Consider the following 72089-nt stretch of genomic DNA (forward strand, 5'->3'; position numbering starts at 1 on the left):
CAGAAGAAGCCTAGTGCACTACGTAGGGAACAGGGAGAGATTTGGGACAGAGACAGTAACTCCTGTATGGAAATCTTCATTCTAATGACAGGGAGAAAACATGTAAAATCTAGAAGACTACTTTAGATCTGGTCAGAAGAAGCCTAGTGCACTACGTAGGGAACAGGGAGAGATTTTGGCCAGAGACAGTAACTCCCCTGGGTATGAATTGTCTCTCTATCTTATCTGTCTTCTATATGATGTTCTCCTCTCCTCCTCTCTTCTCTCCTCTATTCACTCTATTCTATCATCCACACCACATGCCAGCTTCAACACAATCCATTACAAGTTAAAGACACACCGTGGAATAAAATAGCAAAGGAAAACTACTACTAGATGTATTTTTTATTTCCCATCACCATGAATCATATTTAATAACTGAACAGTAGCAGACCTAACTTCATATGTTCCTGACTCTAGATAGTGGTTTAAAAAGACCATCAATCTCCAATGATATTAAAGTACAATTCTGAACATTACTGATATACTGAAGTCATATCAATGGATCTGAATGAAAACCAACATACATTAACAGCATACATCATGATTAATGTAAATGTAGCCAATTAAAACATTGCATTTGATAAAAATACTTTAAGTTTTAATTAAACTCTGAAGATTGAATCAGTCAGACAAAAATGATTGTACAGAAAAACAGAGTATTATATCTGAGGACCATCACCACCTGCATGACTAGTATCTATGTGGACCCTACTACAGTTTAACCAGCTCAGCTATAGACTACACCAGCATGACTAGTATCTATGTGGACCCTACTACAGTTTAACCAGCTCAGCTATAGACTACACCAGCATGACTAGTATCTATGTGGACCCTACTACAGTTTAACCAGCTCAGCTATAGACTACACCAGCATGACCAGTATCTATGTGGACCCTACTACAGTTTAACCAGCTCAGCTATAGACTACACCAGCATGACTAGTATCTATGTGGACCCTACTACAGTTTAACCAGCTCAGCTATAGACTACACCAGCATGACTAGTATCTATGTGGACCCTACTACAGTTTAACCAGCTCAGCTATAGACTACACCAGCATGACTAGTATCTATGTGGACCCTACTACAGTTTAACCAGCTCAGCTATAGACTACACCAGCATGACTAGTATCTATGTGGACCTGGACCCTACTACAGTTTAACCAGCTCAGCTATAGACTACACCAGCATGACTAGTATCTATGTGGACCCTACTACAGTTTAACCAGCTCAGCTATAGACTACACCAGCATGACTAGTATCTATGTGGACCCTACTACAGTTTAACCAGCTCAGCTATAGACTACACCAGCATGACTAGTATCTATGTGGACCCTACTACAGTTTAACCAGCTCAGCTATAGACTACACCAGCATGACTAGTATCTATGTGGACCCTACTACAGTTTAACCAGCTCAGCTATAGACTACACCAGCATGACTAGTATCTATGTGGACCCTACTACAGTTTAACCAGCTCAGCTATAGACTACACTCAGCATGACTAGTATCTATGTGGACCCTACTACAGTTTAACCAGCTCAGCTATAGACTACACCAGCATGACTAGTATCTATGTGGACCCTACTACAGTTTAACCAGCTCAGCTATAGACTACACCAGCATGACTAGTATCTATGTGGACCCTACTACAGTTTAACCAGCTCAGCAGTCCCAGAGAAAAAACTATCTAAACGAAACCCAGGATAGAGGGGCTGAGTGAATGTGGTCTGGACTCTGTGGAGGAGGGTCATTGTGTCAGAGACACTGTAGAAGTACAGAGTACCTGCCTTGTGATCCAGGTACACTCCTACTCTGGAGGACTGAGGGCCTGATACTTCAGTCCTAACATTATTGTGTCTGAAAGAATAACCACCACTATAACACAGTAAACACCAGGACTTGTCATTGTATCCAAATGCACCATCTGTCCCTGTTCTGCTGATGTCTTTATATGAGACTGCTGTAACACACCACCCACTCCACTCCACCTCCCAGTAACAGCGTCCAGACAGACCCTCTCTACACAGAACCTGGTAGTTGGTGAATCTGTCTGGATGAACAGGATATGGTTGGACTTGGCCTGTAGGTGTCACCTTTCTGTTCCCTTCAGACAGAGAGAGGCGTTTGTGTGCTGTGTTTGGGTCCAGTGTGAGCTGACAGGAATCTGGGAGAAGAGCAGAGCAGAGACCAATGAGGGGAGTTAGAACAATAAGTGAAGTCAGATACTGTATCTACCCTGTCTTTGATTAGAGCACAGCAGAGATCAAATCAGAGAAATATGAGGAGTCAGATAGATACCCAGTCTTTGATTAGATCTACTATTGCTATATATTTCTAGAGGGATTGTTAGGAGTGTCAGTAAAAAGAGACTGTTAGTTACTTCAGAATAAAGAGACTCACATTGTAAGAACTGTTCTCTGGTCTTGGGCTCTGGAGGCAGTACAACATCCACTATATTCACTACAAACACACAAACACATTCACAGAGAGAGGGAATGTTATCATCATACCATATTCCACATGTATATGACTAGTAGGGAACTTTCAATGGTCTAAAGTTGATGTTCTTATTATTTTCAACACACCTGTAGTGGAGATCTTGGTCCATTCTCCTTTAAGGACGTCTTCTAGTTTCTCTCTCAGTTCAGACACAGTCTTACTAACATCTCCAAAGTACTGAAGAGGACGGACAACGATGCTGGGTAAGTCTGAAGATACACTGGTACTGGAGAGAGACTGATAACTGAGAGAGAGAGAGAGAGAGAGAGAGAGAGAGAGACAGAGAGACAGAGACAGAGAGACAGAGACAGAGACAGAGACAGAGACAGAGACAGAGAGAGAGAGAGAGAGGCAGAGAGAGAGACAGAGACAGAGACAGAGAGAGAGAGAGAGAGAGAGAGAGACAGAGACAGAGACAGAGACAGAGAGAGACAGAGGAGAGAGAGAGAGAGAGAGAGAGAGACAGAGAGACAGAGACAGAGACAGAGACAGAGACAGAGAGAGAGAGAGAGAGGCAGAGAGAGAGACAGAGACAGAGAGAGAGAGAGAGAGAGAGAGAGAGAGAGAGAGAGAGAGAGAGAGAGAGAGAGAGAGAGAGAGACAGAGAGAGAGAGAGACAGAGAGACAGAGAGACAGAGAGGCAGAGAGAGAGACAGAGACAGAGACAGAGACAGAGACAGAGACAGAGACAGAGAGAGAGAGAGAGAAGAGAGAGAGAGAGACAGAGAGAGAGAGAGAGAGAGAGAGAGAGAGAGAGACAGAGACAGAGACAGAGACAGAGAGAGAGAGAGAGACAGAGAGAGAGACAGAGACAGAGACAGAGACAGAGACAGAGAGAGAGAGAGAGAGAGAGAGAGAGAGAGAGAGACAGAGACAGAGACAGACCTAAGAGAATCTTTCTTTCCCAAAATTATCATTCAGTACAACGAATTTGAAACTATAAAAGAGGAAGAAAAATCAAATATTTATTGGGTGAAAAGCCAAAATGTGCGATTTTGGCAGCCAAATATGTGTCCTCCTGCCACAACCTGAGGGACAGCCAGTGAAAATTGTAATGTAATGTCAATAATATTTCCTGTTTTGTTTTGGCTTTCATAGCATGTAATGTGTCTTCTCAGTCATGTTGAGATTAGTCGACTACTATTACTTTAATGTATTGTTATTCTCATTAATATTGTTGTTGTAGTTGCTGTTAATGGTAATCCCATTTCCACTACTACTATTATTATTGCTGTTAGTCCCACCATTTTTGTTATATGTATACTTTGACAATGTAAGTAATTTAACTTGCCATGTCAATAAAGTCTATTGAATTGAATTGAATTGAATTGAGAGAGAGAGAGAGAGAGAGAGAGACAGAGAGAGAGAGAGAGAGGACATCAGGTAAAGTTCTGGAGATGAGGGAATATGTGTGCAGAAAGAAACCCTCCAGTATGGTTAACCCCAGTTAGGCCCAGTATGGACTATCAATACAAGTGACCATTTAGAATGTGACCCAGTTCAATGGGTCTTAACAGAACTGGGGGATGTCAGCCATGAAGTTGTCTAAACACAACTGGAATATAATTTGTTTGTGATTCATTGTTAATGGATTTTCCATTAGGAACACAGGGGGAAAACCTAACACAACAACACACATAACACACAACCAATAAAAACAAAGGGGGAGGAAACCACTAAAGTCATTACCATATTGTCATTTTCTAACGACAGGGAGAAAACATGTAAAATCTAGAAGACTACTTTAGATCTGGTCAGAAGAAGCCTAGTGCACTACGTAGGGAACAGGGAGAGATTTGGGACAGAGACAGTAACTCCTGTATGGAAATCTTCATTCTAATGACAGTGAGCAAATCTCCACCCTATTCCCTATGTAGTGCACTACTTTAGATCTGATCAGAAGTAGCCTAGTGCACTACGTAGGGAACAGGGTGTCATTTGGGCCAGAGTCAGTAACTCCCCTGGGTATGAATTGTCTCTCTATCTTATCTGTCTTCTATATGATGTTCTCCTCTCCTCCTCTCTTCTCTCCTCTATTCACTCTATTCTATCATCCACACCACATGCCAGCTTCAACACAATCCATTTACAAGTTAAAGACACACCTTGGAATAAATAGCAAAAAAAACTACTACTAGATGGATTTTTTATTTCCCATCACCATGAATCATATTTAATAACTGAACAGTAGCAGACCTAACTTCATCTGTTCCTGACTCTAGATAGTGGATTAAAAAGACCATAATCTCCAATGATATTAAAGTACAATTCTGAACATTACTGATATACTGAGTGACAAGTCAAGATATCTGCTGGGTTTTTATTGTTTGGTTAATAGCACCACCTGCTGGACAGGTTTAATGTTGCTTGACCGAGCAGTATGGGAGAATAAAAGATGCCAAACTTAGGGCCGGTTTCCCGGACATCTCCATTGAACATGCTTTTTAGTCTAGGACTAGGCTTCATCTGTGTCCGGGAAACCGGCCCATATAGTTCAATTAGCAAGTAAGTAACACTACCTGTTCCATGATACTGAGGAAAATGACATTGAGACAGAGAACCAATTGAGAAAACATTTCAATGGTTCTGAATGACAACCAACATACATTAACAGCATACATCATGATTAATGTAAATGTATAAGATTAAAACATTGCACTTAAAAAAAATATGAATGCATTGAATTGTAATTCACAACATCTTCTGAAGATCAAATCAATCAAATCATTGTACATAAAAACAGAGCAGAATGAATCATCACATCTGGGGACCATCACCACCTGCATGACTAGTATCTATGTGGACCCTACTACAGTTTAACCAGCTCAGCTATAGACTACACCAGCATGACTAGTATCTATGTGGACCCTACTACAGTTTAACCAGCTCAGCTATAGACTACACCAGCATGACTAGTATCTATGTGGACCCTACTACAGTTTAACCAGCTCAGCTATAGACTACACCAGCATGACTAGTATCTATGTGGACCCTACTACAGTTTAACCAGCTCAGCTATAGACTACACCAGCATGACTAGTATCTATGTGGACCCTACTACAGTTTAACCAGCTCAGCTATAGACTACACCAGCATGACTAGTATCTATGTGGACCCTACTACAGTTTAACCAGCTCAGCTATAGACTACACCAGCATGACTAGTATCTATGTGGACCCTACTACAGTTTAACCAGCTCAGCTATAGACTACACCAGCATGACTAGTATCTATGTGGACCCTACTACAGTTTAACCAGCTCAGCTATAGACTACACCAGCATGACTAGTATCTATGTGGACCCTACTACAGTTTAACCAGCTCAGCTATAGACTACACCAGCATGACTAGTATCTATGTGGACCCTACTACAGTTTAACCAGCTCAGCTATAGACTACACCAGCATGACTAGTATCTATGTGGACCCTACTACAGTTTAACCAGCTCAGCTATAGACTACACCAGCATGACTAGTATCTATGTGGACCCTACTACAGTTTAACCAGCTCAGCTATAGACTACACCAGCATGACTAGTATCTATGTGGACCCTACTACAGTTTAACCAGCTCAGCTATAGACTACACCAGCATGACTAGTATCTATGTGGACCCTACTACAGTTTAACCAGCTCAGCAGTACCACAGAGCCAAAACCCAGGATAGAGGGGCTGAGTGAATGTGGTCTGGACTCTGTGGAGGAGGGTCATTGTGTCAGAGACACTGTAGAAGGACAGAGTACCTGCCTTGTGATCCAGGTCCACTCCTACTCTGGAGGACTGAGGGCCTGATACTTTAGTCACAACATTATTGTGTCTGAAACAATAACCACCACTAGAGCACACTAAACTCCAGGACTTGTCATTGTATCCAAATACACCATCTGTCCCTGTTCTGCTGATGTCTTTATATCAGACTGCTGTATCACACCCTCTCTACACAGAGCCATCAAGTAGTTTGTGAATCTGTCTGGATGAACAGGACATGGTTGGACTTGGTCTGTATAGGTCACCTTTCTGTTCCCTTTAGACAGAGAGAGGTGTGTGCCTGCTGTGTTTGGGTCCAGTGTGAGCTGACAGGAATCTGGGAGAAGAGCAGAGCAGAGACCAATGAGGGGAGTTAGAACAATAAGTGAAGTCAGATACTGTATCTACCCTGTCTTTGATTAGAGCACAGCAGAGATCAAATCAGAGAAATATGAGGAGTCAGATAGATACCCAGTCTTTGATTAGATCTACTATTGCTATATATTTCTAGAGGGATTGTTAGGAGTGTCAGTAAAAAGAGACTGTTAGTTACTTCAGAATAAAGAGACTCACATTGTAAGAACTGTTCTCTGGTCTTGGGCTCTGGAGGCAGTACAACATCCACTATATTCACTACAGACACACAAACACATTCACAGAGAGAGGGAATGTTATCATCATACCATATTCCACATGTATATGACTAGTAGGGAACTTTCAATGGTCTAAAGTTGATGTTCTTATTATTTTCAACACACCTGTAGTGGAGATCTTGGTCCATTCTCCTTTAAGGACGTCTTCTAGTTTCTCTCTCAGTTCAGACACAGTCTTACTAACATCTCCAAAGTACTGAAGAGGACGGACAACGATGCTGGGTAAGTCTGAAGATACACTGGTACTGGAGAGAGACTGATAACTCTAGAGAGAGAGAGAGTGAGAGAGAGAGAGAGTGAGAGAGTGAGAGAGTGAGAGAGTGAGAGAGTGAGAGAGTGAGAGAGTGAGAGAGTGAGAGAGTGAGAGAGTGAGAGAGTGAGAGAGAGAGAGAGAGAGGATTGGTGGATTGGTGTTGGCATGGGGTAGAGGGAGTTTACATATACCAGTCATTTCCTTTTAAATCCATGAAGGGAAGTGGACAAGTTCACACTTAGAAAGGAGATAATAGTTCCACACCTCATGTGTCCTGATAACTAGGCCCAGTATGGACTATCAATACAAGTGACCATTTAGAATGTGACCCAGTTCAATGGGTCTTAACAGAACTGGGGGATGTCAGCCATGAAGTTGTCTAAACACAACTGGAATATAATTTGTTTGTGATTCATTGTTAATGGATTTTCCATTAGGAACACAGGGGGAAAACCTAACACAACAACACACATAACACACAACCAATAAAAACAAAGGGGGAGGAAACCACTAAAGTCATTACCATATTGTCATTTTCTAACGACAGGGAGAAAACATGTAAAAACTACTTAGATCTGGTCAGAAGAAGCCTAGTGCACTACGTAGGGAACAGGGAGAGATTTGGGACAGAGACAGTAACTCCTGTATGGAAATCTTCATTCTAATGACAGTGAGCAAATCTCCACCCTATTCCCTATGTAGTGCACTACTTTAGATCTGATCAGAAGTAGCCTAGTGCACTACGTAGGGAACAGGGTATGAATTGTCTCTCTATCTTATCTGTCTTCTATATGATGTTCTCCTCTCCTCCTCTCTTCACTCTATTCTATCATCCACACCACATGCCAGCTTCAACACAATCCATTTACAAGTTAAAGACACACCTTGGAATAAATAGCAAAGGAAAACTACTACTAGAGAGAGAGAGAGAGAGAGAGAGAGAGAGAGAGAGAGAGAGAGAGAGAGAGAGAGAGAGAGAGAGAGAGAGAGAGAGAGAGAGAGAGAGAGAGAGAGAGAGAGAGAGAGAGAGAGAGAGAGAGAGAGAGAGAGAGAGAGAGAGAGAGAGAGAGAGAGAGAGAGAGAACAGAACCAAATGATTGAGAGTTTTAATTTCATATCACATCTATCAAGGCAGTTGAGTTACCTGGAGGAAATGGATGTGATCCTCTGTGTGTGAGAGCTGCTCCAGCTCAGTGCTTCTCTTCCTCAGCTCAGCTATCTCCTGCTCCAGTTGCTCCAGGAGTCCTTCAGCTTGACTCACTTGAGCCTTCTCTTGGGCTCTGATCAGCTCCTTCACCTCAGAGCGCCTTCTCTCAATGGAGCGGATCAGCTCGGTAAAGATCTTATCACTGTCCACCACTGCTGCCTGTGCAGAGCGCTGTTAAGAGAGAGAGAGAGAGACTTGTCTTACTTTAATGAGCCATCCTCATTACACTAACACCCCCCCTCCTAAAAACACATTGCGTGACACCACAACCTCCACACAATCACATTATCCAGTACCCAACACCACAGTACAATACACCATCCAGCACCACATTCCAACCGTCCATCCAACCCCTCCTCTCCAGCCGTACAGACAGCCCCCCTGAGCCCCCATACCTCCTGAAACATCTCCACACGGTTGATCATTTTGTACAACTCAAACTCAACCCTAAGGCGTCAACAGTAATGGCATTACCCTGGCAACACAGAAAAAACATGATGAACAGTCTGTCATTGCAGAAAACGGACACCCCTCCCCAACTCCCAGATCAACCCGAGCCAACCAGCTATTGGTGTCCAGGGCTCCATGTAATACCCTCCACTGGACGACCCCTGACCTTTCCAGCACTGGGAGCTTATAGAGCCCCTCCACCTATACCCTGCCATGCTCTCAGCCCCCACAACCCCCTGCCACTGATGCCCCTTCACTCCCGCTAAGCTCCTGATGTGTCTAACCTTGACACTGAGGGAGTCAGAACGCTGCCACCCTGACCATAAAATGTTTACTAACTTGCGCTGCAGGTCCACAAGCAGACCACCGGGGGCGTTGAGAATGGCCAGTTTAAGCCATAGAGAGGATGCCACCAAGTTGTTGATGATCAGCACCGTCCCTCTGTATGCCACTTGGGAGATGAGCCACCTCCACTTCGTCAGCCTCAACACCACCGCTTGTGACACTCCTTCCCAGTTCTTCCTATCCCAACCCTCCGAGCCCAGATACACCCCAAGCATCTTGAGCCACTCACAGCCCCACTGCAACCCCCCTGGAAGCTGCGGAGGTGCCCTGTCCCTCCATGCCCCACATAACAGAGCCTCACTCTTGCCCCAGTTTCCCTAAGCAGAAGACGCCCCCTCGTACACCCTCAAACTATTCTCCAGGGCCTGTAGGTTCTGCTCATCCCTAACCAACACAGACGTCATCAGCGTATGCTGACACTGCTATGCCTGTCCCCAACCCTATGCCTGGCTCCCACACTCCCATACAGCATTTGAACACAGGCCACAAAATTCTCCCCACAACCAAAACAACACATTGAACAGATATTCATGGTCCACCCTATCAAAGGCTTTCTCCTGATTATGAACAGATTGTCTGTGTTTGAGCGTCCTGGTCCACAGTACGTTTGGTCCTTGTGTACAATAGAGTCCAGGTGGGACTTCAGTCTGTTAACGAGGACCTTGGTAAAGACCTTATATTCCAAACAGAGCAATGCCACAGGCCTCCAGTTCTTTATGTCGCTCAAATCCCTATTTTGGGCAGGAGAGTCAAAGCCTCCCGTCTACAGCTTAGCGACAGCTCCCCCACCCCGACGCACTCACACAACACACGTTCTGTCCAATAATTCCCCAGAACTTTTTATAAAAATCCACAGGCAGACCGTCTGAGAGACAGCAGCTGAGAGTTTGTGAAAGGCCAGGGAAAGGTCTATTTGATTTATCTGTGACAGAGAGAGTTTGGAAATGTCTGTGAGCAGAACCTGAGAAAACCCAGGATAATAATAATAATAATAATATGCCATTTAGCAGACGCTTTTATCCAAAGCGACTTACAGTCATGTGCATACATTTTTACATATGGGTAGTCCCGGGGATCGAACCCACTACCCTGGCATTACAAGGGCCATGCTCTACAGAGGACCACAGAGTTCTGCCCTCTATAAATCAGAGTACAACCGCCACAGCCGCAGCCTCATCTCCTCACAACAGAAGTTACCCACCCATCAGGCTCCCTCATCTCCCCACAACAGAAGTTACCCACCCATCAGGCTCCCTCATCTCCCCCACAACAGAAGTTACCCACCCATCAGGCTCCCTCATCTCCCCACAACAGAAGTTCCCACCCATCAGGCTCCCTCATCTCCCCACAACAGAAAAAAATCATGTTTAAATGTTTTTGTTTGACTTATTCCCACAGTCTCTGCCGCCGTTCATGTTAAGGAAGTCTAACCGTGAAATCTCCATAAGAGGTGGGAGGGAAATCACCACAATCAGAAACCAGTAGAGAAGCCCATAAAGCCGCCATGCCAGAAAAAACCATCCATTTAAGCAGATTCTGAAGACATGCCCTTAAGAACCCATGACCCATTTTCTCAGCCTATACCGCTTTCTGGGTGAGAGGACACTAAACCCCTCATTCTTCATCACGTGTTGTACTGACCTTACAAACCTTCCAGGATCAATCAAATAAGACTCCAGCAGAACCTTCTTTTCCCCCTTTAGTCTCCATCAGGAACCTAGAAAGTTCTCTCACCGTATATACTGGGCCCTCAGCCTGACTGTCTGTCAGCTCTTGATCCAATGAGCCGTCTGAAAACGAGACCGCCTTGTCCTCCGCTCCCGCAGACTCACCTCCCCCCTCTTCCTCCTCCTCCATTGGCACGGTACCGTCCTCCTCCTCCCCAGTCTCTGCCCCCCTGCACTTCCCCCCTGATCAGAGCCTCTTCCCCAATGACAGGCAATATTTCCTGGGATGAGCCCACCAAGCCTTTGCCCACCGGAGTCTCTGTTACTACAGAAACCTGCCTCAGCTCATGTAGCCCAGCTGCAACCCTCCCCACCACCGCTTTCTCCACAGCCTGCGCACCACCACTTGGCCATTCACTACTCTCCTCCTTCCTGGTACCACCACCACTTGACCCTGCTCTACTCTCCTCCTTCCTGGTACCACCACCACTTGACCCTGCTCTACTCTCCTCCTTCCTGGTACCACCACCACTTGACCCTGCTCTACTCTCCTCCTTCCTGGTACCACCACCACTTGACCCTGCTCTACTCTCCTCCTTCCTGGTACCACCACCACTTGACCCTGCTCTACTCTCCTCCCTCCTGGTACCACCACCACTTGACCCTGCTCTACTCTCCTCCTTCCTGGTACCACCACCACTTGACCCTGCTCTACTCTCCTCCTTCCTGGTACCACCACCACTTGACCCTGCTCTACTCTCCTCCTTCCTGGTACCACCACCACTTGACCCTGCTCTACTCTCCTCCCTCCTGGTACCACCACCACTTGACAACTTTTATGTTTTGAAATTATACTTCATTATAATGATTATCAATAAGCCTAAACATTAATTCAGTCACCTCTGGTCGACAAAAACGTATTTTCCTAGTACATTAATTGTCAAATTCATCAACCAGCGTCGAGCACTCTGCCTTCTCAGGCAAGCGAGGGGCATGTTGAGGTAAATATGCTAACCGCCAAGGTTGCATTATGTCATTTATTGGTGGGCTGGAAGATGCAGTGTTTTTTCTTTTCTATTCAGAGGCTATTTACTCCCAATATGAGATCATTTTCTATAGAAGGTTTTTATAATGCATGTTTACTAGGGTTGAGGTTAGCGCATCTGAGTAGGGATGATTTGGGTTCAATACCTGTCCTACCTATCAATCATATTGCTGCTTGTAGCCTATAACTGATGATCCCCACACTAGAAACACCCAAAACTATCTGTGCTAGCAAACCCTGTGTTCCACTCCTACCCTGCGTAACCTTGAAGTTTGTTAAGAAACAAACACTTGTCTACGAAAAGAGACAACATGTTTAACGGATTCCGCTTGGCACCCAGCCGAGAGCACACGGAAACCACTTGCAAATTTACCAAAACTAACCAACTACTTGGGGTCTGTTCGGAAGCAATAAACGGAGGCAGATTAGCCACCACAACTCTTATCGAAAGAGGCGACATCTGCACCAACACACCCCTCACAACAAGACAAACCTTTTTCATTAACCCAACCACCTTCTTGTTCATTCTGGATGCAGAGTCCAGATGTTCCGCTCCAACCTGTTCGCCGACCATGAGCAAAACTTCCTCCACACCTTTCTCCGGAACGGACCCGAAGCGACAGCGTTTCTTCTCCACTTGGTTGAGGCCATCACGCCGCCCTAACAAACTACCCCTACTCCCCCCTCAACTCTAAACGATAAACAGTGGAAACCAATAAACAAACCCTCAAACCATGAGAAAATACATTCAGAAAATACGCAAGAACCAAAAGAAAAAAGAATAGTAGCCCTCCTCACGAACCACAAATCTCTCACACAACCAACTTCTTCTTCTATGATATAATGGCGGTCCACAAACCAACGTTAAAGGTGCATGCCGCCACCTACTGTGCTGGAGTGTGTGGTCAATCATGGTTTCCAACATTTCTAAATCCTCCTACCTAACTCAGTACTTCTGAGAAAATAAAGAAGAGCCCTACTAACTTCTAATAGACCCTCCCCCATCCCCAAAATCCCTTCCAAACCCCCCCAACCCCGTCCAACCCCAATGACCCTACACTTCAATCTTTCCCTCTCTTCAACATACTTACAACAATATAACAACACATGCTCCACCGTTTCATCGACCGTACCCCCCAGACACAAACCATTCCCATGCTTGCCAACCAGATGTAATGACGAGATCAATGTACAATGTCCTAAGCGCAATCTAGTAAACACCACCTCTTCCTTCCTAATCTGACCTTCAAATCTTGTATATATCTAGTTTCAAAGCTCTTTTAGCTAACTGGCCTACAATTTCATTCCCTTCCACACCCGAATGTGCTGGGACCCAGCAGAATCTCACTACTACACCCATTCTCTCAATTCTCCAAAATAACATGAATACCTCCAATAGCAAGTCACTCCTATTAGATTTACCAGATGATAAACTATTCAATACAGACAGAGAATCTGAGAATACTATAATTCTAACAGGTTGTACGTCCTCCACCCACAGGAGGACAACTACAGTGGGGGAAAAAAGTATTTAGTCAGCCACCAATTGTGCAAGTTCTCCCACTTAAAAAGATAAGAGAGGCCTGTAATTTTCATCATAGGTACAAGTCAACTATGACAGACAAAATTAGAAAAAAAATCCAGAAAATCACATTGTTCTTTGGATGCAACTCAGCATTCTTTGTCCTCCAAACACGACGAGTTGAGTTTTTACCAAAAAGTTAAATTTTGGTTTCATCTGACCATATGACATTCTCCCAATCCTCTTCTGGATCATCCAAATGCACTCTAGCAAACTTCAGACGGGCCTGGACATGTACTGGCTTAAGCAGGGGGACACGTCTCCCACTGCAGGATTTGAGTCCCTGGCGGCGTAGTGTGTTACTGAGGGTAGGCTTTGTTACTTTGGTCCCAGCTCTCTGCAGGTCATTCACTAGGTCCCGTGTGGTTCTGGGATTTTTGCTCACCGTTCTTGTGATCATTTTGACCCCACGGGGTGAGATCTTGCGTGGAGCCCCAGATCGAGGGAGATTATCAGTGGTCTTGTATGTCTTCCATTTCCTAATAATTGCTCCCACAGTTGATTTCTTCCCAGCCTGGTGCAGGTCTACAATTTTGTTTCTGGTGTCCTTTGGCAGCTCATTGGTCTTGGCCATAGTGGAGTTTGGAGTGTGACTGTTTGAGGTTGTGGACAGGTGTCTTTTATACTGATAACAAGTTCAAACAGGTGCCATTAATACAGGAAACGAGTGGAGGACAGAGGAGCCTCTTAAAGAAGAAGTTACAGGTCTGTGAGAGCCAGAAATCTTGCTTGTTTGTCGGTGACCAAATACTTATTTTCCACCATAATTTGCAAATAAATTCATAAAAAATCCTACAATGTGATTTTCAGGATTGTTTTCCCTCAATTTGTCTGTCATAGTTGACGTGTACCTATGATGAAAATTACAGGCCTCTCTCATCTTTTTAAGTGGGAGAACTTGCACAATTGGTGGCTGACTAAATACTTTTTTTCCCCAATGTACATACAGATGTTGATTTAAATGCACCAATAGATATCCTTAAAGCTATATACTGGATTCTGTCCATGCCGCTGTTCCATAAACTATACACTCATAATCAATTGTCGTCCTGATCAGAGCTCTATAAATATCTATCAACGATTGTCTGTCAGCACCCTATTCATAACCAGAGACCCACACAACCAACTACCGCAAAAGTGATGGAATGAGAGAGGCAGAGACATCGTTACAACACTGTACATTGCCATAATATAAAGTTTCTTCTTCTTTGGAGTTTAACAGCAGTTGGCATCCAATATGTTGCATTACCGCCTCCAACTGGACTATAATATAAATCCATTATACTTTGTGATACAAAATGGGAAAAGGGGAAATTATAATGATACAGAAAAACACCCTTCCAACTAACCCTACACTCATTAAATACCCACTACCCCATTCCACTACTTTGACCCTATCTGCTCATGCACCATGCCAACGGCCTGGGAGGACGGGACACCACCACTCAACACACCCTGTAACTCTTTGAAGTCTAATCTTGTATGCCCAAATACTTCGCTGCAGCTGCCACAACAACATCTATTTTCTGTGATTTACGTTCCATTTCTGCGGTACAGTCGATAACCATTGCTATGAATGCTAAGAAGCTAACTTTACTGAATCATATATCACTCTTTGGCCTTTGACTTTGTCGGGTAAAGACTCAAAACTCAAAAGGACTGGATGCATCCCACCAAACGGCGGGAATCACAAACACCAGGAATCTTCATCTTCAATTTCTCCACCTCCACACTTAACGCTACCCCAGAAATCACTCCTTTCAATGGTGCCCTGTTCCTAAGAGCAAAGCAAGAAACAGATCTTGACCCAAGTTGCGTGACACGGAGCGCCCACTCCCTCTGGTCAGAAGAAACACAAACAAATATCACAAGTCCACTACAGGTTACCTTCACTGATTCAACTGCACCCAACTCCTTTCCCACCCACCCTGAAACTACAAATGGATCTGCCAAAAGGTATGGATCCACTTTCTCCAACAATGTAACTCCTACTGCACCAGATTGTTCTTTATCATGTCCATTGATGCCAGGCTCTGGTTCTGAGCTCTTCACCACACCTTCTACCTCACTTAACTCTCCCTCATTCATTTCCATTTCACCACCTGAACTCAGTCTGGAGAATGGCTCACTCTGTTTGCACTTGAGTTATAACATTTGAAAGTCTCTATTCCTTTGAATCTTATGTGAGTGTAATGTTTACTGTTCATTTCTGATTGCTTATTGTCTATTTAACTTGCTTTGTTTCCCATGCCAATGAAGCCCTTTGAATTGATTGAATTGAGAGAGAGAGAGAGAGAGAGAGAGAGAGAGAGAGAGAGAGAGAGAGAGAGAGAGAGAGAGAGAGAGAGAGAGAGAGAGAGAGAGAGAGAGAGGGCTCCATGTTAATGTATAGGGGACATGAGTCAGTCAAGGTTACTTAAGGTTTTGTGATGAAGTAGCCCCGCCAGCGATTTCAAAATCAGTGTCGGCCCTCGGCCCAATAGGGAATGTCCTCTTGGTGTAACGGTCAAGCTGTTGCTTTCTACCGCGGTAGACCTTGTTCATATCCCGTCGGTTACATTAAGCAGTCTATTCTCTGAAAAGAGTCCAGACAGCATGTACCCAACAGTGAGGTCAGTGGGATTGGAGAGGGGCCCCTCTCTCTCTCTGACTGGAGGAGAGAAGTGAAATGGTGTGTCTCCTCTGGTCAACAATACTCACCTTGAGAGACTTTACAGCCTGTTTGAGCTCCTTCAGCTCCTTCTCTCTCTCCTGGAATCTCTGCTGGACTTTCTGCTGACTCATCCCCAGCTGCCTCTGTGGAGAATCACTCTATCTTTAATTATTTGTTTATCAGACAGTAACCAACAAGTAGTTCTGGTCTTACCTGTTTCTCAGTCCTCTCTGCTGCAGCTGACACTGTATCATGGCCTTTATGTTCATCCATTGTACACAGATAACAGATACACTGCTGATCGGTACGACAGAAAACCTCCAGCAGTTTGTCATGATGAGAGCAGATCTTCTCCTGTAGTTGTGCGGTGGCTTTGACCAGCTTGTGCTTCTTCAAAGCAGGAGATTCATAGTGAGATTGGAGGTGAGTCTCACAGTAAGAGGCCAGACACACCAGACAGGACATGAGGGCTTTCTGCTTTCTGGTCCCAGTGCAGACATCACACGCCACATCTCCAGGTCCAGCATAGCAGAGAGCAGGAGGGGGAGCAGCCTGGAGTCCTGTCTTCTTCAGTTTCTCCACCACTTCAGCCAACACAGTGCTCCTGTTCAGAACAGGCCTTGGAGTGAAGGTCTGTCTGCACTGAGGACAGCTATAGACCCCTTTCAGAACATCCTGATCCCAGCTTTCTTTAATACAGCCCATACAGTAGCTGTGTCCACAGGCAGTAGTCACCGGATCCTTCAGTAGATCCAGACAGATGGAGCAAGAGAACAGTTCCTGATTCTCTGCCATTTTGGTGCTCTCTCCCGTAGGTTAAGCAATGGCAGTGTCAAAGATAACTTTCTGTTCAGTGTCAAAGATGACTTTCTGTTTCATGGAACTCTACACCAGAGGACAGGAAGTGGCTTCCTCTTGACTGTGTACTCTGTATGTAGAGGGGATGTGGTTTATTTGATGAGGAAGCGTGACAGAGTGTTGGGTAGTAGGCAGAGATGGTTAGTATTTATGTTACATGTATTTGAAATACGTATTTTAATTACTTCTGAATATTTTGTCATTAGAATTACACTGGGATGAACTACACTCCAATGCATTTTGTATTTTTTATTTTCCAAATAAATACTAAATACTTTTCTACACAATTTATCATAGCGGTTCACATGTTGTGGCCCCCCTTTCACCCTGCAATGGTATCAGAAGTCTGATAGCACTATGGTGTGATAAGAACGTCTGTTAAATTAACTAAATATACATGTATATGTAAACATGTTGATAAATACTTTGTTGAGGGAAAATGTACTTGATATGATTGTCATATTTTGTTGTCTCACTGTCACGATTGTCTTGAAAATGAGCGGACCAAAGCGCAGCGTTGCGAGTGAACATGATGACTTTAATTAGAAAACCACGTAAATACAAAACAAACGACGAAAGTGAAGTCCAACGTAAACAAAGACTAAACTAGGAACAACTGGAACAAGAACCCACAACCACAAGGTGAAAACACACAGTTTAAATATGGCTCCCAATCAGAGATAACGAGCCGACAGCTGACACTCGTTACCTCCGATTGGGAGTCATTAACCAACCTAGAAACACACACACAGAACTCCCAACATAGAAATAAACGTGACAGACATGCAAACATAAAAAATCACCCAAAACCCAACAAAACAACATACACCCTGGCTCAAATACACAAGTCCTGGAGCCAGAGTGTCACACTCACCAAGCTGTCTTAAGATGAAGGCACTAATTAAAAGTCACCCTGGATAAGTGCGTCTGCTAAATGACTAAAATGTAAATGTCTATGTAAAAATGAATAATTGCAAAGCATGCTGAGTATTATTCTAAAGAGCTCCGCCCCTAAACAAGGCCAATAATAATACCCAGTGTGCTTTACAGTTAATTTGGTAGGTTCATTTTCACATATACATTTACATTTGAGTCATTTAGCTTATCCAGAGTGACTTGCTCAACTAAGGTAGATAGCAAAATACAGTGTCACTGTCATAGCAAGAAAAAAGGTTTTGTCACTGTTTCTGAGAATGTTGTTGGTGTTCGGATCGGTTACTTGCAAATGTGTTTTTGTATTTAAAATGAATACATTACATTGAATGAAATACATTACAAAATACAAGTATTTAGTAGTTTATTTTGATACATTGATCTTGATGGTATTTTGTATCTGTATTTTGTAATTGTATGTAGTAATTTCTACCCATCCGTGGTAGTAGAATACTCTGTCTGCAGGGGGTTTTCAGGGCATGACCAGGACACTGGAGGCAAAGGACCGGTTTAAACAGGAAAATGTCCTGGAGTTTTATTAAAAAGAAATGTTTCACAAATCACTTTGAAAAGGCATTGAAAAGGCAAAAATAAAATACCTATCTCTCCTCAGAGCATAATTACTGGGCAATCACTTACAAACTCAAGAGATCAGGGTGTTGTTTCAGTTCTCGGAACAGGGTTCTGAGAACTGACACATCTCAGTTTTCAACCCTAATGCTGAGCTGTTGTGACTTCTATCTCAACAACAGGATGCTGCCCCTCACCCAGAAGCTGTTTTGGCACTCCGCCTAGAACAGTTGGTTTAGACAGAGGACCAGAAAGAGGAACTTGTGCGACACACTGTTCTAATGAAGTTTTACTGGCAGAATGTTTTCTTCATTACATCTTCTTCACACAATAACTTACGTTTAGTACCTTTAAGACTAACTGTATGTCATCTTACTTAATGACCTTGTACCTAAGTCAATTTCTGTCACCACAAATGTTATCCACAAGTTCATCTGACTGGGGAAATAAATATAGGGCTTCATTGACAACATCCTGAAGTATCCCTTTAAGAACAAAACTATAACTGAAATGTCTTTGGCCACCATACCAATCAAAACTACATCAAAAGAGTTCATCAAGAGGTCCATAGTCTTTGAGATAGTGGCTGGGTTGGAGACCCACCAGCCGCATGGTGGCTCACCAAACGGGCATAGAGAGTTGACTGCAGCAAGGTGTACTGCTTAACTAGGATGTGGCCCTAATTGGAGAGTGGCTTTAGGGTGGAGTACGCTTCCAACAGCAGGCATTCCCTTCAACATGTTACAGAAGATAATGTGGAGACAGAGATGGGCAGTATCTCTGTTAATACATATTTGAAATACATATTTCAATGACTTTTGACTATTTTGTCATTTTGTATTGCACTGGCCTGAACTACAATCCTATGTATTTGGAACAAGATACTTTTGAGACCTGTAATTTGTAAAAACATTTTGTTGTTGTAAAATAAAACATATTTTTCTATACCATTCTTTATAGGGGTTGGACATTTTGTGTTCCCCTTTCATCCTGCATTGGTATCAGAAGTCTGATGGCACTATGGTTTGATAAAGTGACTAGTAAATGACTAAAATGTGTACTCTGTATGTAGTGGGGGTGTGGTTTCTTTGATAAGGAAATGTACACAGATTTTTTGGTAGTCGGCAGAGATAGTTTGTATTTATGTTACATGCATTTGAAATACATATATTAATTACTTCTGAGTATTTAGTCATTTGAATTATGCTGGGATGAACTACACTCCAATGTTTTTTGAAAATACAAAATACTTTTCTATCAATTTTTTTTATAGCGGTTCACATCTTGTGGCCCCGCTTTCATCCTGCATTGGTATCAGAAGTCTGATAGCACTATGGTGTGATAAGAGCGTCTGCTAAATGAACTAAATATACATGTAAAAAAGAACACTTGAAAAATATGCTGGGTATTAAAATAATGAGCTCTGCACCCAAAAGAAGGCCAATAATAATACCCAGTGTGCTTTGCAATTGTTCATTTTTACATTGTCATTTTAGTCATTTAGCAGAGACTCATATCCAGAGAGACTTACCATCAGTAAATTCAACTAAGGTAGATGAACAATCTCATATCACAGTCATAGAAAGTTAAAAGCTGTTTTCTTCTGTCACTGAGAATGTTGTTGTAGTGAAGGTGTATACTAGCAAATGTATTTACCTGTATGTATTTGTATTTTATCTACATACAACTACAAAAGTATTTTGTATTTAAGTTTGATACATTAGTCTTTAGAGTATCTGGTATTTTTAACAAGATCCATTTTTGATGTACAGTATATTTTGCCCATCTCTGTGTTGATATATTGTCTCTCAGTGACTAACTGATTTGGTTATGGCTACCTAGATTCATGTGGAGATCACAACACCCTTCTCCCCCGACAGAGTCATCAGTAAGCACACACACAGACAGAGACACACACACGCACAGACACACACAGACACAGACACATACACGACACACACACACAGACACACACACACACACACACACACAAATACCATCCTCATCAATGAGCCAGTCAATGTTAATGTCTCTCTCTCTCTCTCCCTGTCTCTGTCTGTTTCTCTCCCTGTCCCCTCCCTCCTCTCCTCTCTCAGTGCTGGGTCATGCGTGTGCGGCCCAGTCTGTCCTGGTAGCGGGCCTGTCTGAGGTCCACAGGAAGGGCTATCCTCTGACGGAGCAGGCCCTGTCAGGGAAGGTGCTCCAGGTGTCCTCCATGGCCTGCTTCCAGCTGGCTCCCCCAGTACATCCTACTGGGGCTGGCTGAGCACGTATTTCTGACACACCTATTGCTGCTACATTGTTCGTACACAGAGACAAACTGGGTTGGAGATTTCGAATGTCAATGGACACCATATGTAGTTAGGATGAAGTTAGAATGTGGAGTTTTGGAACCAACTGCCAACACGGAGGATAGTATTCTGAACTCTGGAAGCTAGGGTTAGGATGCCCCCTACTGGTGTATTAGAGACAGACAAGAGACGTTTGAACCAAATGAATGCTTCTTTCTCTTCCCAGTCTTCCTCTCTTCTCTGTTCCAGGCTCTGTGATCTCCTTCCACCTGACACCCAGTCATATCAGAGGCATCTCCCTGCACTTCCTCCCCCTGTCCTACAGAGGGAGCTGTTTCCTGGGAGCCCTCATCATCCAGCTGGTCTACCTACTCTCTGGAGGTAAAGGCTTCACTAACAGATGCATCATCGTAACCATAGAAACTGAAGAGGAACATACATTGAGGAGGAGAGGAAGCCATTAGAGTTCTTTCAGTCTTGGACTTCAACATTTTCAGTCAAACAAATTTGAGAATTTCCTTGACCCCTTGAGGTGACCTGAACAAAGTTTCAATATAGTCTGTGCAGATGATACAGATGACAATATTGAGACAGGTGACAGTATTGAGACAGCTGACAGTATTGAGACAGGTGACAGTATTGAGACAGGTGACAGTATTGAGACAGGTGACAGTTTTGAGACAGGTGACAGTATTGAGACAGGTGACAGTATTGAGACAGGTGACAGTATTTGAGACAGGTGACAGTATTGAGACAGGTGACAGTATTGAGACAGGTGACAGTATTGAGGCAGGTGACAGTATTGAGGCAGGTGACAGTATTGAGCCAGATCCACCCTAGCAGTCTCTCCTCCCCTGTGTCCCAGGAACCTAGACCTGAGTGTGATGCAGAGTAGAGCAGTAGGAAGCAGCCTTCTGGCAGAGAAACTCCTGCAGTACAAGACCTGCCTGTGATTCCACGACACCATGGAACGCTCCTCCACAACAGTCTCCATAGAAACAGTGTTGTGACCTCTACACTACCTTAGTCCCCTGTAGCGCTGGACAAATGCATGTGGACACCTAATCATCGAACATCTCATTCCAAAATCATGGGCATTAATATGGAGTTATTCCCCCTTTGCTGCTATAACAGCCTCCACTCTTCTGGGAAGGCTTTCCACTAGATGTTGGAACATTGCTGCGGGGACTTGCTTCCATTCAGCCACAAGAGCATTAGTGAGGTCGGGCACTGATGTTGGGCGATTAGGCCTGGCTCGCAGTTGGCGTTCTTATTCATCACAAAGGTGTTCGATGGGGTTGAGGTCAGGGCTCTATGCAGGCCAGTCAAGTTCTTCCACATCGATCTCGGCAAACCATTTCTCTATGGACCTTCGCTTTGTGCATGGGGGCATTGTCATGTTGAAACAAATAAGGCCTTCCCCAAACTGTTGCCACAAAGTTGGAAGCACAGAATCATCTAGAATGTCATTGTATGCTGTAGCATTAAGATTTCCCTTCACTGGAACTAAGGAGTCTAGCCCAAACCATGAAAAACAGCCCCAGATCCATTATTCCTCCTCCACAAAACGTAATAGCTAGCACTATGCATTGGGGCAAGTAGGTTTTCCTTGCATCCGCCAAATCCAGATTCGTCAGTCGGCCTGCCAGATGGTGAAGTGTGATTCATCACACGTTTCCACTGCTCCAGAGACCAATAGCGGCGAGCGTTACACTACCAGCCGAAGCTTGGCATTGCGCATGGTGATCTTAGGCTTGTGTGCGGCTGCTCGTCCACGGATCCCATTTCATGAAGCTCCTGACGAACAGTTCTTGTGCTGACACTGCTTCCAGAGGGAGTTTGGAACTCAGTAGTGAGTGTTGCAACCGAGGAGAGACGATTTTTAAGTGCTACGCGCTTCAGCACTCAGTGGTCCCGTTGTGTGAGCTTGTGTGGCCTACCACTTTGCGGCTGAGCCGTTGTTGCTCCTAGACGTTTCCACTTCAGAATAACAGCACTTGCAGTTGACCAGGGCAGCTCAAGCAGGGCAGAAATTAGACAAACTGACTTGTTAGAAAGGTGGCATCCTATGACGGTGCCACGTTGGAAGTCATTGAGCATTTTAGTAAGGCCATTCTACTGCCAATGTTTGTCTCATGGCCCTGTACTCTTTTCAATTTTTACCAGTGACCTTCCACTGGCATTACACAAAGCATGTGTGTCCATGTATGCTGATGATTCAACCATATACACATCAGAAACCACAGCTAATGAAGTCACTGAAACCCTTAACAAAGAGTTGCAGTCTGTTTTGGAATGGGTGGCCAGTAATAAACTGGTCCTGAACATCTCTAAAACTAAGAGCATTGTATTTGGTACAAATCATTCCCTAAGTTCTAGACCTCAGCTGAATCTGGTAATGAATGTTGTGGCTGTTGAACAAGTTGAGGAGACTAAATTACTTGGCGTTACCTTAGATTGTAAACTGTCATGGTCAAAACATATAGATTCAATGGTTGTAAAGATGGGAAGAGGTCTGTCCGTAATAAAGAGATGCTCTGCTTTTTTGACACAACACTCCACAAAGCAAGTCCTGCAGGCTCTAGTTTTGTCTTATCTTGATTATTGTCCAGTCGTGTGGTCAAGTGCTGCAAAGAAAGACCTAGTTAAGCTGCAGCTGGCCCAGAACAGAGCAGCACGTCTTGCTCTTCATTGTAATCAGAGAGCTGATATTAATAGTATCCATCCCAGTCTCTCTTGGCTTAGAGTTGAGTAAAGACTGACTATGTCACCTTGTTTTATAAGAAACATTAATGTGTTGGAAATTCAGTGACACACACACACTTCACTGACACACACACTTATCCCACCAGACATGCCACCAGGGGTCTTTTCACAGTCCCCAGGTCCATGACAAATTCAAGGAAACGTGCAGTATTACAGGATACAGAGCCACCCATGATAGCATGGAACTCCCTTCCATCTTATATAGTGCAAGTGAACAGCAAACTGTGGTCCTCTGTAGCTCAGCTGGTAGAGCACGGCGCTTGTAACGCCAGGGTAGTGGGTTCGATCCCCGGGACCACCCATACGTAAAAATGTATGCATACATGACTGTAAGTCGCTTTGGATAAAAGCGTCTGCTAAATGGCTTATTATTATTATATAAAAAACAAATAAAGCAACACCTCACGGCACAACGCCTCTCCCCCATGTGACCTACTTGTTGTGTGTATGTACTGACATGTATGTGTAACTGATAGATGCACACACACACACTACATGTTAATGTTTTTAAATGTATGTAAATTGTAAAGTATTTTGTCTGTAATGTATTTTTTGTTATATGTCGGACACCAGTAAGACTAGCTGTTGCCATTGGCATCGGCTAATGGGTATCCTAATAAATCAAATCAAGTCTATGGGGATTGGACGGCTGTGTGCTCGATTTTATACACCTGTCAGCAACGGTGTGGCTGAAATAGCCAAATCCACTAATTTGAAGGGGTGTCCACATACTTTTGTATATATATATATATTGTATGTACTGTGTATTCATTTAATTGACAGTCAGTTTTAGACAGTCAGTTTAGATCAGTGGTATTCAACAGTCAGTTTTAGACAGTCAGTTTAGATCAGTGGTATTCATCAGAATAAATACATTTACTCAATAATGATCTTTCTCAAAAACTTTTGTATATTGTCCCATACAATAATCTGTACTCTTCATTTTTTGTTTCCCCCATGACCCCACTAGGAGTCGCGACCCCGACTTTGAATACCACTGGTTTAGACGGTCATAGACTTCAACCTTTGTGTTCCTTCCTGCTCCAATATAATGTGTGGGTGTATTATGTGTCGTCTATTTGTCTAAATGGATGTGATGTGGGAGTGTTTTATGTATCATCTATTTGTCTAAATATATATTGGTACATAGATTACTGGAAATAGCTGATTCATTGTGTCAATCAATTCAATAGTAGAGCAACTCCAATGTCATGATGATGACTTTTATTTTGAAAGACCACATTGATTCAGTAAGTGATTCAGACAACTGAATTATTTGGATTCATACGTGTACATGGGTGATTTAACTATTCTCATCTGATCATAAATGGATCAACAATGATCCCAGTTTCTGATTTGACTGGTTTGCCAGTACTACAGTTTACATCAAGAGAAAAAGAGACCCATTTCCAGAGGATTGCAACAGCCAAGAGGTGATCAGGTAGACAGTAAAAGTCTGAAGCCTGAGTGTCAGTCTGTATGTGCCATCATGCCATCTGTTAAGCAAGACCACTAACAGATCTGGGACCAGGCTTTTATTTTTATTTTTACAATAACATTAAAAAAGGGGAATTGAACCAGATCATAGGCCTACTGGAAGACCGTTAATAACCCAGAAGCTCTCCATCAATATGTCTGAAATGGTTGAAATCATCTGTACCTACTGGTAATTATTGAGATATGATTTTGTACCAATCCCAAACCCAGGATAAAGGGGCTGAGTGAATGTGGTCTGGACTCTGTGGAGGAGGGTCATTGTGTCAGAGACGCTGTAGAAGGACAGAGTTCCTGCCCTGTGGTCCTGGTTCACTCCTACTCTAGAGGACCAGGGGACAGATTTTTCTGTTTTATTAGCATTGGGCCAAACCCTACAATGGGGGGATAGCACTCCAAAGTCCAGGACTGACTGTTACCCAGAAATGTAGACTCTGGGACCTTTCCTTTCCTGATGATCCCTTTATATGACACTGCTATTTCAACCCATCCACCGCTCCACTCTACCTCCCAGTAGCAGACTCCAGACAGGCCCTCTCTACACAGCAGCTGTCTCCAGTAGTCAGGATAGGGCTGAGCTTTATCAGTGGCTGTCACCTTCCAGTTTACCTCAGACAGGCTGAGTTCTGGATGAGCTGTATTCAGATCCAATGTCAGCTGGAGGACGTCTGACTGATGAACAACAAAACCCAATAAGGAAAAGAAAGAACATGTATGTTGTCTTTGAGAGGGTGTTTGAATATCACTTACAGAGGGACAACTCTTCTTTGGTCTTCAGCTAAGGAGACATTTTGAATTCTGTCACTATTAAAAAATGCAACTTCATATCACATGTATCAAGGCAGTTGAGTTACCTGGAGGAAATGGATGTGATCCTCTGTGTGTGAGAGCTGCTCCAGCTCAGTGCTTCTCTTCCTCAGCTCAGCTATCTCCTGCTCCAGTTGCTCCAGGAGTCCTTCAGCTTGACTCACTTGAGCCTTCTCTTGGGCTCTGATCAGCTCCTTCACCTCAGAGCGCCTTCTCTCAATGGAGCGGATCAGTTCAGTAAAGATTGTCTCATACTTACTAACTTCTGCCTGTACAGAGCACTGATAACTCACAGAGAGAGAGGAGGGGGTCAATTTCCACTCTTACTGGATTCCAGACAACCTGTTCCCCCAGTTTTGTCTTGGTACTATTTTCACAAGTGTGTGGTAAAATTTCACAACTCTTAGAACAAAACTCATCACAGATCGTCAAAAAGGCTGTTACTTTTTTCTTCAAAACTTGAAGCACATTTTCAATTGACTAAGTACAAAACACAAAACCACACAGAAACATTTTCACCAAAACCTAATCAGTGTTTCATCTAGAAATACCTTTCATATAAAGTAAATGCCTTTCACAATGCAATGCTCACAATACTTTTCATATGATTCTCTTCTCATTTGTTTAAATACATTTGACCATCACTTAATCTAACTGCGCTTAATGGTTAATCACTTAACCGTTTGGTAAAACTATAGATTTTAAACTGGTTTGTCTACTATATAAGGATTTTGAGAACTACAGAAATAAAATGTGTTTGTAAAGTATAAACATCTAGATAACATGTATGATACATGATAACCATACATAATGACTACTCATTATTGCTAATTGATTCCACATAGTGGGAACCACAATTGGTCACCATATAAAAGGATGTTTATGAACATTTCTTTCAACATGGAGCAGGATAGACAGCAAGGGAGAGGAAGAAATCAAAGAGCTTGTGGACAAGGGGCCAATCAGAGAGGAGGGATGGGCCCCATTAAAGAGGTCAGAGAGGAGGGCATGGGCCCCATTAGAGGTCAGAGAGGTCAAAGAGGTGGACATCAGAGAGAGGGAGGCAGACGGCAGGGAACTGTTGTGTCTAATGAAGTCTGGGCCATCGTTGTTGACCATGTGGTAAACAGAGGCCTTACCATGGCAGAGGCTGACAGATTAGTTCGCCCCAATCTGAAAAGATCAACTGTCAATAAGATCATAAGAACATTTTCTCCAAGAAAACCGGTAAGTCTGCTGGATATGCGTTATGCTTTACCATTACATTTACAATAAATTACATGTTGTAATGCATGTAAATTCACATAACTTGTTCCAGTATTCTTCCAGTATGATCTACTGACAGTATACTCTTGTTCTACCCTCAGAATTGACAGAAGACCCCGTGGTGGTGGCCGTGTGCTGACCGACCAGCAGGAGTGGGCAGTGGTGGAAATGGTGAGGGCCAGGAATGACATACGTCTGTCTGAAATAAAGCAGGCCATTGAGGAGAATGATGACACCTTTGCCAATGTGGCATCCATCAGCCTACCAACAATCACCCGCCTTTTGAAGAGGCACCAGGTATCTATGGAACACATTGACCTGGAGCCTTCTGAGAGAAACAACTGGGGGCCGAGTATGTTCAGGTACAGCACTATATAAATACACTGTATTACTGATGCTATTAATGCACATGCTACTTCACAATATCATAATGGAACTATACTGTAAAAAATAACTAACCAAAATATATTTTTAGAGGGTGATGGTGCTTGATGCTGCTGTGAACCATCACTAGTATATCTTTATTGATGAAGCAGGCTTCAACCTGGCCAAAACTTGGCGCCGTGGGCGGAACCCTATTTGCCGACGGGCGTCCGTCCAAGTGCCTGGACAACGCGGGGGAAACATTTCCAAGTGCAGCAGCTATCTCTGAAGATGGTGTGGTAGGACGTAGGCCATTACTTGGATCCTACCACGCTGCACACCTCATTGTGTTTCTCAATGAAATTGAGCAGGCCTGTCAAGGTGAAGGGGTCACCTATGTCATTGTGTGGGACAATGTCAGGTTCCACCATTCAGAGGTGGTTCAGGCATGGTTTCAGGTCCCTCCCTGATTCGTGACCCTATACCAGCCCCCATACTCTCCTTCCTCAACCTTATTAAATTATTTTTTTCATCATGGAGGTGGAAGGTGTACGATCGCCATCCCCATGAGCGTGCCACCCTCCTTCTGGCCATGGAAGAGGCATGTGATGACATCAATGCAGACCAATGTCAAGCTTTGATTCAACATGCCGAAAGGTTTCTCCAGCGGTGCATGAACAATGAGGACATTTACTGATGTGGATGAGAATTTATGGCCAAATGCTCTAGACAGGCTTGATGCTAATTAATGCGTGCTAAACATTATTTTATTTTCATTCATGTAATGTTTCATTTAATGTCTTACATCTAATTACAGACAGTACTGTATGTTGCAATTATATCAGAAAAATAAAAAAAATTCCCCATGAATGATTGTAGAGGATGTCATCATTGATCACACCTTTGATTACACATTGGATAGATATCATAGAAATGATAGATTGTCAATGTTGTTGGGTAATGTAAGTGTATTGCCTAATGTAAACTGTCATCTACAGTACTGTAGCATATTAATTTCAGCACTTCTAAGGGTTATTTGAAACAATTATCTTGCAGTGATTGCTATTGGATTAACTGGTAGTTAATGATATATTTTCAATTGAGTAGTTTTAAGTTGTTTTGGTGATTAAACCAATGCTCTCATTACATTTATATTTTGAATCAATGGTTGTGTGTTGAGAGATGTTTCCAATCCAAATGAATGCACAATGACAGGTTTTGAATGAAAGACTGGCTGCCTTACAAGTGTGACCAGCTTGGAGTTTTATACTAAGAGTTGTGAAAATGTACCACCTGCTTGTGGAAATAGTACCAAAGTGATTAAAACAAAACCGTAATTGGATTTTTTTTGGGGGGGTGAATTGTTAATTAATTTTCAATAAGGAACACCGAGGGAAAACACAACAGAAGAAAAAGGGGGGACGCAACCACTACAGTGAGGGAAAAAATTATTTGATCCCCGCTCAAATCAGAAGGATTTCTGGCTCCCAGGTGTCTTTTATACAGGTAACGAGCTGAGATTAGGAGCACACTCTTAAAGGGAGTGCTCCTAATCTCAGCTTGTTACCTGTATAAAAGACACCTGTCCACAGAAGCAAACAATCAATCAGATTCCAAACTCTCCACCATGGCCAAGACCAAAGAGCTCTCCAATGATGTCAAGGACAAGATTGTAGACCTACACAAGGCTGGAATGGGCTACAAGACCATCGCCAAGCAGCTTGGTGAGAAGGTGACAACAGTTGGTGCGAATATTCGCAAATGGAAGAAACACAAAATAACTGTCAATCTCCCTCGGCCTGGGGCTCCATGCAAGATCTCACCTCGTGGAGTTGCAATGATCATGAGAACGGTGAGGAATCAGCCCAGAACTACACGGGAGGATCTTGTCAATGATCTCAAGGCAGCTGGGACCATAGTCACCAAGAAAACTATTGGTAACACACTACGCCGTGAAGGATTGAAATCCTGCAGCGCCTGCAAGGTCCCCCTGCTCAAGAAAGCACATATACATGCCCGTCTGAAGTTTGCCAATGAACATCTGAATGATTCAGAGGAGAACTGGGTGAAAGTTTTGTGGTCATATGAGACCAAAATGGAGCTCTTTGGCATCAACTCAACTCGCCGTGTTTGGAGGAGGAATGCTGCCTATGACCCCAAGAACACCATCCCCACCGTCAAACATGGAGGTGGAAACATTATGCTTTGGGGGTGTTTTTCTGCTAAGGGGACAGGACAACTTCACCGCATCAAAGGGACGATGGACGGGGCCATGTACCGTCAAATCTTGGGTGAGAACCTCCTTCCCTCAACCAGGGCATTGAAAATGGGTCGTGGATGGGTATTCCAGCATGACAATGACCCAAAACACACGGCCAAGGCAACAAAGGAGTGGCTCAAGAAGAACCACATTAAGGTCCTGGAGTGGCCTAGCCAGTCTCCAGACCTTAATCCCATAGAAAATCTGTGGAGGGAGCTGAAGGTTCGAGTTGCCAAACGTCAGCCTCGAAACCTTAATGACTTGGAGAAGATCTGTAAAGAGGAGTGGGACAAAATCCCTCCTGAGATGTGTGCAAACCTGGAGGCCAACTACAAGAAACGTCTGACCTCTGTGATTGCCAACAAGGGTTTTGCCACCAAGTACTAAGTCATGTTTTGCAGAGGGGTCAAATACTTATTTCCCTCATTAAAATGCAAATCAATAAAAATTTTGAAATGCGGTTTTCTGGATTTTTTTCAGGTTATTCTGTCTCTCACTGTTCAAATAAACCTACCATTACAACTATAGACTGATTATTTCTTTGTCAGTTTGCAAACGTACAAAATCAGCAGGGGATCAAATATTTTTTTCCCTCACTGTAACATTACAGTATGATATTCTAACGAGGCAACCACTAACATTACAGTATGATATTCTAATATTCTAATGAGGCAATCACTAACATTACATTATAATATTCTAACGAGGCAACCACTAACATTACAGTATAATATTCTAATGAGGCAACCACTAACATTACATTATGATATTCTAATGAGGCAACCACAAACATTACAGTATAATATTCTAACGAGGCAACCACTAACATTACAGTATGATATTCTAATGAGGCAACCCCTAACATTACAGTATGATATTCTAATGAGGCAACCACTAACATTACAGTATGATATTCTAATGAGGCAACCACGAACATTACAGTATGATAGACTAATGAGGCAACCACTAACACATTACAGTATGATATTCTAATATTCTAATGAGGCAACCACTAACATTACAGTATGATATTCTAATGAGGCAACCACTAACATTACAGTATGATATTCTAATATTCTAATGAGGCAACCACTAACATTACAGTATGACATTCTAATGAGGCAACCACTAACATTAAAGTATAATATTCTAATATTCTAATGAGGCAACCACTAACATTACAGTATGATATTCTAATATTCTAATGAGGCAACCACTAACATTACAGTATAATATTCTAATATTCTAATGAGGCAACCACTAACATTACAGTATGATATTCTAATGAGGCAACCACTAACATTACAGTATGATATTCTAATATTCTAATGAGGCAACCACTAACATTACAGTATGCTATTCTAATATTCTAATGAGGCAACCACTAACATTACAGTATGATATTCTAATGAGGCAACAACTAAAATTACAGGATGATATTCTAATATTCTAATGAGTCAACCACTAACATTACATTATAATATTCTAACGAGGCAACCACTAACATTACAGTATAATATTCTAATGAGGCAACCACTAACATTACATTATGATATTCTAATGAGGCAACCACTAACATTACAGTATAATATTCTAACGAGGCAACCACTAACATTACAGTATGATATTCTAATGAGGCAACCCCTAACATTACAGTATGATATTCTAATGAGGCAACCACTAACATTGCAGTATGATATTCTAACGAGGCAACCACTAACATTACAGTATGATATTCTACTGACGCAACCAATAATACTACAGTATGATTTTCTAATATTTTAACGAGGCAACCACTAACATTACAATGATATTCCAATGAGACAACCACTAATATTACAGTATGATATTCTAATGAGGCAACCACTAACATTACAGTATGATATTCTAATGAGTCAACCACTAACATTACAGTATAATATTCTAACGAGGCAACCACTAACTTTACAGTATGATTTCTAATGAGGCAACCACTAACATTACAGTATGATATTCTAATGAGGCAACCACTAACATTACAGTATGATATTCTAATGAGGCAACCACTAACATTACAGTATGATATTCTAATGAGGCAACCACTAACATTACAGTATGATGGTCTAATGAGGCAACCACTAACATTAGAGTATGATATTCTAATATTCTAATGAGGCAACCACAAACATTACATTATAATATTCTAACGAGGCAACCACTAACATTACAGTATCATATTCTAACGAGGCAACCACTAACATTACAGTATGATTTTCTAATGAGGCAACCACTAACATTACAGCATGATATTCAAATGAGGCAACCACTAACATTACAGTATGATATTCTAATGAGGCAACCACTAACATTACAGTATGATATTGTAATGAGGCATCCAATAATACTACAGTATGATATTCTAATGAGGCACCCACTAACATTACAGTATGATATTCTAACGAGGCAACCAATAATACTAGTGTATGATATTCTAATATTTTTACGAGGCAACCACTAACATTACAATGATATTCTAACGAGGCAACCACTAACATTACAGTATGATTTTCTAATATTCTAACGAGGCAACCACAAACATAACGATATTCTAATGAGGCAACCACTAACATTACAGTATGATATTCTAATGAGGCAACCACTAACATTCCAGTATGATATTCTAATATTCTAATGAGGCAACCACTAACATTCCAGTATGATATTCTAATATTCTAATGCAAGTGAGCAAATCTCCAATCTCCACCCTATTCCCTATGTAGTGCACTACTTTAGATCTGGTCAGAAGTAGCCTAGTGCACTACGTAGGGAACAGGGTGTCATTTGGGCCAGAGTCAGTAACTCCCCTGGGTATGAATTGTCTCTCTATCTTATCTGTCTTCTATATGATGTTCTCCTGTCCTCCTCTCTTCTCTCCTCTATTCACTCTATTCTATCATCCACACCACATGCCAGCTTCAACACAATCCATTTACAAGTTAAAGACACATCTTGGAATAAATAGCAAAGGAAAACTACTACTAGATAGATTTTTAATTCCCATCACCATGAATCATATTTAATAACTGAACAGTAGCAGACCTAACTTCATCTGTTCCTGACTCTGGGTAGTGGATTAAAAAGACCATCAATCTCCAATGATATTAAAGTACAATTCTGAACATTACTGATATACTGAGTGGCAAGTCAAGATATCTGCTGTTTTTATTGTTTGGTTAATAGCACCACCTGTTGGACAGGTTTAATGTTGCTTGACTGAGCAGTATGGGAGAATAAAAGATGCCAAATTTAGGGCCGGTTTCCCGGACATCTCCATTGAACATGCTTTTTAGTCTAGGACTAGGCTTCATCTGTGTCCGGGAAACCGGCCCATATAGTTCAATTAGCAAGTAAGTAACACTACCTGTTCCATGATACTGAGGAAAATTACATTGAGACAGAGAACCAATTGAGAAAACATTTCAATGGTTCTGAATGACAACCAACATACATTAACAGCATACATCATGATTAATGTAAATGTATAAGATTAAAACATTGCACTTACAAATAATATGAATGCATTGAATTGTAATTCACAACATCTTCTGAAGATCAAATCAATCAAATCATTGTACATAAAAACAGAGCAGAATGAATCATCACATCTGGGGACCATCACCACCAGCATGACTAGTATCTATGTGGACCCTACTACAGTTTAACCAGCTCAGCTATAGACTACACCAGCATGACTAGTATCTATGTGGACCCTACTACAGTTTAACCAGCTCAGCTATAGACTACACCAGCATGACTAGTATCTATGTGGACCCTACTACAGTTTAACCAGCTCAGCTATAGACTACACCAGCATACTAGTATCTATGTGGACCCTACTACAGTTTAACCAGCTCAGCTATAGACTACACCAGCATGACTAGTATCTATGTGGACCCTACTACAGTTTAACCAGCTCAGCTATAGACTACACCAGCATGACTAGTATCTATGTGGACCCTACTACAGTTTAACCAGCTCAGCTATAGACTACACCAGCATGACTAGTATCTATGTGGACCCTACTACAGTTTAACCAGCTCAGCTATAGACTACACCAGCATGACTAGTATCTATGTGGACCCTACTACAGTTTAACCAGCTCAGCTATAGACTACACCAGCATGACTAGTATCTATGTGGACCCTACTACAGTTTAACCAGCTCAGCAGTACCAGAGAGCCAAAACCCAGGATAGAGGGGCTGAGTGAATGTGGTCTGAACTCTGATGAGGAGGGTCATTGTGTCAGAGACACTGTAGAAGGACAGAGTACCTGCCTTGTGATCCAAGTCCACTCCTACTCTGGAGGACTGAGGGCCTGATACTTTAGTCCCAAAATTATTGTGTCTGAACCAATAACCACCACTATAACACTGTAAACTCCAGGACTTGTTATTGTCTCCAAATGCACCATCTGTCCCTGTTCTGCTGATGTCTTTATATGAGACTGCTGTAACAACACACCCCCCACTCCACTTCACCTCCCAGTAACAGCGTCCAGACAGACCCTCTCTACACAGAACCTGGTAGGTGTTTGTGAATCTGTCTGGATGATCAGGATATGGGTGTTCTTGGTCTGTATCGGTCACCTTTCTGTTTCCTTTAGACAGAGAGAGGAGTGTGCCTGCTGTGTTTGGGTCCAGTGTGAGCTGACAGGAATCTGGGAGAAGAGCAGAGCAGAGACCAATGAGGGGAGTTAGAACAATAAGTGAAGTCAGATACTGTATCTACCCTGTCTTTGATTAGAGCACAGCAGAGATCAAATCAGAGAAATATGAGGAGTCAGATAGATACCCAGTCTTTGATTAGATCTACTATTGCTATATATTTCTAGAGGGATTGTTAGGAGTGTCAGTAAAAAGAGACTGTTAGTTAATTCAGAATAAAGAGACTCACATTGTAAGAACTGTTCTCTGGTCTTGGGCTCTGGAGGCAGTACAACCTCCACTATATTCACTACAGACACACAAACACATTCACAGAGAGAGGGAATGTTATCATCATACCATATTCCACATGTATATGACTAGTAGGGAACTTTCAATGGTCTAAAGTTGATGTTCTTATTATTTTCAACACACCTGTAGTGGAGATCTTGGTCCATTCTCCTTTAAGGACGTCTTCTAGTTTCTCTCTCAGTTCAGACACAGTCTTACTCACATCTCCAAAGTACTGAAGAGGACGGACAACGATACTGGGTAAGTCTGAAGATACACTGGTACCGGAGAGAGACTGATAACTCTGGGGGGAGAGAGAGAGAGGGAGAGAGAGAGAGAGAGAGAGTGAGAGGGAGCAGAACCAAATGATTGAGAGTTTTAATTTCATATCACATGTATCAAGGCAGTTGAGTTACCTGGAGGAAATGGATGTGATCCTCTGTGTGTGAGAGCTGCTCCAGCTCAGTGCTTCTCTTCCTCAGCTCAGCTATCTCCTGCTCCAGTTGCTCCAGGAGTCCTTCAGCTTGACTAACTTGAGCCTTCTCTTGGGCTATGATCAGCTCCTTCACCTCAGAGCGCCTTCTCTCAATGGAGCGGATCAGCTCAGTAAAGATCTTATCACTGTCCTCCACTGCTGCCTGTGCAGAGCGCTGTTAAGAGAGAGAGAGAGACTGACTTGTCTTACTTTAATGAGCCATCCTCATTACACTAACACCCCCACCCCTAAAAGCACATTGCGTGACACCACAACCTCCACACAATCACATTATCCAGTACCCAACACCACAGTACAATACAGCAACCAGCACCACATTCCAACCGCACATCCAACCCCTCCTCTCCAGCCGTACAGACAGCCCCCCTGAGCCCCCATACCTCCTGAAACATCTCCACACTGTTGATCATTTTGTACAACTCAAACTCAACCCTAAGGCGTCAACAGTAATGGCATTACCCTGGCAACACAGAAAAAACATGATGAACAGTCTGTCATTGCAGAAAACGGACACCCCTCCCCAACTCCCAGGTCAACCCGAGCCAACCAGCTATTGGTGTCCAGGGCTCCATGTAATACCCTCCACTGGAGGAACCCTGACCTTTCCAGCACTGGGAGCTTATAGAGCCCCTCCACCTATACCCTGCCATGCTCTCAGCCCCCACAACCCCCTGCCACTGATGCCCCTTCACTCCCACTAAGCTCAGAGTGTTAAAAGTCAGTAAGTCCTCCGGACTCTCCTGCCAGTCCCCAGTCTCTGCTGTCCCTTGCAGTGGTGGAAACGGTGGTGGCCCCTCCTCAGGCTGCTCCAGCCCTCAGTACTGCAGCATAGAAATCAGAGACCCCTGCTGTATTGAGTCTCTCCGGCCGCATGATGAAGATCTGCTGATCCAGCCCCAAACCACCAGCCCTCCTCAACAGAGCACATGCTGGTTCCCTCCAGCCCACCTCCGTACGGTACAGAATCCTCTACGCTGCTTTGAGTCAGAACGCTGCCACCCTGCTCTCCAGGTCCACCAGGCCTTGTCCCCCCTCCTGGACAAGCAGGTACAGCACTGCCGCCCTCAGCCAGTGATGCCCAGACCGGAAAGTAATCACTGGCCAATTTATGCCATAGGGAGGATGCCGCCAAGTTGTTGATGATCAGAACCCTCCCTCTGTATGCCACTTGGGAGAGGAGCCACCAAACGTCCTGGTACACAGTACGTTTGGTCCTTCTGTACAATAGAGTCCAGGTGGGACTTCAGTCTGTTAACGAGGACCTTGGTAAAGACCTTATAGTCCAAACAGAGCAATGCCACAGGCCTCCAGTTCTTTATGTCGCTCAAATCCCTATTTTGGGCAGGAGAGTCAAAGCCTCCCGTCTACAGCTTAGCAACAGCTCCCCCACCCCGACGCACTCACACAACACACGTTCTGTCCAATAATTCCCCAGAACTTTTTATAAAGATCCACAGGCAGACCGTCTGAGAGACAGCAGCTGAGAGTTTGTGAAAGGCCAGGGAAATGTCTATTTGATTTATCTGTGACAGAGAGAGTTTGGAAAGGTCTGTGAGCAGAACCTGAGAAAACCCAGGGTAATAATATTAATAATAATAATAATAATAATAATAATATGCCATTTAGCAGACGCTTTTATCCAAAGCGACTTACAGTCATGTGCATACATTTTTACATATGGGTGGTCCCGGGGATCGAACCCACTACCCTGGCATTACAAGCGCCATGCTCTACCAATTGAGCTACAGAGGACCACAGTTTTCTGCCCTCTATAAAATCAGAGTACAACTCCACAGCCTCAACTCCCCACAACAGAAGTTACCCACCCATCAGGCTCCCTCATCTCCCCACAACAGAAGTTACCCACCCATCAGGCTCCCTCATCTCCCTAAAACAGAAGTTACCCACCCATCAGGCTCCCTCATCTCCCCACAACAGAAGTTACCCACCCATCAGGCTCCCTCATCTCCCCCACAACAGAAGTTACCCACCCATCAGGCTCCCTCATCTCCCCCACAACAGAAGTTACCCACCCATCAGGCTCCCTCATCTCCCCACAACAGAAGTTACCCACCCATCAGGCTCCCTCATCTCCCCCACAACAGAAGTTACCCGCCCATCAGACAAACGTAAAACAAGGGATTTTCTTAGTTTCCCCACTCTGTTTTTCCAACCCCTCTGGTGAAACAGAGAACTGAGCCCTGTACTATGATATAATATAATGGGCCATTTTGCATACGCTTTTATCCAAAGCGACTTACAGTCATGCGTGCATATATATATATATATATTATTTTTTTTTTTGTGTATGGGTGGTCCCGGGGATCGAACCCACTACCCTGGCGTTACAAGCGCCGTGCTCTACCAGCTGAGCTACAGAGGACCAGTGCAGACACATTTATGAAAGCAAAGACAAGGTCATTATTTGGGCTCTAAACACTAACAACCTACCCTTACACACCTCTTTTGCTACCCCTGCACTAAGATTTCTGCCATGGCATTTAAATGTTTTTGGTTTACATATTCCCCCAGTCTTTGCCGCCGTTCATGTTAAGGAAGTCTAACCGTGAAATCTCCATAAGAGGTGGGAGGGAAATCACCACAATCAGAAACCAGTAGAGAAGCCCATAAAGCCGCCATGCCAGAAAAAAACATCAATTTAGCAGATTCTGAAGACATGCCCTTAAGAACCCATGACCCATTTTCTCAGCCTATACCGCTTCCTGGGTGAGAGGACACTAAACCCCTCATTCTTCATCAGGTGTTGTACTGACCTTACAAACCTTCCAGGATCAATCAAATAAGACTCCAGCAGAACCTTCTTTTTCCCCTTTAGTCTCCATCAGGAACCTAGAAAGTTCTCTCAGCGTATATACTGGGCCCTCAGCCTGACTGGCTGTCAGCTCTGGATCCAATGAGCCGTTTGAAAACGAGACGCCTTGTCCTCCGCTCCCGCAGACTCACCTCCCCCCTCTTCCTCCTCCTCCATTGGCACGGTACCGTCCTCCTCCTCCCCAGTCTCTGCCCCCCTGCACTTCCGCCCTGATCAGAGCCTCTTCCCCAATGACAGGCAATATTTCCTGGGATGAGCCCACCAAGCCTTCGCCCACCGGAGTCTCTGTTACTACAGAAACCTGCCTCAGCTCATGTAGCCCAGCTGCAACCCTCCCCACCACCGCTTTCTCCACGGCCTGCGCACCACCACTTACTGACTAAAATGTAAAAAATTCTCTCTCCTCCCTCCTGGTACCCCTGCATTTTTTTTTTTTACTGCAGTTGCTTAATAATTCCAATAGATGGAAGTATAAGACCATGAATGACATTTCAGAAAATTAGTTTAGTTCTCTCCCTGGATACACCACCACTCCCCCTCACAGGAAAACTCCTGCCTGAGCTTTTTACTGTCCCTTTCCACACTGCTAACGCAAGAGGACTGAAAACACATTACTGTGAAGTAATAAAATGATGAGTCATGTTTATTATTACCTGTTTTTATGGTCATGTTTTGAAATTATACTTCATTACTATAATGATTATCAATACGCCTAAACATTAATTCAGTCACCTCTGGTCGACAAAAACGTATTTTCCTAGTACATTAATTGTCAAATTCATCAACCAGCATCGAGCACTCTGCCTTCTCACGCAAGCGAGGGGCATGTTGAGGTAAATATGCTAACCGCGACGGTTGCATTATGTAATTTATTGGTGGGCTGGAAGATGCAGTGTTTTTTCTTTTCTATTCAGAGGCTATTTACTCCCAATATGAGAATTTTATATAGAAGGTTTTTATCATGCATGTTTACTAGGGTTGAGGTTAGCGCATCTGAGTAGGGATTATTTGGGTTCAATACCTGTCCTACCTATCAATCATATTGCTGCTTGTAGCCTATAACTGATGATCCCCACACTAGAAACACCCAAAACTATCTGTGCTAGCAAACCCTGTGTTCCACCCCTCCCCTGTGTAACCTTGAGGTTTGTTAAGAAACAAACACTTGTCTACGAAAAGAGACAACATGTTTAACGGATTCCGCTTGGCACCCAGCCGAGAGCACACGGAAACCACTTGCAAATTTACCAAAACGAACCAACTACTTGCGGTCTGTTCGTCAGCAATAAACGGAGGCAGATTAGCCACCACAACTCTTATCGAAAGAGGCGACATCTGCACCAACACACCCCTCACAAAAATCCCACTCACAACAAGACAAACCTTTTTCATTAACTCAACCACCGCCTTGTTCATTCTGGATGCAGAGTGCAGATGTTCCGCTCCAACCTGTTCGCCGACCATGAGCAAAACTTCCTCCACACCTTTCTCCGGAACGCACCCGAAGCGACAGCGTTTCTTCTCCACTCGGTTGAGGCCATCACGCCGCCCTAACAAACTACCCCTACTCCCCCCTCAACTCTAAACGATAAACAGTGGAAACCAATAAACAAACCCTCCACCATCAGAAAATACATTCAGAAAATACGCAAGAACCAAAAGAAAAAAGAATAGTAGCCCTCTTCACGAACCACAAAGTCTCTCACACAACCAACTTCTTCTTCTATGATATAATGGCGGTCCACAAACCAACGTTAAAGGTGCATGCCGCCACCTACTGTGCTGGAGTGTGTGGTCAATCACGGTTTCCAACATTTCTAAATCCTCCTACCTAACTCAGTACTTCTGAGAAAATAAAGAAGAGCCCTACTAACTTCTAATAGACCCTCCCCCATCCCCAAAATCCCTTCCAACCCCCCCCAACCCCGTCCAACCTCAACGACCCTACACATCTTTCCCTCTCTTCAACATACTACAACATACAACTACAACTACAACATACAACAATATAACAACACATGCTCCACCGTTTCATCGACCATACCCTCCACACTCAAACCATTCCCATGCTTGCCAACCAGATGTAATGACGAGGTCAATGTACAATGTCCTAAGCGCAATCAAGTAAACACCACCTCTTCCTTCCTAATCTGACTTTTGAATCTTGGTCCATCGACCTTTCTGTAAAACTGTCAACTATTCATATAAATGCCGGCCCTTGTGCTCAGAGTACCATCTCTTCTGCCACACATCTATCAACATGGCTCTGATCTTACATTTGGCCTCACCTCTACCCAGTGCAACATTAATATCAATTATATCTAGTTTCAAAGCTCTTTTAGCTAACTGGTCTACAATTTCATTCCCTTCCACACCCGAATGTGCTGGGACCCAGCAGAATCTCACTATTACACCCATTCTCTCAATTCTCCATAATAACATTAATACCTCCAATAGCAGCTCACTCCTATTAGATTTACCAGATGATAAACTATTCAATACAGACAAAGAATCTGAGAATACTATAATTCTAACAGGTTGTACGTCCTCCACCCACTGGAGGGCAACTATTATCACCAACAGTTCAACTGAGTATACTGACAGTTCATCTGTTAGTCTTCTAAATATCTGCACATCAAATTCAGGAACGTAAACGCCTGCTCCTGTGAGCCCACTATCTGGGTCCTTGGATCCATCTGTAAAAAGCATAAAAACTTTTACCAATGTAATTGTCAACCAGTTTCACTATATCACTGACTTCTGACCAATCTTTAATTTTCTCTACAAAGGTTAGATCAACAACAGGGTCTGGGAGTAACCATGGAGGAACAACCAACTACAGCGAAAGTGATGGAATGAGAGAGACAGAGACATCGTTACAACACTGTACATAGCCATAATATAACGGTTCTTCTTCTTTGGAGTTTAACGGCGGTTGGCATCCAAGATGTTGCATTACCGCCCCCAACTGGAATATAATATAACTCTATTTTACTTTGTGATACAAAATGGGAAAAGGGGAAAGGAACATTCACCCTTGACCCATCCTCCTCTACTTTCTTCACTGCCTCAGCATACGACACCTTCTGCACTACTCCGACTCAATCCACCACAACCTGCCTCTCTCGCACCGGACACTTCCGATCCCCAGCCACATGGGCATCCCAACAGTTGACACACAACTTTATCCATCGAAACTACACAATCCTCTATCCCATGCCCTCCTGCACACTTCCCACATCTTGGAATCTCCCTCCTACAAACTGCTGCAACATGACCATAAACGTTGCACCTGAATCAGCACAGTGGATTCGGCACAAAAGCTCTAACAGGATAACTGATATATCCTAACATGACTTTGTCGGGTCAAAACTCAAAAGGACTGACAGTGACTCCTATGTTTCATCACGCTCACCACCGGGTCTGCGTCGCACCAAACGGCGGGCATCACAAACACCAGGAATCTTCAACTTTAATTGCTCCACCTCCACACTTAACGCTACCCCAGAAATCACTCCTTTCAATGGTGTCCTGTTCCTAAGAGAAAAGTAAGAAACAGATCTTGACCCAAGTTGCATGACACGGAGCGCCCACTCCCTCTGGTCAGAAGAAACAGAAACAAATATCACAAGCCCACTACAGGTAACCTTCACTCATTCAATTGCACCCAACTCCTTTCCCACCCACCCTGAAACCAAAAATGTAACTCCTACTGGACCAGATTCTTCTTTATCATGTCCATTGATGCCAGGCTCTGGTTCTGAGCTCTTCACCACACCTTCTACCTCACTTAACTCTCCCTCATTCATTTCCATTTCACCTCCAGAACTCGGTCTGGCTTACGGCTCACTCTGTTTGCACTTGAATTATAACATTTGAAATGTCTATTCCTTTAAAACTTTTGTGAGTGAAATGATTGTTTATTTCACTTTTGTTTATTATCTATTTCACTTGCTTTGGCAATGTAAACATATGTTTCCCATGCCAATAAAGCCCTTTGAATTGAATTGAATTGAGAAAGAGAGCGAGAGAGTGCCTTGCAAAAGTATTCATCCCCCTTGGCGTTGTTCCTATTTTGTTGCATTACAACCTGTAACTTAAAAATTGATTTTTTATTTGGATTTCATGAAATGGACATACACAAAATAGTCCAAATTGGTGAAGTGAAATGACAAAAATAACTTGTTTCAAAAAAATTCAAAAACATTAATAACGGAAAAGTGGTGTGTGCATATGTATTCACCCCCTTTGCTATGAAGCCCCTAAATAAGATCTGGTGCAACCAATTACCTTCAGAAGTCACATAATTAGTTAAATAAAGTCCACCTGTGTGCAATCTAAGTGTCACATGATCTGTCACATGATCTCAGTATATATACAGTGGGGAAAAAAAGTATTTAGTCAGCCACCAATTGTGCAAGTTCTCCCACTTAAAAAGATGAGAGAGGCCTGTAATTTTCATCATAGGTACACGTCAACTATGACAGACAAATTGAGATTTTTTTTCTCCAGAAAATGACATTGTAGGATTTTTAATGACTTTATTTGCAAATTATGGTGGAAAATAAGTATTTGGTCACCTACAAACAAGCAAGATTTCTGGCTCTAACAGACCTGTAACTTCTTCTTTAAGAGGCTCCTCTGTCCTCCACTCGTTACCTGTATTAATGGCACCTGTTTGAACTTGTTATCAGTATAAAAGACACCTGTCCCCAACCTCAAACAGTCACACTCCAAACTCCACTATGGCCAAGGCCAAAGAGCTGTCAAAGGACACCAGAAACAAAATTGTAGACCTGCACCAGGCTGGGAAGACTGAATCTGCAATAGGTAAGCAGCTTGGTTTGAAGAAATCAACTGTGGGAGCAATTATTAGGAAATGGAAGACATACAAGACCACTGATAATCTCCCTCGATCTGGGGCTCCACGCAAGATCTCACCCCGTGGGGTCAAAATGATCACAAGAACCACACAGGGGGACCTAGTGAATGACCTGCAGAGAGCTGGGACCAAAGTAACAAAGCCTACCATCAGTAACACACTACGCCGCCAGGGACTCAAATCCTGCAGTGCCAGACGTGTCCCCCTGCTTAAGCCAGTACATGTCCAGGCCCGTCTGAAGTTTGCTAGAGTGCATTTGGATGATCCAGAAGAGGATTGGGAGAATGTCATATGGTCAGATGAAACCAAAATATAACTTTTTGGTAAAAACTCAACTCGTCGTGTTTGGAGGACAAAGAATGCTGAGTTGCATCCAAAGAACACCATACCTACTGTGAAGCATGGGGGTGGAAACATCATGCTTTGGGGCTGTTTTTCTGCAAAGGGACCAGGACGACTGATCCGTGTAAAGGAAAGAATGAATGGGGCCATGTATCGTGAGATTTTGAGTGAAAACCTCCTTCCATCAGCAAGGGCATTGAAGATGAAACGTGGCTGGGTCTTTCAGCATGACAATGATCCCAAACACACCGCCCGGGCAACGAAGGAGTGGCTTCGTAAGAAGCATTTCAAGGTCCTGGAGTGTCCTAGCCAGTCTCCAGATCTCAACCCCATAGAAAATCTTTGGAGGGAGTTGAAAGTCCGTGTTGCCCAGCGACAGCCCCAAAACATCACTGCTCTAGAGGAGATCTGCATGGAGGAATGGGCCAAAATACCAGCAACAGTGTGTGAAAACCTTGTGAAGACTTACAGAAAACGTTTGACCTGTGTCATTGCCAACAAAGGGTATATAACAAAGTATTGAGAAACTTTTGTTATTGACCAAATACTTATTTTCCACCATAATTTGCAAATAAATTCATTAAAAATCCTACAATGTGATTTTCTGGATTTTTTTCTCTCATTTTGTCTGTCATAGTTGACGTGTACCTATGATGAAAATTACAGGCCTCTCTCATCTTTTTAAGTGGGAGAACTTGCACAATTGGTGGCTGACTAAATACTTTTTTCCCCCACTGTACACCTGTTCTGAAAGGCCCAAGAGTCTGCAACACCACTAAGCAAGGGGCACCATCAAGCAAGCGGCACCATGAAGACCAAGGAGCTCTCCAAACAGGTCAGGGACAATGTTGTGGAGAAGTACAGATCAGGGTTGGGTTATAAAAAAATATCAGAAACTTTCAACATCCCTCGGAGCACCATTAAATCCATTATTAAAAAATTGAAAGAATATGGCACCACAACAAACCTGCCAAGAGAGGCCGCACACCAAAACTCATGGACCAGGCAAGGAGGGCATTAATCAGAGAGGCAACAAAGAAACCAAAGGTAACCCTGAAGGAGCAGTTATGCACGTGAATAGTTATGCACGCTCAAGTGTTGTGTTTTTTTGTCTTGTTTCTTGTTTGTTTCACAATAAAAAATATTTTGCATCTTCAAAGTGTTAGGCATGTTGTGTAAATCAAATGATACAAACCCCCCAAAAAATCCATTTTAATTCCAGGTTGTAAGGCAAGAAAATAGGAAAAATTTCAAGGGGGAGAAAACTTTCGCAATCCGCTGTATGTATAGGGGACATGAGTCAGTCATGGTTACTTAAAGTTATGTGATGAGGTAGCCCTGCCTGCAACTTCAAAATCAGTGTCGGCCCACGGCCCAATGGGGAATGTCCTCTTGGTGTAATGATCAAGACCCAGGTTCATATCCCATCAGTTACATTAAGCAGTCTATTCTCTGAAAGGGGTCCAGACATAGTGGGGTCAGTGGGATTGGAGAGGGGTCCTATCTCTCTCTCTGACTGGAGGAGAGAGGTAAAATCCTCTGGTCAACAATACTCACCTTGAGAGACTTCACAGCTTTTTGGAGCTCCTTCAGGTCCTTCTCTCTCTCCTGGAATCTCTGCTGGACTTTCTGCTGACTCATCCCCAGCTGCCTCTGTGGAGAATCACTCTTCAATGAGCTATCAAGCTTTATTTGTCCAGTAGATCAATAGTATAGTAATGTGACATAGGGCCCATAGAGAGGAAGGTCTAAAATCTTGAGGAAGTCCCTTTACCATATGACATTTTCTATGTTGCTATATTAATTATTATAGTTTTTATGGTAGGCGTACATGTATCAAGGGGTTGAAACTGAACTTTGGACTCATAAAAGGGAATTCAGAATGATAATAGTGTTTGACTTTAGAAAATTGTGATACATTTGGAGCAAACTCAATATACACCAAAGTTTGTGTTCATATTTCTTCTGCCGTGGATATATTTCATTTGAATTCTCTCATATTCAAACAGCCTCAGATCCTACTGTATCTTTAATTCTTTGTTTATCAGACAGTCACCAACAAGTTGTTCTGGTCTTACCTGTTTCTCAGTCCTCTCTGCTGCAGCTGACACTGTATCATGGCCTTTATGTTCATCCATCACACACAGCAGACAGATACACTGCTGATCGGTACGACAGTAAACCTCCAGCAGTTTGTCATGATGAGAGCAGATCTTCTCCTGTAGTTGTGCGGTGGCTTTGACAAGCTTGTGCTTCTTGAAAGCAGGATATTCATAGTGAGGTTGGAGGTGAGTCTCACAGTAAGAGGCCAGACACGCCAGACAGGACATGAGGGCTTTCTGCTTTCTGGTCCCAGTGCAGAAATCACACGCCACATCTCCAGGTCCAGCATAGCACAGAGCAGGAGGGGGAGCAGCCTGGAGTCCTGTCTTCTTCAGTTTCTCCACCAACTCAGCCAACATGTTATTTTTCCTCAGATTAGGCCTTGGAGTGAAGGTCTCTCTGCACTGAGGACAGCTATAGACCCCTTTCAGAACATCCTGATCCCAGTAGCCGTCAATACAGCTTCTACAGTAACTGTGTCCACAGGGGATGGTGACCGGCTCCTTCAGTAGATCCAGACAGACAGAACAACATAACTGGTCCTGGTCGAGCAGTACTCCCTGCTGAGCCATTTGGACGGTTGTTCACTCTCACACAGACAGACGACACAGAGAATCAGATCAGTTTCGTTTCCTCAGAAGAGAGTTTGTGGAGGGGAGGGACTTCCTGGTTCTGCCAGAGGGGTGGGGTTAAAAGGAGGGAGGGAGGGGTTAGAGGAATGGAGGAAGAGAGAGAGGAACTGCATGCAACAGGAAGAGGGAGACACATAGTTTTGTTCCTAGGTTACAGTCCTTAACATGGAACAAATGAAATAATGAATCTTAAAATGTAAGTTGTTAGAATATATAAAAGATAACAGTTTCTATGAAGAACATATGTATAATTATTTTAATGACCTTTATAATGCCTTATAATACACTAATGTGTTCTACTTAAGCAATAAGGCCTGAGGAGGTGTGGTATATGGCCAATATACAATACCACAGCTAAGGGCTGTTCTTAGGCACAACGCAACGTGGATTGAGAATGATGTAACACTTTCAAAAATCAAATCAAATTATTGGTTGCATACACATATTTAGCAGATGTTATTGCAGGTGTAGCGAAATGCTTGTGTTCCTGGCTCCAACAGTGCAGTAATAACTAACAATACACACATCTAAAAAGTAAAGGAATGGAATTAAGAAATATATAAATATTAGGACGAGCAATGTAGGAGTCTGGAGTGTAAATATATTTATAAACTGGGTAGCTCAAGCCCTGAATGCTGATTGGCCGACAGCCGTGGTATATCAGACCGTATACAAAACATTTATTTTACTGCTCTAATTACGTTGGTACGTTAATAGCAATAAGGCAGTTTTAGAACACCTACTCATTCAAGGGTTTTTCTTTATTTGGACTATTTTCTACATTGTAGAATAACAGTGAAGACATCAAAACTGTGAAATAACACATATGGAATCATGTAGTAACCAAATAAGTGTTAAACAAATCAAGATATATTTTATATTTGAGATTCTTCAAATAGCCACCCTTTGCCATGTGTTATTTCATAGTTTAGATGTCTTCACTATTATTCTACAATGTAGAAAATAGTCAAATAAAGGAAAACCCTTGAATGAGTAGGTGTTCTAAAACTTTTGACCAGTAGTGAAGGTATCCAAACTTTTGACTGGTACTGTATACAGGCTCTGACTGTCTGCTCTATATCAGCATTCATCTTGGGCCAGAATAACACTGCTTTAGCACCTCGTTTTGACTTTTCCATCCCTAGATGGTCCTTGTGTATTTTGATCAGAATGTTTTTCAATAACTCACTTGGTATCATTGACTCTGTACCGGTACCCCCTGTATATAGCCTCCTTACTGTTATTTTATTTTACTTTAGCTATTTGCTTTTATATCTTACTAATTACCACTTTTTTATTTTACATTTTTCTTTAAAAAACTGCATTGTTGGTTAAGGGCTTGTAAGTAAGCATTTCACTGTAATGTCTACACCTGTTGTATTCGGCGCATGTGGCAAATACAATTTGATTTGATTTGATCAATCAATCAATCAATTTTATTTTATATAGCCCTTCTTACATCAGCTAATATCTCGAAGTGCTGTACAGAAACCCAGCCTAAAACCCCAAACAGCTAGTAATGCAGGTGTAGAAGCACGGTGGCTAGGAAAAACTCCCTAGAAAGGCAAAACCTAGGAAGAAACCTAGAGAGGAACCAGGCTATGAGGGGTGGCCAGTCCTCTTCTGGCTGTGCCGGGTGGAGATTATAACAGAACCATGCCAAGATGTTCAAAAATGTTCATAAGTGACAAGCATGGTCAAATAATAATCAGGAATAAATCTCAGTTGGCTTTTCATAGCCGATCATTAGAGTTTAAAACAGCAGGTCTGGGACAGGTAGGGGTTCCATAACCGCAGGCAGAACAGTTTAAACTGGAATAGCAGCAAGGCCAGGCGGACTGGGGATAGCAAGGAGTCACCACGGCCGGTAGTCCCGACGTATGGTCCTAGGGCTCAGGTCTCTCAGTTGGCTTTTCATAGCCGATCATTTAGAGTTGAAAACAGCAGGTCTGGGACAGGTAGGGGTTTCGTAGCCGCAGGCAGAACAGTTGAAACTGGAATAGCAGCAAGGCCAGGCGGACTGGGGGCAGCAGGGTGTCATCATGCCCGGTAGTCCTGACGTATGGTCCTAGGGCTCAGGTTCTCAGAGAGAAAGAGAGAACGAGAGAATTAGAGAGAGCATACTTAAATTCACACAGGACACTGGATAAGACAGGAGAAGTACTCCAGGTATAACCAACTAACCCCAGCCCCCCGACACATAAACTACTGCAGCATAAATACTGGAGGCTGAGACAGGAGCGGTCCGGAGACACTGTGGCCCCATCCGAAGAAACCCCCGGACAGGGCCAAACAGGAAGGATATAACCCCACCCACTCCGCCAAAGCACAGCCCCCGCACCACTAGAGGGATATCCCCAACCACCAACTTACAATCCTGAGACAAGGCCGAGTATAGCCCACAGAGGTCTCCACCACAGCACAAACCAAGGGGGGGGGGGGGGGCGCCAACCCAGACAGGAAGATCACGTCAGTAACTCAATTTGATTTAAACACTAGTAAAACTAAATGCATGCTCTTCAATCGAACGCTGCTTGCAACCGCCCGCCCGACTAGAATCACCACTCTCGGCGGGTCTGACTTAGAATATGTGGACAACTACAAATACCTAGGTGTCTGGTTAGACCGTAAACTCTCCTTCCTGACTCACATTAAGCATCTCCAATCCAAAGTTAAATCTAGAATCGGCTTCCAATTTCGCAAAAAAGCCTCCTTCACTCATGCTGCCAAACATGCCCTCGTAAAACTGACTATCCTACCGATCCTTGACTTCGGCGATGTCATTTACAAAATAGCCTCCAACCATCTACTCAGCAAATTGGATGTAGTCTATCACAGTGCCATCCGTTTTGTCTCCAAAGCCCCATATACTACCCACCATTGTGACCTGTACGCTCTCGTTGGCTGGCCCTCACTACATATTCGTCGCCAAAAACACTGGCTCCAGGTCATCTATAAATCACTGCTAGACAAATCCCCGCCTTATCTTAGCTCATTGGTCACCATAGCAACACCCACCCGTAGTATGCGCTCCAGCAGGTATATCTCACTGGTCATCCCCAAAGCCAACACCTCCTTTGGCCGCCATTCCTTCCAGTTCTCTGCTGTCAATGACTGGAACGAACTGCAAAAATCTCTGAAGCTGGAGACTCTTATCTCCCTCACTAACTTTAAGCATCAGTTGTCAGAGCAGCTTACCGATCACTGCACCTGTACACAGCCCATCTGAAATTAGCCCACCCAACTACCTCATCCCCATATTGTTATTTATTTTGCTCATTTGCACCCCAGTATCTCTATTTGCACATCATTTTTTGCACATCTATCTCTCCAGTGTTAATACTAAATTGTAATTATTTTGCACTATGGCCTATTTATTGCCTTAACTCCATAACTTACTACATTTGCCCACACTGTTTATAGATTTTCTATTGTGTTTTTGACTGTAGTTTTGTTTATCCCATTTGGGCGGCAGGTAGCTTAGTGGTTAAGAGCGTTGTGCCAGTAACCGAAAGGTCTCTGGTTCTAATCCCCGAGCCGACTACGTGAAAAATCTGTCGATGTGCCCTTGAGCAAGGCACTTAACCCTAATTGCTCTGTAAGTCTCTCTGGATAAGAGCGTCTGCTAAATGACCTATTTTTTTTTTTATGTAACTCTGTGTTGTTGTTATTTTTAATCGCACTGCTTTGCTTTATCTTGGCCAGGTCGCAGATGTTGCATTCATTCTCAAAATAAGTTACATTTTTGCAATAAAAAATAATTGTGCCAAAAGTTTGAGGTATAATGTGGTCCCAGTTCCAGGGACATCACCGGATAGAGAATCCAATATGGCTGCCAACGCAATGCCATATATGGACATGTGTGTATAACATCTGAACTCAGTAGCTCTACTCTCATTGGTCCTAAGGATTTGTTTAAATATTTTTGCATTTAGCTTGCGACACAGCCCTCAAGACATCATGGATGAGATCAATGGATCATCAGAAATGGGTATAGATAGATAGCTGATCAGATATCTACTTAGTCAGTTTGCAACAAATAATATATTTTATAAATAAAATAAAAAAGCAATTCTGAATGCGATGCTCACGAGTTCTGTTCACAAAACGATCAGCTAGCTAGCTAGGTTAGCTAACGTTAGCTAGCTACGTTTAGCTAGCTACAGATAGCTCGATAGACGGGTAATGGCCCATATTTAAGGTGTTAAACAGGGGAAATACGCATTTGATATTGCACAAGTTCAGATATTATTCTACCTCCTGTTTCACTGGGTTTTCTTCTGTGTTGTGCCTTCTAAACATTACCCTGTCCTTTATTGACTTCTTCTCTGTCCATCTCTGTAGTGGCCTGTTGTTGTTATTGTTGTATTGACCATGTTGTCTTCTGTTCTTATTTCCCCAGTGTCCTGGCTGTGAGGTGGTGCTGGTCTCTGGGTGCTGGTCTAGGTGGAGAGGCAGAGGCAGGAGGAAGCTGCAGTGGAGGAGTGGGCTGTGGGTGTTGAGGTGTACTGTACTACAACAAGCAGGCTTAACATCCCCTCCCCTAAAAACACATACACACTTTCCTTATTTAGGCAAGGCTCCATAGGAAATGAAATGTGGAGGCCTATTTGATCCGAGCCCCTGTTGAGAACGTTAGAAGTTGACTATCAGTCTGCAACTACCATAAGACGGTCATATCTTCTTCCTTCCCATCCTGACTGGGATTTACATTTATATTTTAGTCATTTAGCAGACGCTCTTATCCAGAGTGACTTACAGGAGCAGAGTTTTCACCTTGTCGGCTGGTTTAGAGTAGAGGTTTGGTTAGTCAGATACAGTGCCTTGACAAGTATTCATCCCCTTTTGGCGTTTTTCCTATTTTGTTGCATTGCAACCTGTAATCTAAATTGATTTTTATTTGGACATAATGGACATCCACAAAATAGTCCAAATTGGTGAAATGAAAATAATTACTTATTTCAAAAAATTCTAAAAAATAAAAATGGAAAAGTGATGTGTGCATATGTATTCACCCCCTTTGCTATGAAGCCCCTAAATAACATCTGGTGCAATCAATTACCTTCAGAAGTCACATAATTTATTAAATAAAGTTCACTTGTGTGCAATCTAAGTGTCACATGTTCTGTCACATGATCTCAGTATATATACACCTGTTCTGAAAGGCCCCAGGGTCTGCAACACCACTAAGCAAGGGGCACCATGAAGACCAAGCTCTCCACACAGGTCAGGGACAAAGTTGTGGAGAAGTACAGATCAGGGTTGGGTTATAAAAAATATATAGTTATGCACGCTCAAGTTCTGTTTTTTTTTGGTCTTATTTCTTGTTTGTTTCAACAACAAAAACATATTTTGCATCTTCAAAGTGGTAGGCATGTTGTGTAAATCAACTGATACAAACCCCCCAAAAAATCCATTTTAATTCCAGGTTGTAAGGCAAGAAAATAGGAAGAATGCCAAGGGGGGTGAATACTTTCACAAGACACTGTAGTGCACTACTTTATTTTCTAATATTCTAATGAGTCAACCACTAACATTACAGTATGATATTCTAATGAGGCAACCACTAACATTACAGTATGATATTCTAATATTCTAATGAGGCAACCACTAACATTACAGTATGATATTCTAATATTCTAATGAGGCAACCACTAACATTACATTATGATATTCTAATATTCTAATGGGGCAACCACTAAAATTACAGTATGATATTCTAATATGCTAATGAGGCAACCACTAACATTACAGTATGATATTCTAATATTCTAATGGGGCAACTACTAACATTACAGTATGATATTCTAATATTCTAATGAGGCAACCACTAACATTACAGTATGATATTCTAATTTTCTAATGAGGCAACCACTAACATTACAGTATAATATTCTAATGTTCTAATGGGGCAACCACTAACATTATAGTATGATATTCTAATGAGGCAACCACTAACATTACAGTATGATATTCTAATGTTCTAATGGGGCAACTACTAACATTACAGTATGATATTCTAATTTTCTAATGAGGCAACCACTAACATTACAGTATGATATTCTAATGTTCTAATGGGGCAACCACTAACATTAGAGTATGATATTCTAATGAGGCAACAACTAACATTACAGTATGATATTCTAATATTGGAATGAGGCAACCACTAACATTACAGTATGATATTCTAATGAGGCAACCACTAACATTACAGAATAATAGTCTAATATTCTAATGAGGCAACCACTAACATTGCAGTATGATATTCTAATATTGGAATGAGGCAACCACTAACATTACAGTATGATATTCTAATATTGGAATGAGGCAACATCTAACATTACAGTATGATAGTCTAATATTCTAATGACAGTGAGCAAATCTCCAATCTCCACCCTATTCCCTATGTAGTGCACTACTTTTGATCTGGTCAGAAGTAGCCTAGTGCACTACGTAGGGAACAGGGTGTCATTTGGGCCAGAGTCAGTAACTCCCCTGGGTATGAATTGTCTCTCTATAAATCTGTCTTCTATATGATGTTCTCCTCTCCTCCTCTCTTCTCTCCTCTATTCACTCTATTCTATCATCCACACCACATGCCAGCTTCAACACAATCCATTTACAAGTTAAAGACACACATTGGAATAAATAGCAAAGGAAAACTACTACTAGATGGATTTTTTATTTCCCATCACCATGAATCATATTTAATAACTGAACAGTAGCATACCTAACTTCATCTGTTCCTGGCTCTGGGTAGTGGATTAAAAAGACCATCAATCTCCAATGATATTAAAGTACAATTCTGAACATTACTGATATACTGAGTGGCAAGTCAAGATATCTGCTGGGTTTTTATTGTTTGGTTAATAGCACCACCTGCTGGACAGGTTTAATGTTGCTTGACTGAGCAGTATAAGAGAATAAAAGATGCCAAATTTAGGGCCGGTTTCCCGGACATCTCCATTGAACATGCTTTTTAGTCTAGGACTAGGCTTAATCTGTGTCGGGGAAACCGGCCCATATAGTTTAAGTAGAAAGTAAGTTATTCCAGCTTGTAGTGGGCTGACTAGTCCTTGGGAATTGTCCTTTTGTTCCTGGACCATTTTCCATGCAGCTCCAGGTGACAGAGAACACATCAATTGGGTCGAGCCTACAAGCTGTTCAATGATACTGAGGAAAATTACATAGAGACAGAGAACCAATTGAGAAAACATATCAATGGTTCTGAATGCCAACCAATACACATCAGAAACATACATCATGATTAATGTGATAGAACCTGCTCTTACCATGAGAAACAGATTCCCCAATCTTCTCCTCCTCTTCTTCATCTTTAATGTTGACATTCAGCTCCAATGTAGGGAATGTCCTCTTGGTGTAACGGTCAAGCTGTTGCTTTCTCCCGCGGTAGACCTGGTTCATATCCCGTTGGTTACATTAAGCAGTCTATTCTCTGAAAATAGTCCAGACAGCGTGTACCCAACAGTGAGGTCAGTGGGATTGGAGAGAGTCCCCTCTCCCTCTCTCTGTCTCTCTCTCTGTCTCTCTCTCTCTGACTGGAGTAGAGAAGTGAAATGGTGTGTCTCCTTTGGTCAACAATACTCACCTTGAGACACTCCACAGCCTGTTGGAGCTCCTTCAGCTCCTTCTCTCTCTCCTGGAATCTCTGCTGGACTTTCTTCTGACTCATCCCCAGCTGCATCTGTGGAGAATCACTCTTCAATGAGCTATCAAGCTTTATTTGTCCAGTAGATCAATAGTATAGTAATGTGACATAGGGCACATAGAGAGGAAAGTCTAAAATCTTGAGGAAGTCCCTTTACCATATGACATTTTCTATGTTGCTATGTTAATGATTATAGTGTTTATGGTAGGTGTACATGTATCAAGGAGGTGAGGGTCACCTGGTATACTCGGCAGCTGGGTAAACACCTCCCGAGTATCATTTCTTACTCGGCAGGATCCGTCCATGTTTTCGGAGGGCTCCTGGCAAGCGGGGAGTCGCCGACCCGCGTTCAATGTGCCGGTCCGCTTAGCGAGTGCGTCCCGCACGCCCCCATGTCTTATTTTTTTTCATTTTCATATTTTTGAAAAAATAATTTTTCATATTTTTTTTTCTGCTTCAAAGTAGATTAAGTGAAGCTTCACCTCCATTCAGGCAGTTATCACACCCCCCCACCCGGATTCGACCCCACTGGTCATTTAAAGACGTGTTTGGCTACGGGCACGTGGTAAGTTATGCGTTCACCTGGTAGTCGTCTTTTTTTTCATTTTCATATTTATGAAAAAATAGATATATATATTTTTTTGGTAGTCATTTAGCAGACACTCTTATCCAGAGCGACTTACAGTTAGTGATGCATATTTTCTTCATATTTTTATTTTTTTTATATATTTTTTTCTAGCTTTATAAAAAAACAAACGGATAAAAACCTGGTTTTCTAATATGTACGGGTTCATGAGGGTTGCCTAATCACACATGTGACATTTTGGAAGGATGTGACCTTTTTAACCCTTCGAAACAGCACATATGACCACAATGTAAGGCACTTCCGGTTGTCACAGGAAGCTGTAATTAAACACATATCCTCATTGGGACAAGCTCTTACAGAATCCTGAGTTTCAGGTCAATCCGTGAAAAACTAAACTTTTTACAGAGGGTTGAATGTAGCGTTTTCACTATCTGCTGGTGGATACATCTAAACCATGTTTAGGGTTAATCTTCCCACTTCCGGTTGCTCCAGGAAGCTTAAACTCAACACAGGTAATCCTTATAGTGGCCTGATGGGTTGACAAAGAAGACAGTTTGATATGGCAATATAAACCCACATAGGCATCAAGTTGAAGTTAGGGCAGCAGGCAATGTATTTCTATGGAAAAGAGTTCACGGTCAACTGTTTGAATAAATGCACCCTGTTTTCACTGTTAAGGATTAATTCCACATGGTCATGGGTAGGCTTGCACAGATCGGGAGAACCTTAGGAGCGTTCCTGTGGTTGAAATGTTTTTCTATCCTTACCGGATCTAATGCTCTCACCCAAAAGCACCTCAAATTTAAGACCAGGCTTCATTTTGGGCCTTGTCCTGAGACCTTTCTGGATGTCTATATTTTAGCCCAAAAAACGTCAGAGCCTGCTGATCTTCACATATGATGCTCATTATATGCCCCCCAACCATAATCTGGAAATATATTAATTTCAGACTTCTGGACATAAAACTTACATATTGTGAAAACCACACACAGACATGTGAAATCCCTTAGCTAGATGAGCCTCAAACATCAGAGCAATGGCCTAGGCGACAACACCTTGGGTGGGCAATTGTCTTCCAAATGAATGTTCATATATAACACGCCATTCTCCAAATCAATATTTCTATATAACATGCCATTCTCCTTGCATTATGCTGTTGGGTCAGGGAGGAGGGAGGTTGCAATGCTGGGAAAAACACCTCCACAGCAGATCAACACAGCATTGCAACATTTTTCGAATGAAAGTAACAGCACCCTTGGGCACCCCTGTAGTTTATTTTTAGTCATTTAGCGACCCCACTGGTCATTTAAAGACCAGAGGAAATTTCTCCAAAATGTATGATCTTTATCCCCATGTGCAGTTGCAAACCGTAGTCTGGCTTTTTGGAGCAGTGGCTTCTTCCTTGCTGAGCGGCCTTTCAGGTTATGTCGATATAGGACTCATTTTACTGTGGATATAGATACTTTTGTACCTGTTTCCTCCAGCATCTTCACAAGGTCCTTTGCTGTTGTTCTGGGATTGATTTGCACTTTTCGCACCAAAGTACGTTCATCTCTCTCTCATCTCCTTCCTGAGCGGTATGACGGCTGCGTGGTCCCATGGTGTTTATACTTGCGTACTATTTGTACAGATGAACGTGGTACATTCAGGCGTTTGGAAATTGCTCCCAAGGATGAACCAGACTTGTGGAGGTCTACAATTGTTTTTCTGAGGTCTTGGCTGATTTCTTTTGATTTTCCCATGATGTCAAGCAAAGAGGCACTGAGTTTGAAGGTAGGCCTTGAAATACATCCACAGGTACACCTCCAATTGACTAAAATGATGTCAATTAGCCTATCAGAAGCTTCTAAAGCCATGACATCATTTTCTGGAATTTTCCAAGCTGTTTAAAGGCACAGTCAACTTAGTGTATGTAAACTTCTGACCCACTGGAATTGTGATTAAATGTAGTAATCTGTCTGTAAACAATTGTAGGAAAAATTACTTGCCTCATGCAAAAAGTAGATGTCCTAAGCGACTTGCCAAAACTATAGTTTGTTAACAAGAAATTTGTGGAGTGGTTGAAAAACTAGTTTTAACGACTCCTAAGTGTATGTAAACTTCCGACTTCCGACTTCAACTGTAAATAAAATATATTTATTTCTAAACAGTAAAACAGATAGGTATGAAAATACCCTCAAATAAAAGGTGACATTCTGTACTGTCGCCTCATATAAAACATTTAATATCAATTCTAAAATGATGGAGTATAGAGACAAATTTAAAGTTTAATAAATTAAAAAACCAAGGGTGGGTCAAAATTATTCCCATAATTTAGAAGTTTCAGTAGATTAGGAACTGCTTCCTATAAAGCTATGTGGAGTATAATGTAGCTGGACATTGTAAAGTCATACACACAATTATATTACTTCTTATTGACATTCAACCTGGGAATGGAAATGTAAGAAATTAATGTACAAACATGTCTAAAACAAATCCTGCAACAAAGGACCAGGTGTGAATGTTCTGGGGGGTCTAAGTCTACCCCTAACCAGTTTGAATACACTGTTTGATTTCACCCTCAGACCCCAAAACACACCCCATTCAAAACAGTTTTAACAGCCCCCCACCCGATGCAACTCAATATTAAGAAGGCATACAGTCAGTGTACAGACCAATGCACTACCCCCAGGATCACAACAAGCCCCTCACACATTGGACCACACACACACAATGTGAATGGAAATATATTATTATATTTTTATATATATTACAACCCATCACAAGAAAGGGTGTTGGTTATTTTAGTTTTACAAGTAACCTTTCTTGCACATGTCCTTACTTTAAAAATAAGCATGTTTGTCTTGTTTGAATCAGCCCAATTCTCTGGTTATAAATAAAATAACCATGATTGGCAGAATGTTTAATTCACATCTCTGGCTATTAATAGATTGTGGAACTATGAAAAATAGGGAATAATGTTCCCAACACACCCACCTCACAGTTCCTACACAGACTCTGAGGCACCATGCAGGTCTGACACCAGAGGAGGCTGGTGGGAGGAGATATAGGAGGACGGGCTCATTGTAATGGCTGGAATGGAATCAATGGAACGTATCAAACACAAACACATGAAACCACATGTTTGACTGAGTTCCATTTATTCCATTCCAGACATCACAATGAGCCTGTCCTGCTATAGCTCCTCCCACCAGACTCCACTGCCTGACAACCATTCTATTGTCTTGAGGACTTTACAACCATTTGGTCTGATCAAAGACCAGGACACCCTTTCAAATAGATACATCCTCTCAGCCTTGATGACTAAACTAATCAAAGACTAACACACACACACACACACCACAGTAATCTGATCATGGTGACTCCACAGTAATACATTTATCCACAGTAATACATTTATAACTCATAAGTCACCAGTGTGATTTACCTTTTGACAGATGAAACCCTACATCAACTACTAATGACTTATGGGAGGAAGTGAGCATTTCACATATTAAGATAAAATACAAGGATACTTCCTTTGTGTGTTGCACTTAGTCAATTGAAAATGTGCTTAAAGTTTTGAAAAACAGCTTTTTTGATGATCTGTTTTGAGTTTTGTATTAAGAGTTGTGAGATTTTACCACATACTTGTGAAAATAGTACAAAAGTGATTATAAAATCTATAATACATGGATACTTCCTTAAATGTACTTATTTTGTGTCATGCATTATGTTATTGAAACAGAATAAGTCTAATGAGAGAATAAATAAGTCAAGTCCAACCATTACCTCTCTCCTCTTTCACATCCCTCTATCATCACTCCATGGGTGTGTCCCAATAATCTCTCCTTCTCCTGAAGTGTATCATTCCTTCACTACTCCTCTCAAATGTAAAAGCAATGGATTGGTGTTGGCATGGGGTAGAGGGAGTTTACATATACCAGTCACTTCCTTTTAAATCCATTAAGGGAAGTGGACAAGTTCAAACTTAGAAAGGAGATAATAGTTCCACACCCCATGTGTCCTGACAGGAATGGAACCATATTGAGGTTGTCTGCTTTCTATACGGTTTGATATGTGTGAGAGTGAGTGAGTGAGTGAGTGAGTGAGTGAGAGAGAGAGAGAGAGAGAGACAGAGAGAGAGAGAGAGAGAGAGAGAGAGAGAGAGAGAGAGAGAGAGAGAGAGAGAGAGAGAGAGAGAGAGAGAGAGAGCAGAGAGAGAGAGAGAGAGAGAGAGAGACAGAGAGAGAGAGAGAGAGAGAGAGAGAGAGAGAGAGAGAGAGAGAGAGAGAGAGAGAGAGAGAGAGAGAGAGAGAGACGGGACATCAGGTAAAGTTCTGGAGATGAGGGAATATGTGTGCAGAAAGAAACCCTCCAGTATGGTTAACCCCAGTTAGGCCCAGTATGGACTATCAATACAAGTGACCATTAGAATGTGACCCAGTTCAATGGGTCTTAACAGAACTGGGGGATGTCAGCCATGAAGTTGTCTAAACACAACTGGAATATAATTTGTTTGTGATTCATTGTTAATGGACTTTCCATTAGGAACACAGGGGGAAAACCTAACACAACAACACACATAACACACAACCAATAAAACACAAAGGGGCAGGAAACCACTAAAGTCATTACCATATTGTCATTTTCTAACGACAGGGAGAAAACATGTAAAATCTAGAAGACTACTTTAGATCAGGTCAGAAGAAGCCTAGTGCACTACGTAGGGAACAGGGAGAGATTTGGGACAGAGACAGTAACTCCTGTATGAAAATCTTCATTCTAATGCCAGTGAGCAAATATCCAATCTCCACCCTATTCCCTATGTAGTGCACTACTTTAGATCTGGTCAGAAGTAGCCTAGTGCACTACGTAGGGAACAGGGTGTCATTTGGGCCAGAGTCAGTAACTCCCCTGGGTATGAATTGTCTCTCTATCTTATCTGTCTTCTATATGATGTTCTCCTCTCCTCCTCTCTTCTCTCCTCTATTCACTCTATTCTATCATCCACACCACATGCCAGCTTCAACACAATCCATTTACAAGTTAAAGACACACCTTGGAATAAATAGCAAAGGAAAACTACTACTAGATGTATTTTTTATTTCCCATCACCATGAATCATATTTAATAACTGAACAGTAGCAGACCTAACTTAATCTGTTCCTGACTCTGGATAGTGGATTAAAAAGACCATCAATCTCCAATGATATTAAAGTACAATTCTGAACATTACTGATATACTGAGTGGTAAGTCAAGATATGTGCTGGGTTTTTATTGTTTGGTTAATAGCATCACCTGCTGGACAGGTTTAATGTTGCTTGACTCAGCAGTATGGGAGAATAAAAGTTGCCAAATTTAGGGCCGGTTTCCCGGATATCTCCATTGAACATGCTTTTTAGTCTAGGACTAGGCTTAATCTGTGTCGGGGAAACCGGCCCATATAGTTTAAGTAGAAAGTAAGTTATTCCAGCTTGTAGTGGGCTGACTAGTCCTTGGGAATTGTCCTTATGTTCCTGGACCATTTTCCATGCAGCTCCAGGTGACAGAGAACACATCAATTGGGTCGAGCCTACAAGCTGTTCAATGATACTGAGGAAAATTACATAGAGACAGAGAACCAATTGAGAAAACATATCAATGGTTCTGAATGCCAACCAATACACATCAGAAACATACATCATGATTAATGTGATAGAACCTGCTCTTACCATGAGAAACAGATTCCCCAATCTTCTCCTCCTCTTCTTCATCTTTAATGTTGACATTCAGCTCCAATGTAGGGAATGTCCTCTTGGTGTAACGGTCAAGCTGTTGCTTTCTCCCGCGGTAGACCTGGTTCATATCCCGTCGGTTACATTAAGCAGTCTATTCTCTGAAAATAGTCCAGACAGCATGTACCCAACAGTGAGGTCAGTGGGATTGGAGAGAGTCCCCTCTCCCTCTCTCTGTCTCTCTCTCTGTCTCTCTCTCTCTGACTGGAGTAGAGAAGTGACATGGTGTGTCTCCTTTGGTCAACAATACTCACCTTGAGACACTCCACAGCCTGTTGGAGCTCCTTCAGCTCCTTCTCTCTCTCCTGGAATCTCTGCTGGACTTTCTGCTGACTCATCCCCAGCTGCATCTGTGGAGAATCACTCTTCAATGAGCTAGAGGGGCCCCTATCCAATCCCACTGACCCCAATATTGGGAACAAGCTGTCTGGACCCCTTTCAGAGTATAGACTGCTTAATGTAACCGGCGAGGTGGGGACAGCTGAAGGGGAAGTTTGAGTCTCTCTGTCAGTGATGGGATGTAGGGAAAGCCCAGAGCTAGATTTCCGTGTTGAGAGAGATGGATGATCCCAGCTCTTTCTTTTTGGGGTTGGAAAAACAGAGTGGGGAAACCACAAGAAGATCCCTTGTTTTATGTTTGTCTGATGGGCGGGTAACTTCTGTTGTGGGGGAGAGGAGGGAGCCTGATGGGTGGGTAACTTCTGTTGTGGGGAGATGAGGGAGCCTGATGGGTGGGTAACTTCTGTTGTGGGGAGATGAGGGAGCCTGATGGGTGGGTAACTTCTGTTGTGGGGAGATGAGGGAGCCTGATGGGTGGGTAACTTCTGTTGTGGGGAGATGAGGGAGCCTGATGGGTGGGTAACTTCTGTTGTGGGGAGATGAGGGAGCCTGATGGGTGGGTAACTTCTGTTGTGAGGAGATGAGGCTGTGGAGTTGTACTCTGATTTATAGAGGGCAGAACTCTGTGGTCCTCTGTAGCTCAATTGGTAGAGCATGGCACTTGTAGTGCCAGGGTAGTGGGTTCAATCCCCGGGACCACCCATATGTAAAAATGTATGCACATGACTGTAAGTCGCTTTGGATAAAAGCATCTGCTAAATGGCATATTATTATTATTATTATTATTATTATTATTATTATTATTATTATCCTGGGTGTTCTCAGGTTCTGCTCACAGACCTTTCCAAACTCTCTTTGTCACAGAGAAATCAAATAGACCTTTCCCTGGCCTTTCACAAACTCTCAGCTGCTGTCTCTCAGACGGTCTGCCTGTGGATTTTTATGAAAAGTTCTGGGGAATTATTGGACAGAACGTGTGTTGTGTGAGTGCGTCGGGGTGGGGGAGCTGTCGCTAAGCTGTAGACGGGAGGCTTTGACTCTCCTGCCCAAAAAAGGGGATTTGAGCGACATAAAGAACTGGAGGCCTGTGGCATTGCTCTGTTTGGACTATAAGGTCTTTACCAAGGTCCTCGTTAACAGACTGAAGTCCCACCTGGACTCTATTGTACACAAGGACCAAACGTACTGTGTACCAGGACGCTCAAACACAGACAATCTGTTCATAATCAGGAGAAAGCCTTTGATAGGGTGGACCGTGAATATCTGTTCAATGTGTTGTTTTGGTTGTGGGGAGAATTTTGTGGCCTGTGTTCAAATGCTGTGCGCTGGGGCTTCATGTATGGTCAAGGTGTGGGGAGGGCTCAGTAGGCCAGTCTGGGTAGGGAGGGGCATTCACCAGGGATGCCCTCTGTCAGGGCAGCTATACACTCTTGTTATTGAGCCCTTTCTGGGCCTGCTACGCAGGAGGCTACAGGGAGTGTGGGAGCCAGGCATAGGGTTGGGGACAGGCATAGCAGTGTCAGCATACGCTGATGACGTCTGTGTTGGTTAGGGATGAGCAGAACCTACAGGCCCTGGAGAATAGTTTGAGGGTGTACGAGGGGGCGTCTTCTGCTTAGGGAAACTGGGGCAAGAGTGAGGCTCTGTTATGTGGGGCATGGAGGGACAGGGCACCTCCGCAGCTTCCAGGGGTGTTGCAGTGGGGCTGTGAGTGGCTCAAGATGCTTGGGGTGTATCTGGGCTCGGAGGGTTGGGATAGGAAGAACTGGGAAGGAGTGTCACAAGCGGTGGTGTCGAGGCTGACGAAGTGGAGGTGGCTCATCTCCCAAGTGGCATACAGAGGGAGGGTGCTGATCATCAACAACTTGGTGGCATCCTCTCTATGGCTTAAATTGGCCATTCTCAACGCCCCCGGTGGTCTGCTTGTGGACCTGCAGCGCAAGTTAGTAATCATTTTCTGGTCAGGGTGGCAGCGTTCTGACTCAGCAGCACAGAGGCTACTGTACCGTACGGAGGTGGGCTGGAGGGAACCAGCATGTGCTCTGTTGAGGAGGGCTGGTGGTTTGGGGCTGGATCAGCAGCTCTTCATCATGCGGCCGGAGAGACTCAATACAGCAGCGGTCTCTGATTTCTATGCTGCAGTACTGAGGGCTGGAGCAGCCTAAGGAGGGGCCACCACCGTTTCCACCACTGCAAGTGACAGCAGAGACTGGGGACTGGCAGGAGAGTCCGGAGGACTTACTGACTTTTAACACTCTGAACCTGGGGGAGTTTGAGGAGGTTGGACACATCAGGAGCTTAGTGGGAGTGAAGGGGCATCAGTGGCAGGGGGTTGTGGGGGCTGAGAGCATGGCAGGGTATAGGTGGAGGGTGCTCTATAAGCTCCCAGTGCTGGAAAGGTCAGGTGTCGTCCAGTGGAAGGTATTACATGGAGCCCTGGACACCAATAGCTGGTTGGCTCGGGTTGACCTGGGAGTTGGGGAGGGGTGTCCGTTTTCTGCAATGACAGACTGTTCATCATGTTTTTTCTGTGTTGCCAGGGTAATGCCATTACTGTTGACGCCTTAGGGTTGAGTTTGAGTTGTACAAAATGATCAACAGTGTGGAGATGTTTCAGGAGGTATGGGGGCTCAGGGGGGCTGTCTGTACGGCTGGAGAGGAGGGGTTGGATGGACGGTTGGAATGTGGTGCTGGTTGGTGTATTGTACTGTGGTGTTGGGTACTGGATAATGTGATTGTGTGGAGGTTGTGGTGGCACGCAATGTGCTTTTAGGGGTGGGGGTGTTAGTGTAATGAGGATGGCTCATTAAAGTAAGACAAGTCAGTCTCTCTCTCTCTCTCTCTCTTAACAGCGCTCTGCACAGGCAGCAGTGGAGGACAGTGATAAGATCTTTACCGAGCTGATCCGCTCCATTGAGAGAAGGCGCTCTGAGGTGAAGGAGCTGATCAGAGCCCAAGAGAAGGCTCAAGTGAGTCAAGCTGAAGGACTCCTGGAGCAACTGGAGCAGGAGATAGCTGAGCTGAGGAAGAGAAGCACTGAGCTGGAGCAGCTCTCACACACAGAGGATCACATCCATTTCCTCCAGGTAACTCAACTGCCTTGATACATGTGATATTAAATTAAAACTCTCAATCATTTGGTTCTGTTCTCTCTCTCTCTCTCTCCCCCCAGAGTTATCAGTCTCTCTCCGGTACCACTGTATCTTCAGACTTACCCAGCATCGTTGTCCGTCCTCTTCAGTACTTTGGAGATGTGAGTAAGACTGTGTCTGAACTGAGAGAGAAACTAGAAGACGTCCTTAAAGGAGAATGGACCAAGATCTCCACTACAGGTGTGTTGAAAATAATAAGAACATCAACTTTAGACCATTGAAAGTTCCCTACTAGTCATATACATGTGGAATATGGTATGATGATAACATTCCCTCTCTCTGTGAATGTGTTTGTGTGTCTGTAGTGAATATAGTGGATGTTGTACTGCCTCCAGAGCCCAAGACCAGAGAACAGTTCTTACAATGTGAGTCTCTTTATTCTGAAGTAACTAACAGTCTCTTTTTACTGACACTCCTAACAATCCCTCTAGAAATATATAGCAATAGTAGATCTAATCAAAGACTGGGTATCTATCTGACTCCTCATATTTCTCTGATTTGATCTCTGCTGTGCTCTAATCAAAGACAGGGTAGATACAGTATCTGACTTCACTTATTGTTCTAACTCCCCTCATTGGTCTCTGCTCTGCTCTTCTCCCAGATTCCTGTCAGCTCACACTGGACCCAAACACAGCAGGCAAACGCCTCTCTCTGTCTGAAGGGAACAGAAAGGTGACCAATACAGACCAAGTCCAACCATATCCTGTTCATCCAGACAGATTCACCTACTGGTGCCAGGTTCTGTGTAGAGAGGGTCTGTCTGGACGCTGTTACTGGGAGGTGGAGTGGAGTGGGGAGGATGTTTATACAGCCGTCTCATATAAAGACATCAGCAGAACAGGGACAGATGGTGCATTTGGATACAATAACAAGTCCTGGAGTTTACAGTGTTATAGTGGTGGTTATTGTTTCATACACAATAATGTTGAGACTAAAGTATCAGGCCCTCAGTCCTCCAGAGTAGGAGTGGACCTGGATCACAAGGCAGGTACTCTGTCCTTCTACAGTGTCTCTGACACAATGACCCTCCTCCACAGAGTCCAGACCACATTCACTCAGCCCCTCTATCCTGGGTTTAGGGTCTATGGTACTGCTGAGCTGGTTAAACTGTAGTAGGGTCCACATAGATACTAGTCATGCTGGTGTAGTCTATAGCTGAGCTGGTTAAACTGTAGTAGGGTCCACATAGATACTGGTCATGCTGGTGTAGTCTATAGCTGAGCTGGTTAAACTGTAGTAGGGTCCACATAGATACTAGTCATGCTGGTGTAGTATATAGCTGAGCTGGTTAAACTGTAGTAGGGTCCACATAGATACTAGTCATGCTGGTGTAGTCTATAGCTGAGCTGGTTAAACTGTAGTAGGGTCCACATAGATACTAGTCATGCTGGTGTAGTCTATAGCTGAGCTGGTTAAACTGTAGTAGGGTCCACATAGATACTAGTCATGCTGGTGTAGTCTATAGCTGAGCTGGTTAAACTGTAGTAGGGTCCACATAGATACTAGTCATGCTGGTGTAGTCTATAGCTGAGCTGGTTAAACTGTAGTAGGGTCCACATTGATACTAGTCATGCTGGTGTAGTCTATAGCTGAGCTGGTTAAACTGTAGTAGGGTCCACATAGATACTAGTCATGCTGGTGTAGTCTATAGCTGGTGGTGATGGTCCCCAGATATAATACTCTGTTTTTCTGTACAATTATTTTTGTCTGACTGATTTAATCTTCAGAGTGTAATTAAAACGTAATAACGTATTTTTTACCAAATGCAATGTTTTAATTGGCTACATTTACATTAATCATGATGTATGCTGTTAATGTATGTTGGTTGTCATTCAGAACCATTGAAATGTTTTCTCAATTGGTTCTCTGTCTCAATGTCATTTTCCTCAGTATCATGGAACAGGTAGTGTTACTTACTTGCTAATTGAACTATATGGGCCGGTTTCCCGGACACAGATGAAGCCTAGTCCTAGACTAAAAAGCATGTTCAATGGAGATGTCCGGGAAACCGGCCCTAAATTTGGCATCTTTTATTCTCCCGTACTGCTCAGTCAAGCAACATTAAACCTGTCCAGCAGGTGGTGAAATTAACCAAACAATAAAAACCGAGCAGATATCTTGACTTGTCACTCAGTATATCAGTAATGTTCAGAATTGTACTTTAATATCATTGGAGATTGATGGTCTTTTTAATCCACTACCCAGAGTCAGGAACAGATGAAGTTAGGTCTGCTACTGTTCAGTTATTAAATATGATTCATGGTGATGGGAAATAAAAAATCCATCTAGTAGTAGTTTTCCTTTGCTATTTATTCCAAGGTGTGTCTTTAACATGTAAATGGATTGTGTTGAAGCTGGCATGTGGTGTGGATGATAGAATAGAGTGAATAGAGGAGAGAAGAGAGGAGGAGAGGAGAACATTATATAGAAGACAGATAAGATAGAGAGACAATTCATACCCAGGGGAGTTACTGACTCTGGCCCAAATGACACCCTGTTCCCTAAGTAGTGCACTAGGCTACTTCTGACCAAATCTAAAGTAGTGCACTACATAGGGAATAGGGTGGAGATTTGCTCACTCTCATTAGAATGAAGATTTCCATACAGGAGTTACTGTCTCTGTCCCAAATCTCTCCCTGTTCCCTACGTAGTGCACTAGGCTTCTTCTGACCAGATCTAAAGTAGTCTTCTAGATTTTACATGTTTTCTCCCTGTCGTTAGAAAATGACAATATGGTAATGACTTTAGTGGTTTCCTCCCCCTTTGTTTTTATTGGTTGTGTGTTATGTGTGTTGTTGTGTTAGGTTTTCCCCCTGTGTTCCTAATGGAAAATCCATTAACAATGAATCACAAACAAATTATATTCCAGTTGTGTTTAGACAACTTCATGGCTGACATCCCCCAGTTCTGTTAAGACCCATTGAACTGGGTCACATTCTAAATGGTCACTTGTATTGATAGTCCATACTGGGCCTAACTGGGGTTAACCATACTGGAGGGTTTCTTTCTGAACACATATTCCCTAATCTCCAGAACTTTACCTGATGTCTCTCTCTCTCTCTCTCTCTCTCTCTCTCTCTCTCTCTCTCTCTCTCTCTCTCTGTCTCTCTCTCTCTCTGTCTCTCTCTCTCTCTCTCTCTCTCTCTCTCTCTCTCTCTCTCTCTCTGTCTCTGTCTCTGTCTCTGTCTCTCTGTCTCTCTGTCTCTGTCTCTGTCTCTGTCTCTGTCTCTGTCTCTGTCTCTGTCTCTGTCTCTCTCTCTCTCTCTCTCTCCCATCAAACCGTATAGAAAGCAGCCAACCTCAATATGGTTCCATTCCTGTAGTTATCAGGACACATGAGGTGTGGAACTATTATCTCCTTTCTAAGTGTGAACTTGTCCACTTCCCTTCATGGATTTAAAAGGAAATGACTGGTATATGTAAACTCCCTCTACCCCATGCCAACACCAATCCAATGCTGTACAATTAATTCCATAGCTTAACATGGGAAATGCTCACTGCCTCCCATAAGAGTCATTGAAGCGTTGGATGAGATAGGACCCTGCCTTCACCAGGGGATATTTGTTGGACCCGTCACAACAGGTGAGGAGGGCCTCATCCTCCAGCTGCCCAAAGAAAGCCAGGGACTGCCTTGTGCTCCAGTCTCCAGCAGGGGGCAGCAAAACCCTATAGACCTGAAAGGGAAAGTGAGGAGTAAAAACCTAAGGTGAATTTACATTGATGTTTCCATAGAGACCTGAGTCGTATTCACTAGGCACCAAACTGAAGATAATTAGCTGAAAGTCATCATTAACACTATACTGAGTGTAGCCTATGGATATAATATATTATCATATAATATAATACAATGATCTTTGACATCGTTCAGTAATTGAGTCATGTAGGGGATGGATGATCTTTGACATCGTTCAGTAATTGAGTCATGTAGGGGATGGATGATCTTTGACATCGTTCAGTAATTGAGTCATGTGGGGGATGGATGATCTTTGACATCGTTCAGTAATTGAGTCATGTAGGGGATGGATGATCTTTGACATCGTTCAGTAATTGAGTCATGTAGGGGATGGATGATCTTTGACATCGTTCAGTAATTGAGTCATGTAGGGGATGGATGATCTTTGACATCGTTCAGTAATTGAGTCATGTAGGGGATGGATGATCTTCGACATGGTTCAGTTCTTGCTCTGACGGGTCTGAGTTTGTGTGAGGGGCGTGTTTTTCTTTCAGAGTTTGTGATGATTGGTTGTGGTAGGAAGTTCCTGTTGTCAGACTGGAGGAGATGATGGTCAAACTGGAGGCAGACTGTTGGGTTCTTCTCCCAATCAGGGGTCAGAGGTTGAGGGTTCAGTGGGCTGATGCATAGCTGCTGTATCATGTGTGACTTTGTACATCTCAATTTGATTGAAATTCCAGCTTGTATACTCAGTGTCATTTTCCCCTTAATGCAGCTAGATAACTGTGGTCTACATCCTGGGGTTTACCCAGGACATCCTCCAGTATTACTACCATCACCACAGCAGCTAGATAACTGTGGTCTACATCCTGGGGTTTACCCAGGACATCCTCCAGTATTACTACCATCACCACAGCAGCTAGATAACTGTGGTCTACATCCTGGGGTTTACCCAGGACATCCTCCAGTATTACTACCATCACCACAGCAGCTAGATAACTGTGGTCTACATCCTGGGGTTTACCCAGGACATCCTCCAGTATTACTACCATCACCAAAGCAGCTAGATAACTGTGGTCTACATCCTGGGGTTTACCCAGGACATCCTCCAGTATTACTACCATCACCACAGCAGCTAGATAACTGTGGTCTACATCCTGGGGTTTACCCAGGACATCCTCCAGTATTACTACCATCACCACAGCAGCTAGATAACTGTGGTCTACATCCTGGGGTTTACCCAGGACATCCTCCAGTACTACTACCATCACCACAGCAGCTAGATAACTGTGGTCTACATCCTGGGGTTTACCCAGGACATCCTCCAGTATTACTACCATCACCACAGCAGCTAGATAACTGTGGTCTACATCCTGGGGTTTACCCAGGACATCCTACAGTATTACTACCATCACCACAGCAGCTAGATAACTGTGGTCTACATCCTGGGGTTTACCCAGGACATCCTCCAGTATTACTACCATCACCACAGCAGCTAGATAACTGTGGTCTACATCCTGGGGTTTACCCAGGACATCCTCCAGTATTACTACCATCACCACAGCAGCCAGATAACTGTGGTCTACATCCTGGGGTTTACCCAGGACATCCTCCAGTATTACTACCATCACCACAGCAGCTAGATAACTGTGGTCTACATCCTGGGGTTTACCCAGGACATCCTCCAGTATTACTACCATCACCACAGCAGCTAGATAACTGTGGTCTACATCCTGGGGTTTACCCAGGACATCCTCCAGTACTACTACCATCACCACAGCAGCTAGATAACTGTGGTCTACATCCTGGGGTTTACCCAGGACATCCTCCAGTACTACTACCATCACCACAGCAGCTAGATAACTGTGGTCTACATCCTGGGGTTTACCCAGGACATCCTCCAGTATTACTACCATCACCACAGCAGCTAGATAACTGTGGTCTACATCCTGGGGTTTACCCAGGACATCCTCCAGTATTACTACCATCACCACAGCAGCTAGATAACTGTGGTCTACATCCTGGGGTTTACCCAGGACATCCTCCAGTATTACTACCATCACCACAGCAGCTAGATAACTGTGGTCTACATCCTGGGGTTTACCCAGGACATCCTCCAGTATTACTACCATCACCACAGCAGCTAGATAACTGTGGTCTACATCCTGGGGTTTACCCAGGACATCCTCCAGTATTACTACCATCACCACAGCAGCTAGATAACTGTGGTCTACATCCTGGGGTTTACCCAGGACATCCTCCAGTATTACTACCATCACCACAGCAGCTAGATAACTGTGGTCTACATCCTGGGGTTTACCCAGGACATCCTCCAGTATTACTACCATCACCACAGCAGCTAGATAACTGTGTCTACATCCTGGGGTTTACCCAGGACATCCTCCAGTATTACTACCGTCACCACAGCAGCTAGATAACTGTGTCTACATCCTGGGGTTTACCCAGGACATCCTACAGTATTACTACCATCACCACAGCAGCTAGATAACTGTGGTCTACATCCTGGGGTTTACCCAGGACATCCTCCAGTATTACTACCATCACCACAGCAGCTAGATAACTGTGGTCTACATCCTGTGGTTTACCCAGGACATCCTCCAGTATTACTACCATCACCACAGCAGCCAGATAACTGCCTATGCAAGACTCTAAGCCAAACATACTGCAAGCCAAACATGTTGAATAGCAGGTTTATTCATAGGGTCACAGTTATCATGTGACTCCCTAATGGATTACAATGAAAACCTTGTAGACTGATGTAGGACACTTTTATCCAAAGGTGAATGTCTTTAAACTGCATTTTTCTCATGATGTATAGCATGTGTCAAAGAAGTCAAGTTGGGAACCACTATGTCAAATTCTCCCAACATGTTGAATCCATCATGTGACACCTGCAGTGGCGATTTTAGCATGTAAATCTTGGTGGGGCAAATAAATAAAAAAGTGGGATGCATGCCAGCAAAGCCACTACACAACACTAAACAATACATTAATTGCACTATAACGCTGACAAACGGTGCCCACAAACTGCTAGAGCCTCCATAAAGCAGAGTCCCGACAGCAGAGTCCCAACAGCAGTCCCAACAGCAGTCCCAACAGCAGTCCCAACAGCAGTCCCAACAGCAGTCCCAACAGCAGTCTCAACAGCAGTCCCAACAGCAGTCCCAACAGCAGTCCCAACAGCAGTCCCAACAGCAGTCTCAACAGCAGTCCCAACAGCAGAGTCCCAACAGCAGCAGTCCCAACAGCAGTCTCAACAGCAGTCCCAACAGCAGTCCCAACAGCAGTCCCAACAGCAGTCCCAATAGCAGTCCCAATAGCAGTCCCAACAGCAGAGTCCCAACAGCAGAGTCCCAACAGCAGAGTCCCAACAGCAGTCCCAACAGCAGTCCCAACAGCAGTCCCAACAGCAGTCCCAACAGCAGTCTCAACAGCAGTCCCAACAGCAGAGTCCCAACAGCAGCAGTCCCAACAGCAGTCTCAACAGCAGTCCCAACAGCAGTCCCAACAGCAGTCCCAACAGCAGTCCCAATAGCAGTCCCAATAGCAGTCCCAACAGCAGAGTCCCAACAGCAGAGTCCCAACAGCAGAGTCCCAACAGCAGTCCCAACAGCAGTCCCAACAGCAGTCCCAACAGCAGTCCCAACAGCAGTCCCAACAGCAGTCCCAACAGCAGTCCCAACAGCAGTCTCAACAGCAGTCCCAACAGCAGAGTCCCAACAGCAGCAGTCCCAACAGCAGTCTCAACAGCAGTCCCAACAGCAGTCCCAACAGCAGTCCCAACAGCAGTCCCAACAGCAGTCCCAATAGCAGTCCCAATAGCAGTCCCAACAGCAGAGTCCCAACAGCAGAGTCCCAACAGCAGAGTCCCAACAGCAGTCCCAACAGCAGTCCCAACAGCAGTCTCAACAGCAGTCCCAACAGCAGTCCCAACAGCAGTCCCAACAGCAGTCTCAACAGCAGTCCCAACAGCAGTCCCAACAGCAGAGTCCCAACAGCAGAGTCCCAACAGCAGTCCCAACAGCAGTCCCAACAGCAGTCCCAACAGCAGTCCCAACAGCAGTCCCAACAGCAGTCCCAACAGCAGTCCCAACAGCAGTCCCAACAGCAGTCCCAACAGCAGTCTCAACAGCAGTCTCAACAGCAGTCTCAACAGCAGTCCCAACAGCAGAGTCCCAACAGCAGTCCCAACAGCAGTCCCAACAGCAGTCCCAACAGCAGTCCCAACAGCAGTCCCAACAGCAGTCCCAATAGCAGAGTCCCAACAGCAGAGTCCCAACAGCAGTCCCAACAGCAGCAGTCCCAACAGCAGTCCCAACAGCAGTCCCAACAGCAGTCCCAACAGCAGTCCCAACAGCAGCAGTCCCAACAGCAGTCCCAACAGCAGAGTCCCAACAGCAGTCCCAACAGCAGTCCCAACAGCAGTCCCAACAGCAGTCCCAACAGCAGTCTCAATACCTTACCACTGCTACACCTGGCTATCAGTGGAGCCTTGTCTGGCAGCGAAACAGTTCCTTCAGCCTAATTTGCTGCCTTTTAAAAAATATATAGCTGATATGGCTGACTTGCTTAAACAAATGTGGTTTCTACTGACAATTGAGATGTACAAACTACGGCATAAGGGGATGACGAGCGGATAAGAGGCAATCCGTAATTTCGATTAAGACATTAATGAGCGATCTAGGACGAAGGTAGTCAATATAACTATTTGTTCAGCACTTTTGAAATGTACAGCGACAGAATTCAGAACATGGGCCGTTCTTACAGTGTTCTCCCTGTACACCAAGTCAGAACCGTAGGATAAATAAAGGGGGCATATAAGCAGACAATGAAAGCTCTTACAATATTCGATGATTACATTTCTCTAAAACAGGTTATAG

The 72089-nt window shown here is 43.4% G+C and overlaps 1 protein-coding gene across 1 annotated transcript; it reads right to left on the reverse strand.

Annotated features, from left to right (window-relative positions):
• Positions 1 to 1541: 1541 nt before the first annotated feature.
• Positions 1542 to 45991, reverse strand: LOC311122940 (tripartite motif-containing protein 16-like). The gene is made up of 9 exons (XM_084197237.1): positions 45356 to 45991; positions 44835 to 44930; positions 35141 to 35374; positions 34876 to 35028; positions 16356 to 16958; positions 16190 to 16285; positions 8344 to 8571; positions 2445 to 2496; positions 1542 to 2208 (listed from the first exon to the last, which is right to left on the reverse strand). The coding sequence occupies exons 1-9, from the start codon at positions 45950 to 45952 to the stop codon at positions 1691 to 1693; spliced, it is 2577 nt and encodes an 858-aa protein (XP_084053363.1). The 5' UTR covers positions 45953 to 45991; the 3' UTR covers positions 1542 to 1690.
• Positions 45992 to 72089: the final 26098 nt, after the last annotated feature.

The sequence above is a fragment of the Coregonus lavaretus genome (assembly GCF_964263955.1).
Source record: "Coregonus lavaretus genome assembly, contig: HAP1_SCAFFOLD_1445, whole genome shotgun sequence".
Taxonomy (NCBI): Eukaryota; Metazoa; Chordata; class Actinopteri; order Salmoniformes; family Salmonidae; genus Coregonus; species Coregonus lavaretus.

Bases quoted from the DNA above. Each gene is read 5' to 3' on its own strand.
- LOC311122940 (XM_084197237.1), bottom strand. From the start codon at position 45,952: ATGGCTCAGCAGGGAGTACTGCTCGACCAGGACCAGTTATGTTGTTCT. The intron at 35,375-44,834 runs GTGAGTATTGTT...CTCTCTTAACAG, and splicing joins AAGCTGTGAAGTCTCTCAAG to CGCTCTGCACAGGCAGCAGT. The intron at 2,497-8,343 runs CTCCAGGTAACT...GTAGTGAATATA, and splicing joins CAGAGGATCACATCCATTTC to GTGGATGTTGTACTGCCTCC.